The sequence below is a fragment of the Stomoxys calcitrans genome, chromosome 3 (genome assembly GCF_963082655.1).
Source record: "Stomoxys calcitrans chromosome 3, idStoCalc2.1, whole genome shotgun sequence".
Taxonomy (NCBI): Eukaryota; Metazoa; Arthropoda; class Insecta; order Diptera; family Muscidae; genus Stomoxys; species Stomoxys calcitrans.
In genome coordinates this window covers 80,899-142,166 of record NC_081554.1, presented here as the reverse complement: position 1 = coordinate 142,166, position 61,268 = coordinate 80,899, and the positions used below count along the sequence as shown (strand labels likewise).

Below are 61,268 nucleotides of genomic sequence, written 5' to 3'. Positions count from 1 at the left end.
GTTATAGACCGACTCGGATCATTCAAAGTTGCAGATTAATCGATTAAAATTTGCTGTTTTTTAATTGTTTTGTTTGAAGAAGTCTAGTCTGAGATCTTTTTATATATTGACTACATAGACTATGAACCGACCTGGCCCATTTACAATCTTAACTGACCAACATCAATAAGAAGTATTTTTGCATAATGTATAGTGATTTGCTTCGCAGAAGAAGAATGTTGGATCAAATGGCACGGCGATCAAGAAAATATAAACATAGAACAATACTTCGAGGTATACAAACGGAAAGACTAAATTATTCTACAACCATCCTATAGTGAAGGGTACAACAATGTATGACTTTCCTAAAATGAAATATTTAGAAACAGGGTTTGAATTGTTGACTTCAAAAAAGTAACAGCACGGAAAAATTAAATTTGTTTGAACTTTTTTCAGTCAACAACAAAAAAGCAAACAGCCTTACTGAGGCTGTGACTATAAAAAATAAACAAGCAACAGCAAAAGCTAAAAAGAAAAAACAGAATAACTTGACTTGACGTCAAGCAAAGCTATATGAATCGGCTTGAACAGCTAAACTGTCAGCATTTATTGTAGTTTATACAAAGTATATATATGATCGTCGTAAAATTCTAACATATTTCTTTGTAGGTAGTTATTATGCAACAGCCTTTAAAAATTATAATGTTGGGCTGACATTTTGCACAGAACCATATTTTTGTTGTACGCAATTTAAGTTCTTCAACGGGCAAAATCGGACCATAATAAGAAACAGCTGATTTTGGGGCTTAAGCCCATAAAAGGCGCCTTTGTTGTCCGATTTTGCTGAAATTTTGAATTGTAACTTCTATAAGACCTCTCGATGTACGCGGCTAATATTAACCAGACCCGGAAATTTGAAAAAAAAAATTAACGCAGGACATGCACGTTTGGCAGGTTTTAAACGTTTTTGCTTTTAATGTTTCCTGTGTGTTTGCTCGAATATGCAAGTCGAAAAAAGAGCAAGTTTAAAGCAAGAAACATTTAATATAACTGAATACTGACAGCTAAGAAGTTCATATTGGTTGGCTTGCTTTGAATGCTTTAACTGTTTGTTTGGGAAGTCAAGTTAAATAGTTCTGCTTTTTTTTTAATTGCTTTAAACCCCGTTTACACTGCTCATTAAATCCGGATTTAAGGCTCTCGTCAGCTGATTTTATAAAAGGAAAACAGATGGTCGAACCATTAAATCCGGATTCAAAGAGCAGTGTAAACGGGGTTTTGTGCCATGTCTACACTGACTAGTTCTGCTTATTTTGTTTTGGAAAACTTCTCAACCGTTCACACCAGTTGAGATGTTTTGCAAATTTAATTTTTTAACACTGCAACACAAAGTTCATGATGCCGTATTGTTAAGATTTATTGTCTCTTGCTTCTGCTGCAAATGTTTTTAGTTTAAAAATTTTTTAGGACGAAAATTGAAATTTTATTTTTCGGCATTATTCAGGGCTGTGTTTATTTGACACAATTTAGGCATTTATTTGGGCTCACATGCTTTGAGTGGCTCGTTTTTGTGGCAAACGAGTCGTTTTTCCTTCATAAATTGAAAAGGAAAAAAGACTCGTTTTCTGATTATTATAAAGGGAAAAAAGTCGTTTGTCCAAAACAGTTTTGGTCTGAACATAGTGATAGCTGTTGCTTTTGCTTGTTTATTTATCATAGTCACAGTGAAAGCAATTCAAACCCTGTTTAGAAATACTTAGGCTTTAAACTATAGAGGGAGTTTAGGGAGTTCGATGGCAAGTATAAAAAAAAATTAATTATATATACGTGTTGCTTGTGAAAACCAATTTCAATGATACTGACGTCTAACTATGAAAACCCATTGACACAATAAGAACGAGCACACTTCCATGTCCCATGCTACATAGTATCGTAGTTATGTATATATCGGACACCAGTGTGCGCACTAAGCAGTAAAGTTACAAATTGCTGAAGGGTCTAATACCTTATAATTAATTAATAAATTACTATTTTATCACACATATTAAGCGTCCACGGACCATGTTACGACCATAATCTCTCCGCGCCGTGGGTGGCGATGATGAAGAATGAAGACGATATGAAAATTCGGACTTCTAAAAGGTATGCCATTCAAACCAATACGTATTCTTTGTGCTGAATCTCTTCCTCAACCTGCTTGTTACTCTGTGGGAGGAGAGGGGTGGTTGCGATGGAACACTGTATGATTGGGCTCTCTCTAGTTGAATGAATCAGGTTGGGGTTGGGGCCTTGCCTCAAAACCTGGACTGCCGTATGACCAATATGTACTTCGAGTTACTGGCATTGTCGAAGTTACTGTTGTCGTGGCGGATGAAGTCGAAGAGGGCGTTGTGGCTTCTATTGTGCTGTTTGTCGATGTGATGAGATTTGTGGTATGGGGAGAAACTGTTAACTGGCTAGCCATATCGTTTGATGGAATTGCTTCCACGGCCATCGGTGATGCCACAGTAGCAGGCGAAAGGAAGCCTAAACTCGATCCGGACGACGATGGAGTGGACTGCTCGGCAAGAACACTCGACGAGTGGTGTAAGCTGTGATGTTGTGATTGATAAGAGTGGTGATGATGCTGGTGATGAGGAACTTTATATGGGCTCAACATGCCCATGCTTGTGGCAGGATCACATCCCTGAGCTTGTGCTTGACATGCCACCATTAGCCCATGAAAGTCGAATTTGTACGCATAACGTTTACCGTGCACCTTGGTCATAATGTTCTTGTCATAATAGTATCTGCAACAAAAGAAATTTATAGATTCCAATTAAATACAGACTTGCAAGACTCGTTGGAAAGTCTTATGTAATGTAAGGCAATGGTAAAATCTAGCAATGGAACAGATTTTACTGTCATCCTTATTTGTGATTAACAAAAACTTTGTGACATGGTATCATGCCCCTAATTGTTCAATTTGATGGCATTCAACGAAACTAACAAAAGCGAAAATTTCAATTTCATGTCGCTTTATACATCTCAGTTTGACAGAATTCGAAATCTGGCAACACTTTGTAAAAGAGAGTTTACTGAAACGGTATATGCGCAGCTAATCATTCTTGACGCTGAGCGTAAAATGACCCCCTCTGCGAACTAGGGAATTTTTGCTTGGCTACATCTACATAGCAATATTAATATGTGTTTATATACACTCGCACACTTGCCCACTCACGTACATTTCCATCTATTACACAAGCATACGTATGTATTTTGTTCTTGCTTTGGCAGTGGAGTGCAAGGGAGAGTCACAACTTACCGTAAAGCTCTGCTAAGTTTATCGTAGTTCATGTTTGGTTTGGCCTTGCGTTCTCCCCACAGTTTTGCCACCATATCGGGGTCCACCAATTTGAATTCGCCATTGGTTCCCTCCCACAGTATGCAGTTGCTTTTGGACGAATCAGCGAGCAGCTCAAGTAAAAATTGCCACAATTGAATCTGCCCCGAACCTTGAACAACCAATCGGTGCGAAGCAGCATTTAGGAGCTGGTACGGATCTGTAGGCAATGAAAAAAAAAAAAACAAATCAAATATAATTAAAACGAAATAAAACCACATACTGCAAGTTTTAAATTTGCAATTAAATTTATTCAAAATCACATAATAAACGAAGAAAATTTTAAGAGTACTGTTAATGAACAAGTTAAGTGACATAGAAAGTTTTCAATCGATTTTGGAAATTGTTTTGCTTAAAACACTAAATTTGCGTTTTTACATAGTTTTCCCTCTTAGGTGACTCTTCTTATTACAGGCCCAAGACTGCCAGAAGGAGCGTTTCAAAGCTTTTGCGATGTACCAGAGAGTTCTTAACTATTGTCTTGACCACAACTTTTGTCTTAGTATTGGATCGAAAATCTCAGTGGTATGGCTGTTAAGGCCAAAAAATGACAACAGTCTGAAAAAAAAGTCAAAATCTGGAGGCTCCATTTTCACCGTAGACATATGGTCTAGTGGATTTGTTCAGTACTACCCCAAGAGTCATACTAATCGCCCCACCCTAATGTATATATACTAGCTGAACGGGGCCCGCTTCGCCGAGCATTCTTTAACAATAGGTGGAACAAAACGTTCCTTTGAACACTTATATTCGACATTTTAAGAGCTTTTAATGAAACACCATGTAGCATATTACTTGGGAATGGCTTTATTTGAATCCCATATGATCTATATTGGTCTATGAGAACGCTCGGAGAGTTTTGGATCATTTAAGTTTGGATGTTTGAGTTAGAGCCCGATATTCCCATGTGGAATTTGAGAGAGGGACGGCCCAGCAAACATTTCGCCCCGAATGTGGAAATGGAAATTCGTTATATACTTCATTTGAGGTAGATTGGGCCACCATCACACCCCTTGCCCCGAAAGTGTACATCAGATTTATATTCCACTCACACATACCTTTCATTTGAGCTGCATGCTGCCATAGTCGGTATATATGTATGTCGGGTTTGAGGAAAGTTTATGTGATGAAGCGTCACCCAAACACTTAGCCATAAAATAGGAATTAGATTCGTGTTCAACACTCAAATAGCTCTCATTTAAGCCCCTAATTGCATTGGTCAGCAAATATTTCCAGTTTGGGGGGTGGTTATGGATTGAGATGTACCCTTATCACTATAGTCGGCAAATGTACCTGGATCGGCTCCTAGACACTTGGTCCCGAATTTTTTTATGTCTGATTCGTAGCTACTCCCAAATATCTTGCGTTTGAGTCCCATACTCTTGCATTTTAGTCCCATACTGCCATAGTCGGCCAATATGTCCGATTTGGGGGGATGTTAAGGGGGCGGGGCGTCCATATAGAGACCTGTGGCGGTCCCCTCAGGCAACCCACCCCAAGTTTAGTTTCCAATTTTTTATTTTTAGGTTACCTATTTAAAAACTTGGCTGAGGAGGTGAGCTCTATGAATAGAAAAAAAGCTGAAATATGTTCTTAATCTAATAATCGTTTATATTTTTACATTTTACTCAAGTATTTTGTTTGTTATTGTTATTATTATTTTAAATAAATTCACAAAATATACCAACAGCGAGATCGGTGAATTTGGAATGTTGTTAAATATTTCAAAATTCTATGTAAAAAAAAGCATAAACATGGACTTTTAAGATGTGGTTTAATTCTAAATATATGCAGCAATGCACAACATATAAAAATTTAAAAATATATTTCATACACCGATAGAAAAATTACGGTACTTTGACATTACCGTCTGGTATTATTTTGTTTGCGCCATTGGCAAAGATTTTTAATACCATTTGGTATCAAATCAATGCCAGACAAAGGAGGCTATTAAAAATTGACGGCGTCACATTTGCATTCTTCTAAACGCGGCAGATGTGTTGCCGAGCATTGTACTTAAAATATTGACGCCATTATAAAATATTTGTTAAACAAATAAATAAAATGTTTTTATTCAATTTGAGAGCGTCAAAACCTGACCAAATACTCGAAAGCGGTGAAAATGGAAATAGTACAAATTCTGAGGACTTTCTACATCAAAAACATGATAGTCTCTTGTATGGAAAACGATGCTGTGTTGGTGTATTCATATCAAAACCACTTCTGGGAATCAATGGATATGTAATCAATTGCTGAATACAAAAAATTGAGGTTGGTCATGGTAGAACATTAGTTTTTGTAATTATTTACATAAATAATAAATATAAAATTAGATTAAAATTATTTTCAATGGTTTTTTTCTGGTTCATTAGGGGTGGAATAATCAATAACGGTTTGGTACCAAACCAATAAAGGTTTGGTGCTAAAACCAACAACGGATTCGTATTAAAACCAATACCAGTTCAGTAATAAGGCTAGTACCAAACGGTACTAATCATTTAATGTTTCATTCATACCATCCGGCTTGGTTTTTATACCATACGATGTTGTTTTACTATCGGTACCGTATGGTACTGAAATGAGCACATTTCAAATATATATTACGGGCCTCAGATCAATATTTCGAACAAACGGAATGATTAAGTAAGTATACCCCTATCCTGTGGTGGAGGGTATAAAAATGTTGTGTGATTGATGCTGTGTTAGAAAATATCGTAATTTATAGCACTAGGCTATATCTCAAAAACATGAGCCAGTGTAATCGAGTACATATATCAATACAGTCGGCATAACTTAAGACTTTTGTTTATGAAGTATTAAATTATATTCCGGCTTTTTTTATGTTTCAACTCACTTTCACTTTTTGAAAACTTCTCACACACAGATACACACACTCATGTTACATACTCAGAAAAAAATGGAAATCGATTTTGATCATGAAATTAAAAGATCCAATTATTATTATTATTTATTTATTCTTTTTTTTTTTGAAACTGGTTCAATCAGAAAAATCATAATATTAGTCACAGTTTTTGATTAAGGAGATTGAAAAATTTTCAATTAAAAACAAGTAAAAAGGTGTTAAGTTCGGCCATGGCGAACTTTGGATACTCACCACCATGGATATATTAATCATCCTATTTAATCATCCACTACCATATCCATAGTTATATATATAATAATAGAGGCTGCTCTGGATCATATTTTATTCAGGTCCCGCGAAATCAGAAAATAAATCAACTTTTTATAGGATTAAGACCCTAAATTTGAAGATCGATCTATATGGCAGCTATATCTTTATAGTCTGATCTGGATCATATTTCGGTCGGTTTTCGGGAGGCTTAAAACAACTCAATATTGCAAATCGACAAAATCGGGTAATAAATAAAGCTTATATGGGCTTCAAACCCATAATCGGCGGATCGGTCTATATGAGAACTACATCTAAATATATTCTAATCTGAACCATATTTGGATCGGATGTCGAGAAGTCTAAAATAACTCATTGTTTCAAATTTCAGCGAAATCGGGTAATAAATTCAGCTTTTATGAGTTCCAGACTCTAAATCAGCAGATTAGTCTATATGTCTTTAAATATATATCAGTCTATAAATCTAAATGTAGTCCGATCTGAACCGTATTTATTCGAAATGTCGGGAGGCTTAAAACAAATCACTACATCAAATTTCAGCGAAATCAGATAATAAATGCAGCTTTTGTGGGCTTCAGACCCTAAATCGGCCGATCAGTCTATATGAGAGCTATATCTAAATATAGTCCGATTTGAATCATATATGGGTCGGATGGCGGGAGGCTCAAAATAACTCACCGTTTCAAATTTCATTTTATCGGCAGATCGGTCTATATAGCAGCTATATCGAAATATGGTCCGATTTGGCCCGATCAAGAACTTAATGCGTGTAGCAAAATGATGTATCTGTGCCAAATTCCAGTTCAATATCACAATTTTTGAAGGCTGTAGAGTGATTACAACAGACGGACGGAGATTTCGATGTGTTGCAATCGAAATGACTAAATGAATATACCCCCTATCCTATGGTGGTGGGTATAAAAATAGTTGAATATAATGAAAATTTGCAAATGTTATATTTTGCGAAATCGCACACTTTAAAGGTCGACGAATCGATTCATCGATGCAAAGATCCATGAGCAATCCTTGGACACAAAACACACAGGTGGAGTTTTACAAAAATTTGGGAAAACACCGAGGGGTGTTTTCATATCAAGCCCTTTCCGCGAAAATGATGTAAGTGACAAAATCCAAATTATACATGATACGGTTTTTATTGAATAACTTTTGATATATTCACGATTGGCCATTTACATTTGGTATTGGAGGTCTATAAAAGCATAGTTACGGAGCAATCCTTGGACACAAAACACACAGGTGGAGTTTTACAAAAATTTGGGAAAACACCGAGGGGTGTTTTCATATCAAGCCCTTTCCGCGAAAATGATGTAAGTGACAAAATCCAAATTATACATGATAAGATTTTTATTGAATAACTTTTGATATATTCACGATTGGCCATTTACATTTGGTATTGGAGGTCTATAAAAGCATAGTTACGGAAGTAAAAAAAAATTTAATATTTGCTGTATGGCGACGTTTTATGTTGCTTACATAATTTTTCGCGGGCACGCTGGAAGGCTAGTTCTCAACAAATGGCGGTTACATCATCTTACTACATTAAAGTACGGATCCGATTTTCTGGAAATTTGGCGCAGATGACTTTGAGGTCTAGAGACAAAACATACTCCAATTTGTTTGAATTGGTTCCGGTTCAAATATGGATCCCATATACATATATGTTCGTCCGATTTGGACTAATATGGCAATAACTTGGGCACTTGTCAACTGATCTTCACGAAATTTCACACGCAAAATTTTCTTATGATTCTTGAGATTACTGGTGAATTTTATAGAAATCGGTTCAGATTTAGATATAGATATCATAAATGTTTCGACCAATTTTCACTTCAAGCTCATTTATAAATCGACCTTCATTTTGCACAATGTCTTCTTCTATGACTCCCACCATGTATATACAATTTGATCGAAATCGGTTGAGATTTATATATAGCTGCCATATATACGTTTGTACGAATTTATCTAATATTGCAGCTATGTGGTCATTTGTCCACGATTCTCACAAGATTTGGCCCATGTATATGTATTGCCCTATTTCCACTTTTAGAGGCTTTTTGCACAATAATTTCTTCTACTACTGCCACTATGTCTTGATGAAATCGGACCAGACTACAATATATTTTCCAATATATGTATCGTCCGGTTTTCATTTATAGAGTGCGTACAGTTTACAACCGATCTGCACAAAATTTAGTGAGAATTCATTTTTTACTTATAACCATATCTCTAACATATTTCATCAAAATCGGTTCAGATTTAAATATTTTTCCCATTATACATGCACCCTACTGAACACCACCGCCAAAGTCGGTACTGATTTAGATAAAGACATCATATAATGATATTGCCTTTTTTAAGCTTATAGTGTATTTGCAAGGTATTATAACCCTTATAGCACGTTTACATTGACATTTTTATGATCTGTATTTAACTAAATTCAAAATCAAATCCTGGCCGTTTACACTGCTTTTTTGGGGATTTAAGTGACATACACAAGCGTACATTTGTATACATGAATGTGCATATAACACACATCCATACACAATTCTTGAAAACAGTTGCATATTTTGGTACTTTTATCGATTATTGAAGCCATAAAATCGGGTTTATTTGAGATTTAAAAATAAATCCTGCAAAAATGAGATTTATGTTTGTAGAGTAAAACCTGCAAAAAAACACAGGATTTATCACTTAAAGCTCGAAAAGGCCATAAATCCGGATTTATAGGCTTATGTAAACGTACTTTCACAATTCCATACTTTCCATTGTTTAAATTTACAAATATGAGCAGTAAAATTAAAGGTAATAATCTGTTACTCGACTTGTTAGATAAAAACCAATTTCTTGTTAAAATAGTCAAATTATTTCATACGCTATGTTAATGTACAATTTTGATGTAAGCGACACATCGCGGTCACGCAAAAATGTAAACAAACCTTTAATGGTGCTTACACCAAAATCATTTTCGCTCTTATTTCATAACAGTACATAGTACAGCTCCGAAATTTGAGAGGAGACGTCATTTGAAATCCTCTGTCGATATCCATATCCATTCAAAAAACGAAAATTGAAAAAATGCCGCTTACAGCATTTTCGCGGGAAAGGCTTGATATAGTTTTCTCGACATGTAGGAATGATGACTTTTAAAATGCTCCTTCTCATACACAAAATTGCGCTGAAATAAAAACTACGACTACAATATAGAAATGCAGTGAAACCCGAAATATAAAAAATAGCAGCGGGCGGGCTATGTCTAATGATTAAATCAAACAATTTTTGAATTGAAAATGCAAAATTTTCAAATATTACAATTATGGAATAAATTAATTTTTTAATTGAGAACCTATCTATTTTTAATTAGATTATTAATTGGAAAACATTTCCAGATATTTTTTCTATGCATGACTCTTGTTTTAAATCCTTCTTACACATGATTTCATCTACAAAACTCAAAAAGTATCACGAAGATACGAGAATGTATCAACATTCAATATTATTTCATATAAACTGGAACGTGAAATTGTTCGTTTTAACCGTTATATCTCATTTTTCAAACTTTTCCAACGATATATAACACGCGGCGCCATTCGGTCTTTAACTAATTTGAATTGATTGATGGTTAATTCAAACCATTGACTGATTTGACCATCGCGTGGAATGTTAATCGCGGAATTGTGCCAAAAAAAGGATTTGGCATGGAATAACAAAACTAAGATCAGTTCGGTTTTTAAATGGGCTTTTGTTGTCTTTATATAAAATAGCGGCGTTCTTAAAAAATACCGCATTTCGTCTTTTGAATAAATCGGATTATTGCCAAAAATAAGCGGTTCATTAGATGTTCGAATCAGGGCTGCGGAGTCGGAGTAAAACAAATTTTACCAAAGCATGAAACTGAGAAAATTAAGTCAACTCTGAAACCGGACAAACTAAAAATAAATTAATTACAAATTTTTTTAGAATGATTTTTTTTTAGAATGATACGTTGTTAGATAAATCATAAGTTGAAAATGCATTTCATTAAAATGCAAAATATTGATAAATAACTTAAACAAATAAAACAGAAACACCCCGAGCGTGAATAAAAAAATAATACAAATGCTTGGTGTACAGTAATAATAATTTTCTTAATTTTCGATGAAAATAAATACGAAACTTTTTAAAAGACCTCTTCGCAAGCAAATTACTTTTTCGAACTTGAAGCATTATCGCACTCATTTCATTATTTGTTCCTTGAGAAAATATTTCATTGAAATAATTTTAATGAAATATTTTCATTAAAAAAATCGTTGAAAGTTTGTCTTTAGAGAATATTTCAAAGAAAAATTTTAAATAATTTTTAATAAAATGTTGTCTTTAAAAGCAATTTCATTGAAAAAATCTTAAAAAAACGCATAAACATTTATTGAAATGATGTATAAAAAACTTCGTCAAAATTTTATGTTTGCAAGAAATGTCATGGAAAAATTGTCTCCCAGGATAAGCCAAGTTTAGGAAAAAGTTTGTGCATTGATCACCGTAAGCACGTAGTAAGAAATAATTTTTAAGCACATAGTTTAAAATTCTTTTCGTATAAACTATAATCAATCGGGACCAATATGGCCAATAGCCAACGACCTACATCAATAAAAAGTATCTTTGGAAATTTTGCATCTTATTGTTGCTGGTGATAAGGAATAGAAACACCCTAAAATCGGAGCAGCTCTATTGTCACGAAGTCCATATGCCACCAGAAAAGTGTCACGCAATCCATATGCCACCAGAAGATGGAGAAGTTGTGGCTAAAGATGGACATTGTTAAATGTTTTTTTAATAAAAACAAAATGCATTATCACTTTTTACACGAATAATAGGTTACCTCTAAGCAGGAATGTTTGCTTTGGTAGAGGGTTTCAATGACTATCCAACAACAAACAGTTTGAAAATCACAACAAGATTGCGGAGCCCAAATAAAATTGCAAAGGCCCCGAGGCTTAGCACATCATCTAGGCAATACTTCAGCTATTCCACATGCCAAATTTCGTATAGATTTTTTTTGTTTCCTATACGACTGTGAATCATTCATTTCACTTTTTATAAAATAATATCAGTAGCTAGCGTGAAAAGAAACGACCGAAAGCCAAAAACTTTAATGGAAATAATTGATAACGCACCATTAAAAAGCACCGATCTCGTCGACGCGGAAGGGTGGTGATGATGCGTTGCATGATGGCCGTGATAATGGCCATGATGATGTGGTGGTGGTGGAGGTTGCATCCGGACTCCAAAACGCCGATTAAAGTCCTCCGATAGGCGCCACATAACTCCTACATCAACACTTACACTCATTGTCAATTCTAGATTCTCTTCTTAATAACTTTGCAACTTTTGGAATTAGGCTGATTTGGAGTTGTATGGTTAGTGGACAGTTTTCTTTGTCTATGAAAATTCACCTGCACCAGAAAGCAAAGCGATGTTTTAAATTTGCGCGGCAAATATCGCAAACGTCCGTCACGCACGGATGTCTTGCCGTAACTAAAATGCCAGCAGCTCGCTGCTGAAGTGCAGACAAAAACCCGTAGCATATTTCAATTGTACCCCATGGGTGGTAAATGAATGAACGAATACGAGCTACGAAGATGGTAATCCTGCTAACCTTTATCAAGCTTTGCTTGCCACAAAACAAACACACGTAGCATGCCTCCCACAGCCCATAGCATCCCACATCAAAAGACAGCTGTCAAGAGTTTTTCGCATAAATGCCCATGAGCCCGATAAGCGCAAAGGCTAGTCGATGAAAACCCATTGATTTGCCAACAAAATAAAATGTATGCAAGGTCCCACTTAAGAAGCCGTATGAATTTAATTTCAGGTCCGACTGCCGCGTATACCGGGAAGTGGACGTAGAAAACCACTCCTAGTTTTGAGAGTATTATCTACAATTACAAAAAAATCTAAGAATTAGATTAGTTTAGGTTGGAAAGAGGGTGCGGATATTAATCCGCCCCAAGCCACTATGGACATACACCTAAGCCAGCAGTCGGCTTACTGTGCGCTATAAAAAGTAACCTAGCAAAAGCAAATTTTAAATTAGGAATTCCGTGCTACTTACAAAATTCTTAATTGTTGTCCATACCACTCCCCTAAGTTAGTTCATGTCTGGTATTGTGTCCAGACCAAAGTACCGGTGTCTTTTAGCCGCGGAAGCCGGGCGCTACGCATGCTATCGTCGTCTATGAATTCGATAGCAATTGAGTACCAATGAATCTTCATGTTATTAGGCTATGGTGGGTATTAAGTTCTTATTTAAACGCTTCACCAAAATTGTTTTACTGGTAACAATTTTTCTATCAGTGTACATAGAAATTATATAAACCTAAATCAGAACGATTAAACATGGTGTTAAATTTTCACCCAAGGTGCTAATTGCTTTAATTGTTTATGATATAGAAATTAGATTTTTTTTTAAATCACGATGTTCCCTTTCACGCATATGTAGTGCGAATGAGTCAAATATACGTCTAGCTTCTATAACATAAAGACACAAAATGGTATTGCTAAAAAAAAATTCAAGAAAAAATAAAAGCGTGCTTAGTTCGGCCGGGCCGAATCATATATACGCTCCACCATGGATCGCATTTGTCAAGTTCTTTGCCCGATGTATTTCTATAGGCAAACAAAGGATATAAAGGAGACCAAAGTGGAGGTCATTGTGCAAAATTTAAGCAAAATCGGATAAGAATTGCGCCCTCTATGTATATCAGGTTATGAACCGATTTATACCATACTGGTAATAATTACGCCATTTACCGGCTCAAGAAGCCAAGATCCGAGATCGGTTTATATGAGAGCTATATCTGGTAATGAACCGATTTGGACCATACTAGGCACAGTTGTTGAAAGTTAAAACAGATTACTTCATCCAAAATGTTGGAAGTTAAAACAAAACACTTCATGCAAAATTTCAGCCAAATCGGATAATAATTGCGCCCTCTAGCGGCTCAAGAAGTCAAGATCCGAAATCGGTTTATATGGGAGCTATATCAGGTTATACACCGATTTAGACCAAACTTGGTACTGTTGTTTGAAGATAAAACAAAACACCTCATGCAAAAGTTCGGCCAAATCGGATAAGAAGACACGGCCGGTTTAAGAAGCTAAGATCGGTTTACATGGCTGCTATATCAAAACATGGACCGAAATGGCTCATTTGCAACCCCAATCGACCTACACTAATAACAAGTATTTATGTAAAATTTCAAGCGCACGGTCCACCGTGCCCTTTATTACAATATACAAAACAAAAATTTCCTTTTATTTGTAATCTAAAATTCTAGGGTTCATGGTTGCATTTTGGCTTCAAAGAATTGCGTATAATATTGCAAAAAAATCTCACTCAGAGAAATTTGTTAGTAATATCAAGAAAAATTTTTGGAGTAATGACAGATAGTCTGCTGGAAATGGAGAAGCAACCATTTTTTACAAAAAACAGCAAACATTTTCTGTTGTTTTCATATGTTAAATGTCATAATTGTATATTTCACCTTTTCTTTTTTTTATAATTTAATTTTAAGAAATTTTCAAAATTCTTCTCTACTAAAATCATATTTAAGCATTTAAACCAAAAATGTTCGTCCGAATTGTGGAGGAAATGCGCTAACTATTGTTTAGAAGTGAAACTGTATCCTGCAATGTTAAAAATTTTTGACAAATCTATAAAAGAAATATATCAAATAAACCTATTTTTAATCTTCATTAAATTTTGTGAATAAGGAGTAAATATTTTCAAGCCTTCATAGGTTCCTTCAAAGGCTAATCGTAAACCACTCCTCGAATTCGCGAATTTGAATCTAAAATGTTTATGTCCTCATTTCTGAGTGACTTTAATTAAATCGCATAATGTTATGATCGGTTTAAGAGTCCGCTTATAAGTATTTTAGGGAGAGGTGATACTCGACTTTATATGGCCAATTTCTGTTCGTACTCTACTTCTAAAACTTTTTTATTTGGCATCAAGATCGACGCCCTAAAGATACTTGGCCCAAAAAGTTGGATATCAAATTCGTACACTGCTCTCAAATATTTTGAATTTTAACTCCATATTGTCAGAATGGAGGCCACCGTAGCGCAGAGGTTAGCATGTCCGCTTATGACGCTATCAGCGGTGGTTTTACCCTCCTAATGCTGGCAATATTTGTGAGGTACTATGTCATGTAAAACTTCTCTCCAAAGAGGTGTCGCACTGCGGCACGCCGTTCGGACTTGGCTATAAAAAGGAGGCTCCTTATCATTGAGCTTGAACTTGAATCGGACTGCACTCATTGATATGTAAGAAGTTTGCCCCTGTTTCTTAGTGGAATGTTCATGGGTAAAATTTGCAATTTGCATTGTCCGAATTAGGTTACATGTCCGTTAATCCCTTTTGGGGTTAAGGCTCACGGATAGATGAACCTGCGGTGATGCACAAACAAGCTATCCTTTGAATCCGGTTGAGTATTGAACAGTAGGTGGACTTTTGAATCGCCGTCAGGCAGACCAAAACACCATATAGCATAATAGGTCTGACAACTGCATTATATACCCAGTGCATGACACGCGATTTAAACCCCCTAACTTTTGCCAATAACCCTCTTGCAGGTGTGTAGGGCAAAAGTTGACTGGCACATTCTCTCCTCGCAAGGAGACAGGTGCCACTGTAAGTAAATTGTATCTTGTGCTGAAAAGAACTACGTCTGTCTTGCACGGGTTTACGCCTAGACCACTTTTGGTAGCCCACTTCGCTGTTGCACGTCATCAGCATACGCGACTACTTTTACACCTTTTTCTTTCAGAGACAATAATATATTGTTAATGGTTATATTTCAAAATAGAGGAGACAGTACACCTCCTTGAGGCTCAGACACAATGTCCCCAATAACATCCGAGGAATGCATACCAGTGACAACCTCTTCTGACGCCACGTTGTCCGATGGAGAATTTCCCGGGAAATGTGTATCAACGAGTAGTTATAGTGTTTTCTCACTAGACATTCTCCATACATTCTCTGACTTCTGAATATACCTTACGAGGACAGAATCTTCCTAAGCCTAGAGGCCTCAGATGTATCCTCATGGAGCTGCAGAATTCAGCCTTATAGATGTCCCAATCGTGTGGTGCTCTTGTGACTTTCGCCCTGTTGAAAAGTTTTCTGCAGTCCTTCCTTAGAGCAACCAGTTCTAGGGTCCACCAGGCGGTCGCTGTTTGCCCGTCGACTTGGCACTAGGACATGCTGTGACATTCAAGGCCTTCGTGATCCGCTTGACAATTATGTCTATACACTCTGCAGATTTCACTTTCTTTTCTGATCTAGAAGGGATAGACGTGCAGAATTTGTGCCGATATTTGTCCCAATCCGCCTTTTTTCTGTTTAGCGACGGAAGAAGAAGAAACATTTGGACTACTCTTTGCATGAATACAGGCTCTGTATCTCACATGCATAAACTGGACCATGGTCAGGATTCAGAACTTTCACCACTGTGGCGTTAGCCTCGTCTTCTGATTCCACCAGAAGTTCATCCTCACTCGATTCGTTAAATCTTTTCATGATGAGCTTCCGTACGCATCCAAGGGCAGGTGAGAAAGCAGTGGAACCACTCTTCCTCAGTACTCTGGACACTTGCGGCGTGAAAGATTCCTCCTTAGATGCTTCACTAGCTGCTGCTGTCGAAGTACTTTTTGATTTCCGCCCTTCCCTGCTGACGCATACCTTAAGCCCACTCCCAGAAAAATTAGTCTGTTAATATCAGCAAACACTGTCTGCTGGTATTAAATTGAACATTTTTAACTTTTGAATAAATCCATTCAAAATTTTTGAACTTCGAAAAAACAATTTGTTATATATTAGTAAAAAAGAAAATTACAATTTTGGACATTAATTTTTTGTTCAAAAGCATATATTAAAATGTAGCTGTTTTTTAAATTCGAACAAAAATTAGGAAATGGTAGAAAATTTGAAAAAAAAATTTAAGTTATATGCTGTAAAATTGAAAAATAAAATGGAACATAAAATTTTGTTTAAATATTTATGACATTGTTGAGCTTTTTAACTTTTCAAAATTTGAAAACAGCAGAAAATGTTTGCTGTTATAGCAACAATTTACTGTTGTCCCTTTTACAGCAGACTTTCTGCTATTTCAACATCCGTCCATTTCGACGGATGACCCACCCACTCAGGGCTTGTAAGATCCCGTTTCGATGCCTCCCCTTCTGTTTCTATTGGCAGAGGGATTTTCAGTCTTTAACGATGTGGTCAATAGTTCCTCAGGCACGTGTTCAGGAACAACTGCCGAGTCGTCTTCTGATTCCCCAAACCCCACCGCTTCTGCGGGACAGCCAAAGATTAGTACGAATACTGCATGTTATCAGCCTCATTCAATCTTCCAGTCGGTGGTTGAAAGATTGGGATTACATTCCAGTCTTCCAAGTATGGATTCAGGATCTGAGGGAATCCTTGGTATCCAAGTGAGCGCCATTGGTCGAAAAAGAATATCTTCCTTCTTGATTAAATCCAGTGCTTCGCCTGGCTAGATCTCACCTATCTTTTCTAGGGCGCAACGATACATTTCAATTGAGCGTTGATCCACGAAGATACTTAGTTTGTATAGGCCCCAATACCAGCTTGCATAACATAACAAACTGCAGGAGATCCCGGAAATTCCGCAAGAACATCGAAGTATACAGATGACAGTCCATTGACTATCCCACTCCAGTTTTTCCTATGTATGCAGCCCTGTTCTTCTCCCTTGTCGACAACTGCCATCACTAAACTGGTGACCGGAGCCTTTTGGCTGACTGTGGTTCAGTTTCCGAATCTAGACGTGTAATCTTTGGGATAGACTGTGCGCAATTTGGGGACCCTCTCGCCCTAACAGTGAGAGTCTTGGGATAATTCGCACCAAGCCGCTCCATAAACTTTAGAGCGATCGCCTTCTATTATTCCAACCTCTTAAAGAGCGTGTTGGTTTGCCGGGGAAGGCCGATGGCCAAGGTAAATAATAGGCATGCGAAGAAAAATAGTTTCGGCTTTGTCCTTAAGGCTCGAACCAGGTGTCTTCGTCAAAAGCCCCTGCTGACCAGTCGTTTGTCGGCTAGTGATGCCTGGAGGAGCCGCTCCACCAGTCACGGTTTCAGTAGCAGACAACAAGATACGGCCTGATACCAGCACCGCAGCTGTTGGGCCTTGGAGTCCATTCTAAGTCTACTCCCGGGTTCGAGATCTGCCGCTCGACTGGAAACAGACGCAGATCATCAACCGCCTAAAGGATAACACTATCGTAGCTATCCTTGAGTAACTGAAAATTCTTTTCCAAAAATAATGACCTATGTATAACGAACCACAGAAAACGAGCGAAATAACAAAACGTCCGCTCCACTCAACGGTTCAAACAAGACATGGCTAGATCTACTTGAAATTTCATGGCGATCAAGAAAATATATATATATATATATATATATATATATATATATATATATATATATATATATATATATATATATATATATATATATATATATATATATATATATATATATATATGTATGTATGTATATTTAATTTATGGAGTCTCGACTGGAAACAGACGCAGATCATCAACCGCCTAAAGGATAACACTATCGTAGCTATCCTTGAGTAACTGAAAATTCTTTTCCAAAAATAATGACCTATGTATAACGAACCACAGAAAACGAGCGAAATAACAAAACGTCCGCTCCACTCAACGGTTCAAACAAGACATGGCTAGATCTACTTGAAATTTCATGGCGATCAAGAAAATATATATATATATATATATATATGTATGTATGTATATTTAATTTATGGAGTCTACGACCAATATTTCGATGCATTACAAACGGAATGACGATGTAAGTACACCCCCATTCTATGATGGAGAATAAAAATGATTGAATCAATTAATTTTTAAGTTAAAAATGGATTGTAATTGAAAAAGTTCAGATTTAATTAAAAAAATGATTGAATCAAAAAATTTTTTAATTGAAAACATTTTTAGTTTTAAGTGAATTTTCAATTGAATAAATTTTTGTGATATTTTTTTCTGTGTTCGTAAAGTTTTGTTAAGTTTGGTAGAAATGTGCAATCAGACATAACCTTCTGTTTCGAGTTTCAACCACTGACTGATTCTCATTCTACTTCATATATAACTTTCAACTTTTTCCTTCTCAGTGTATTTGAAACTTTTTTAAAATAAATATTTAAACTTTTTTTTAACCCTAATGTAGAATCTTAACTTTGAAAATGATATACTTAAAGACGCTCCTATTCGTCAAGCTTCTCTGTGTATTTAACCAAGGTACAAGGAAAAAACCTTTAAGCATCGAATCCTTTTCTGCTTCATACTAAAAACAGTTCGAATAGTATCGCAGGTGGTTCTCCTCTGTGCACATCACACCCCAAATTAGATTAGAGAAACATGTACTCTGAAATCTAGCATGAACTTAAACCATTCTATATCTGCCCCTTTTGGCAACCTTGTTCATGCACAATATCAATGGTCAAGAGGCCAAGCAAACCTAGAGTGCAAACATAGTAAATTGACCTGTTTGATTGTATCTCTCCATATATTTATAACCCTGATTGAAATCACCGAATGCCACTTGACCGTAAATAGTCCTTCTGGGAATTGGCAATGGAAATCTACTTGCAAACAAAAAGACTATGCGGTCAAACACAATTGTCCCCCCCCGGTCCCCTCACTGTTCTCCCAGACGCATCAGTGCGAGCGTTGTAATAGATTTTCGCATTCCGATAAAGGTGAAGTACGTATATCACCGTCCATTGTTTTCGCACCCTTTCGCCCAGCCGACCATTCCACAAGAGGGTTGGCTCATTAAATGATAAGAAACAATAAAAACTTTCTTTCGTTTACTCGTTTACGGTGGCAGGCTCACATTCACATATGGGGCAAACAGCAAAAGGAATAAAGGATATGTAGAGCACACCGCTATGTGGCGTTATTCTATTATTGGCTTTATACGAATGCCTTTCGTAAGGCTGCATGAAAATGAAGATGTACTTAAAGTTGATCCCTGCATGATCCGCAAAAAGCAAAATAGAAAAAACAGCGCATCCTCAGCGTAATATAATTTTGAAGGCAGTCAAGTTAATAACTTTTAAAATGAATTCATCCACCACCCAGCCAGTAAGCTGGAGCATAAAGAACGAATTCCAGCAAATAAGCACAAGGCGTTGGTGACGACTGTGGCATGGCACAACAACTCACCTTTGTGCAATCAAGGTCGCAGCAGCGCTAGGCACTGCGAAGGGAGCAGGGGAGGGCGGGCACGGGCCACGAACGGCTCAAGTGATGAACTGTAATAAACGATGTAAATATGATAATTTCTCACAGGATGTGGCATCTAATAAAAATCACAATAATCCTCTGGCTGATGCTCCAGGATGCATTGAATTCATTGAATTCCGTTGGCAAACAATGGAATCACCAACAAACAGCAGGGGTCACTGAGCTCGCCATGTCATGACTCTTTGCGCATTTATCTCTTGTTTATCAAAGCCTCCCCTTGGCAAGGCGTTACAGGATTTTTGGGGAATGGCAGTGTGACAGCGCGCGTAAGAGCCATGTTGCTGTAGTAAACGGAAGTTGAGGAAATGCTACTAGAAGGAAACCCTCATTTGCCATATAAGAGTTAATGTACCAACATTACATACATACATGTATGTATATGAACGCAGTGTAATGTAAATATTTGGCTGGACGGAAAGAGAAGTCGTCGCAAGGATTTTGTCTTTGGGAAAAAACTCACTTAGATTGACTTTTGGTTTTTTATATGATTTAACAAGTGGTGCACAAACCCGATTCTACCTGACAAATTTACTGCTTTTCTTCTCACTACCTATCATGTGGAACAATGAAATCAATATTATCCCATAATAGGAGCGCTCTTGTTTAATGCACATTTATACGACTCGTTATTTTCGAACTTTCAGTCTCGGTTCACTGTTCCAATAAAAGCAATACATGTGGGATTACAACTTGATACGCCTTTCTTAATTAATTTGGGCCACACAAGTCCCAGAATTGGTACATCCACAAAAACTTTGTTCAAACATATTTTTTTTATTTAAACATAAGGAACAAAACTTTAGTTAAATTTTTGTGCTGAATCTTTATTATATAAAAAACAGGCAAAAACTTTTTTAAATTGGCCGAACCCAATATTAGATACCCACTAACTACCACGAGTATATTTCTTACCCTAAAAAAAATAAATATCCACTTTTTTCCCTTGCGAATGCTTTTTCAGGGGGGGGATCGATCCGTGTGCCAAATCGAACTGATTTGAAAACCTCTTTAATTGAACTATACCGCTTGTCATAAATCGTTTTTTGTAGTGCAAATTTATTCATGGGTTTGATTGCAGTAAATATAAATTAAGTGTCTGGGATAAGCATTGGCTGCTTAGGCCATCAGTACATTCACTTTGAATAATTTAGTCAAACTTTTTATTTTAAAAGAAAACACGATTTCTCAGAAAATTATCTTTTTAGTTGTTTACCGCTTTAATTGATTTGTTCAGCTTGCAAAATTGTTAATTAATAAAACAAATTTCTTTAGAGATCAGATTTCAGCTAATTTTAATTGATTGCCGTATAGCGACACCAGTTGGTAGAGAAGTTTTAACATCGTAGGATACCTCACAAATTTACCCAGCTTTAGTAAGGGGATAACTACCGCTGAAAATTTTTCTGATATTCGCGCCATGAATTACACCCAGGGGCTCGGCGTCATAGGCGGATATACTCTGCGCCACAGTGCCCTCCGATTCTACTCTTCATAATTGCAATAAACAAAAAGACTACATTATTCCTGTCTAATGACATGTCAAACTTTGCTATTATTAAAGTTGCACACATAGTGTGATACAAATGAAAAAAACCCATGAAAATCACTTCTCACAATATCACTCTTCTCTTTTCAATTAGAGCGGTGCTCTATTCCTACTGACAAAAACATATAGAAATCAGTTTTTTTTTTCAGTTGAATGAAAGCAACCCAAAAATTAAATTTCTTTCACAATTTTATGATTTAAACAGCTTTCTCACAACTTAAATAATTTGTAGCCATAAAAATCAGCTTTTGTTCACATTTTTAGGTTATGTCATACCAAAAAAAAACAAGTAAAAAGGCATTAAGTTCGGCCGGGTCGAACATTGGGTACCCACAAGCGCGCTTCCGCTCGGGTATATTCGTAAACGCCATTTCGTCACAATCCGGTGAAAATTGGATATCTTAAGGACCCAAATTCGGCACGGACACTGAGTGGTCTAATATATATGTCACTATTCAGTTTTGTAGAACAAAATATTGGTCTCTTTGGCAGTTATATCCAATTATAAACCGATCTGATCCATATTAAGGTGGGATATCGTGAGGCTCAGAAAAACTCACAAATATAGTCCGGCAGCTATATCCAAATATAGTTCGATCAGAACCATATTTAGTTCGGATGTTGGGAGGTCTTAATCTACTCACTGCTCCAAATTTCAGCGAAATCGGGTAATAAATAAAGCTTTTATTGGCTTCAAACCCCTTATCGGCAGATCGGTCTATATGGCAGCTATATCTAAATTTAGTCCGATCTGAACCATATTTAGGTCGGGTGTCAGGAGGCTTAAAATAACCCACTACTTTAAAGGTCTTAGGCAGATCGGTCCATATGGCAGCAATATCTAAATATAGTCCGATCTGTGCCATATTTGAGTCGGATGTTGGGAGGCTTAAAATAACCCATTGTTTTCAATATCAGCAAAATCGGGTAATAAATAAAGCTTTGATGATTTCAGACCCTTTATCGGGAGATCGGTCTATATGGTAGCTATTGGGTTGCCCAAAAAGTAATTGCGGATTTTTTAAAAGAAAGTAAATGCATTTTTAATAAAACTTAGAATGAACTTTAATCAAATATACTTTTTTTACACTTTTTTTCTAAAGCAAGCTTAAAGTTACAACTGATAACTGCCAGAAGAAAGAATGCAATTACAGAGTCACAAGCTGTGAAAAAATTTGTCAACGCCGACTATATGAAAAATCCGCAATTACTTTTTGGGCAACCCAATATATCCAAATATAGTCCGATCTGAACCATATTTTGGTCAGTTGTGGGGAAGCCTTAAACTACTCACTGTTTAAAATTTCAGCAAAACGGAAAAATAAAGTTTTTATGTGCACTAAACCCTTTATCGGAAAATCGGTATATATATAGCAGCTATATCCGATTTGGCCCGTTCGAAGTTAACCAGCGTGCATCAAAAAGACGTATCTGTGCCAAATTTCAGCTCAATATCTCAATTTTTGAAGGCTCTGATTACAACAGACGGACGGACAGACGGATAGACGGACAGGCACACGGACATCGTTAAATCGTATTAGAATTTTACAGGGTCGGAAATTGATATTTCGAGGTGTTGCAAACGGAATGACTAAATGAATATACCCCCTATCCTACGGTGATGGGTATAATAATATACTAGTGTGATAGCAAAAATGAGGAATCGTATGTCAATTGGTAATTTTGATAAACATAATGAAATACGAATAATACATAAAAAGTTGCATGTCATAAGACAAGCCTTAAGCAGTAAAATATATTCTTTAATATGTAAACAGTTAAAGCTCCCCCAAATGCATTGGCAACCTAATTCCTTGCCACATTCCACATTCCTTCCCCCACTCCATTTAACACTTGGTGCTTAGTTTCTTCAAACGATCGCACGCAAGATTAAACTCTCATCGTAGAATTAGTATATAAGCAATAAAATCAATTAAACCTATCCAAAACTGTTATGATTGGCTGCGGTTTTCGCGTATGTGCAACGCAATGTGTGTGTGTGTGTCCATTAATTGTGTTGTTGGTGATTCGTGTTGTAGAGCGTGAGAGAGCGAAGGTGACAAAATTATGTTCTCAGTTTTGTGCTTGAATCGGCACCAAAAACAAATAAGAAAGATTCCGGCGGCCGATTGGCAAAAATATGTGTTTGAAAAAAAAAAATAGAAAAGATGTAATTTTAACAACAAAATACTTTGAGCGTCTTCATGAATCTAATAACAAATTTGCACTTCGTCCTATTAAGGTAAGTTTATACAAAATTTACTTTCGTTGAAAATTTGTCCTCATAGAAAATTGAATTCAAATATTGGCGTTAGAGCAAATCTTATTGAAATTTTGGGTTTGAAAATTTTTTGTTATTTATTTTCTCTGTTTTTGCTATTGGAATTCTAATCAATAGGCTTTGTTGATTTTGCTTTTATTTAGCAAAAAAAGGTAAATTTAAATACCTACAAATCTTTTTCAAATGTTAAGGCATATGTGGTGTGCTTTAAATGCATCGGCCGTGCTACGGAGATCGCAATTTCGAAGCTACACAGAAAAAATAAAAACTAAGCTCAATTAGGAAATTTGTACATGCAATTAAAAATTTACTGAAATCGGTCCGTCCTCAAGGCCGCTTTCCAAGTCAATATAATCTATATGGATAATAAACTATTGAAATAAGACAATATTAATAATATTTACATGTTATATATGCCACGTTTGCGTTCTTAAATTTCCTCAAATTTGTTGCATTTGGAATTTGTCGCTTTTTCGCTTTCCACTATTTCAGCGTAACGTTTTTCCCAAATTTAATTATAATTAAATAAATTATAATTTGTAGAGATAAAAAAACGTCACTTTCTACTTTTTCTTGATATTTTTTTGTCTACCCACGCCACTTTGTGTCTTTATATGGTAGAAGTGAGGCATATGTTTGACTCATTCTCACTTCTTTTCGCAACGGATATGAGTGAAAGGGAACACAACATAATCTTGATCAATGCACAATTTTTACTATTAAATAACAATTTAATTCATGCAATTAAAAAAATATGTTCAACGTATGGCTTGTTTGCCAATCACTTGCTGTGGAACAAACGAAAATCGAATTTCTATGTCAAAAATTGTTAAGTTTGAAATGTTTTTATAAGTCAACAATATATTTATGCGGTCAAATTTAGGTATATATTTTTTCTGTGTAAACCAACTGATAATGAAACTTTGGACAGCTTCGAAATCGCGATCTCCGTGGCCTGCTCAATGCATTTAAAGTACACCACATACATTGCCTTAACTTTTTTAAAAGGTTTTTATTTCTATTTTAAATAGAAGCGAAATCAAAGTCTCTTGATTTCAGCTGAACAAAGAAATCCAACGATATTTATTTCCTTTTAAGAAAATGTTATTGAAAATATCGTTGATATTTTATTAAAATATTGTATGAAATGTTGTCCTTAGAGAATTTTTAGAAAACTTTGTTGACAATATTTAATTTCATATACATGTTTTACACATGGCTGAACGCTTGGGATCGAATCCTGAAAAGAGCTTAAAATATTTTCCAGCAGTGATTACCCCTCCTGTTTATGCTGGCAACATTTGTGAGGTACTATTCTCCCCAAGAGGTGTCTCTGGCGGTGAGCCCTTCGTTCTCGGCTAAAAAAAGGAGGTCTCTTATATTGATATGATATGAGATTCGTAGTTCACTCTTTAAGGCTTAATTTTAGTCCCATGCTGTGTCAGTCGGTCTGTTTGGGTGATTGTTGGAGGCCCAAAACATTTGCTTCATACCTTACCTAAATCTGAACCGATTTTCATCAAAATTTATAGCGTTTACAATTTCGTGTAATTGGGTTTCAAATGCGATATCTACCTTGGTAACTAAACAGAGACAAACGGACAAACGGTACAGAAAGGATCCGCGGACAGACGAAAATGTGTACTTTGTTTGCGAATTTCATTCAAGGTCTTCAATTTTCACTAAAATTTATAGCATTATATTGGGTTGCCCAAAAAGTAATTGCGGATTTTTTAAAAGAAAGTAAATGAATTTTTAATAAAACTTAGAATGAACTTTAATCAAATATACTTTTTTTACACTTTTTTCTAAAGCAAGCTAAAAGTAACAGCTGATAACTGACAGAAGAAAGAATGCAATTACAGAGTCACAAGCTGTGAAAAAATTTGTCAACGCCGACTATATGAAAAATCCGCAATTACTTTTTGGGCAACCCAATAATTTCGCGATCTCCACCTTGGTTACTAAAAAAATACATACGGACAAAGCGTACACGGACAGACGGACATGGCTAAGCAAAATCAGGAAGCATTTTGACTCGTACCGAACATTTTAGCACAGCCACAGTAGTCGCGCAGAATACAAATTATGTTTTAACTATAAATTCTTTGTTTAAGAATTTCTTTCAAGGACGTTAAATCCTCAACTGAATCTCCAAAAAAGTACTACATCCAACTTTGGCCTACGTGTCGACACGGATTATCCTTAACCGGTCTTCAGTAGTATTTTGCTTGTTGGGATCTACAAAAAAAATGGAGGATGTGCGTTTCCTTTTTTTCGAAAAAGTATTTCCCCTTTTTAGCGTGGCACATTCCAATAGCATAGTCGTGTAAGCATATCTTGCCATATTCTTCAGCAAAAAGCAAAATTTAAATCGATTCAGTATATAAAAACCATGACATGGAGAAGGAAAGTTAAGGATTCCAAAGATTTAAAAAATTGTCACAGCGTGTATGTATTTTTTACTAGCCAGATGCAATTTCAAAGGTTAAACTACATAGGCTTAGATCGCACAAAGCTAATATTTGACTCAAATTTGTTTGTATCATATTTGCAGAAAAATTTATATTAAAATTTAGTATAAACATTTTTGGCGGTAGTTTCCCCTTGTATGCATTAAGACCAACCCAGCCGGAAAAGTCGGCGACTTCGAGACTCGATATCATTTCTTTTTTTGCAACCGCGAGGCCTGGTCTCCGAATTCCATGTTTGTTGGATGTGTTCTGCAACTCACTGTAGCTAGTGAAACGAAAATTTTTCACTTTGAGTTGTTCAGTGGTCCTATTCTCCCGTGAAAATTTTTAAAAATTTTCATACATATTTTAACAGGGAATACAAAAAAAATCTGCCTTAATTAACAATGAAACAACATATGTTAACACAAATAAACACTTATTTATCAATTGTTGGTATGCTTATAACACTTTTATGTCAAATTAAAGCAATTTCAACAAAACAGCGCAAATTTCGTCAGCATTTGAATGTTAATTTTTGTTTTGTTTTTCTGTAGTTATTTTTCACTTTGAGTTGTTCAGTGGCCCTATTCTCCCCTGAAAATTTTTAAAAATTTTCATACATATTTTAACAGGGAATACAAAAAAAAAATCTGCCTTAATTAACAATGAAACAACATATGTTAACACAAATAAACACTTATTTATCAATTGTTGCTATGCTTATTATTTGATTCTGCTATATTTTAACAGTAACATCACTTTTATGTCAAATTAAAGCAATTTTAACAAAACAGCGCAAATTTTGTCAGCATTTGAATGTTAATTTTTGTTTTGTTTTTCTGTAGTTATTTCTTTTCAATTTTTTGAAAAAAACGTCCACTGCTGCCTATAATGTCAATAATTTTTTTTACATTTCTAACTGCAAATCATATTGCTTTGCAGAAAAATAATGTTTTAATTTTTCGACAAACTGCTTTTCCCCGCTATCACAGAACAGCTAATTTTGACAGAGGGAAAGTGAAAGTAAGGTGAAACACAGAACAAACCCGTATATATTTTTACCATTGAGTACCATTGCCAGATTAGTACTTGCCTTTCACGATAAATAGATGGTCTTAAGAAGGACAGAATTACGGCTTAAAAACATCCAAAAAGTCCAAAAAGATATTCATATGTGTTTCATATATTTTATGGGGTACTTCAAAAAGAATACATATAGACGGTAGAGATATCAAACTTTTAGGAGTTGCATGAGAGTCCTCTTGGAGGCTTAATTTCAATCACAATCTCTTTGTAAACAATTTAGCGCTTTACCTCTGTATAATTCGACAACCCGACGAGTTTTTAGTTTATAAGCCGTCGGTTGGTCATATATATAACTTATCCATGCTCTAATTTAGCTTTATCGTCTTATATATATTGTATAATACAATACTAGCTAGACCGTTGTGCACTACACCCTAAATTGGTCCCAAATGTCGAAGCCCAATTTGTACTCTACTTTCGAATACCTTTCAATTCATGTCTCGCTATTTGATCAGATAGAGTTTTCATATATGTTCTTCAGTTTATAAGCCGTCGGTTGGTCATATATATATAACTTATCCATGCTCTAATTTAGCTTTATCGTCTTACATATATAATACTAGCTAGACCGGTGTGCACTACACCCTAAATTGGTCCCAAATGTCGATGCCCAATTTGTATTCTACTTTCGAATACCTTTCAATTCATGTCTCGCTATGTGATCAGATAGAGTTTTCATTTATATTCTTTAGATGAAAAGGTAAATATCTCTTTCAATATTGTAAAGCCCATACCCAGAATATTAAGACTTTCAGGTTCATCGGTTCCTCTCGAATCTACAATACATTTATTAATTTGTTTATCGTATTCGTTTGTAGCCGCCTTTGGTTTTCAACTAATATTAATATTTCACTCTCAAATACTTCTCATGAGAATCCTTTTACCCAGCCAGCTATATGGTATAGCGGCCTCTCTGTGCCTTGGCCCCAAATTTGGAATTAAAAATCGTATTTCCTTCATAGATCTTTCATTTGAGTCCCTTTTTATACCCACCTCCATAGGATAGGGGGTATTTAAATTTAGTCATTCCTTTTGAAACACATCGAAATATCCATATCTTTTCGTGTACTATATAATTAATAAGTATCTAATACAATGTGGCAATAATACAATATCTAACTAATTTCCCATTTGGCCTGTTACAAATCGAATTGTTGTAAACGACATATGCCCTTGCAAAAAAAATTGCATTAGTTTTCAAAGTTTTTTTTCGACTAAAGCTTTTATTTACTTTAAGGCTTTTATTTACAATTTACTTTAAATTTAATTGCTGAATATTATCTTTGGAAATGAAGTATTCTCTTAACACCAGCTTGAGGCGCAACCGCAACTTCACTTGCGTAACGACTACTTAAGCGGTACGGCCATCCACCTACCGCAATCACCAGTAAAATCCCCGTTGAAGTTTTGGAGTTTTTCAAAGAATAAAGTCCACTTACAGGTTCACTCCAGCGGTAGTATACATTACCTAAAATATTTTCCTAATGAGACAGTAGCTTTATTTCAACTTTTTTGCCGTTTCAAACACTGTGTCAGCTATCATAACTAAATTCGATTTACGTCAACCAAAAGCCAACGGCAAGTCCTTAACAACGACGACAAATTGTATGCACTTTGTATAACTTATACATAATGGGAAAATACTATTCGCATTTTTTTAACAATTCCAATCATTTCAACCCAATATTTGACAAAAGCGGTCGCTACTTACTTGGTTCATTATCGTTTAACATTGGGCTTGTTTCCCTTCCGGTGGCGTTGTGCAATGTCAAAGCGAAATGTTTGGCAAACAGGATTCCGCCTTCGCGTGAACCAGCACACACCCAAAACTCTGCTCTGCTCATCTGGGAAAGTTCCGCGCCTGTTGTGGGAAATCTTGAAACATCCGGTTCCGGTTGAATTTTGAATTGCTTTGTCATCCACTTCACCCAGCCAGCTACATGGTCCGCGTTCCAAACACGAGGATCCACAGGAACTTCTACCGGTGAGGGCGGCGAAGGAGTTTTCTCCCTACCCCTAGTCGCATCCGTATACGATTGCTGAACAGAGGACGACGTTGAAGATGGTCCATGAATTTCAGTCTGTATTCGAAGTTGTGGAGACTTTTTCAGCTTTTCACCGGTTATGCTGCAGCTATTACTGCTGGTCGTGGAAGAATTTGAATTGTCGGTGTACGTACTTTTACTGCTTGATGTAGAACTGCTGCTGTCATTGTCACTGCTTGTGGACCTTCGTCTGCTGGCAGGCACAATCCTTTTTCCACTTTGGCTCCTTTCAACGGAACCATTGGTCGACCTCCTCCTTTTTCCTAAACCATAGCCTTCGCCATGTGAAGAACGCCTTTCCTCACTGTCGTTACCTTCTGCAAGCTGCTCATGTGAGTTCTCATGCATCGGTCTTAGCCCAACTATTTGCTCCAGAGATCTATGCAATAACTCGCGAGAAAATTTTGTTAAAATCACTGTTCCATTTGCATAAGGATAACAAATAATAGCCATTTATAAAAGCAAACAATCCTTCACACTGATTATTCTGGGAAAAACCACAACAAAACTCGCGATTGCGTTTTTATGGCGCCAATCTCTTTTAGAAGTACTCAACACTTCTTATGGTACGGCGGCAATCACAGAGACACATTAAAAGGCAGATAATTTTTTCAATTTAATTCGAAAGGCACCAAATGTTAATGCACCGCAAATTATGAATCACATAAACGTAGCTGGGGATTCCACGAACTGAATTACTATGTACACTTATACAAGCAATATCTTCATCATGTTAGTATGAATCATTTAAGATCTCACAGCACCGGCCGACCAATCACGACTGTTGGCCGCGCGCACCTAAAAAGGTATTCGCGTGTGTTTGCCCCTAATTTTACCACTTGTTGCAATTTTTTAGCGTATTTTGTTGTTTACAAATTATTTTACAGATTTTTTTTTTAATTTTTGTTTACTTTATAAAACTTTTTAAATTAGTTCGACACGACAGATATTTGGCGCCAATCTAAGACCGTATTCAAAACAAGCGACCGCTATCAAAGTCCACGTTCAACTGCTCATCTATACGATCAATGAGTAAGTGATCTCGAAATTCCGGCTAGTGGTGTGAAATCCATGAATGAATGGAAAAAACGATTTATGAATGAATCGTTGAATTGAGTTTTCGTTGTGCCGCTCACTCTCTGCACAATCTAACGTACCAACAGGGCTGCCATATTAATTTTGGTAAAAAAAAATATGGACAAATGTTTGCGCATAGTTATAATATAAACAAGTAAAGACTCGTTATGTACGATCGACGACAATGTAGGTGTTTGTCATAACATGGATATAAATGTTTGTCAATATATGGACGATAAATCCAATTTTGAACCGACTTCGTACCAAATTGTGCAAAATTGCGCACATGCACAAAGCATATGTATACACACGTATATGGGATTTATATCTTAATCTGAACGATTTTGACATAATTCACTAGAAATATCAACATTCAAAAGAAAGTGGTATATCGTGAAGATCGGTTACAAAGTGACCACATTATTGCAATAGTAATCATGATCAAACAAATAGATACATATATGAGAGGTATTGCGCAATTTTTTGTGAAAATCGGTTTACAAATGCGCTGACAAAAGCTCTAAAAGAGAAAGTCGCGCGAAATATGTATAAATGTGATCCTTACGAAATTTGACACAAAGGACTCTTATATGACTCTCAGTTAAATTTTAATTTACATAGAAAAAAAAATAAAAATAATTGAACATTTTTGAGATTTCCAATTAGTTTTTTAATTGATCTAATTGAAAAATTATTGAAAATTTCAATTAGTTTTTTAATTGATCCATTGAAATTTCAATAATCATTGAGTTTTATATTATATATAAAGAAAGTATATATATAAAAATTTCGAGCGGCTAGACCTTTTCAAAAACGAACAGTCAAAACAGTTCTGTTTAGTTTAAAAAAGTTTCCAATTAAATTAAACAATGATTGAAAGAATTTACTGCCTAGACCACTAACATTGGAGATGTAAACCCCACTATAGCTACATCAGGTTCTAAACCGATTCGAGCCATACTTGGCAGAGTTATCGGAAGTCAAAATAAAACACTTCATGTAAAATTTTAGGCAAATCGGATGTGAATTGCTCCCTCTAGAGGATCAAGAAGTCAAGGTCCGATATCGATTTATATGACAGCTATACCAAAACATGGACCGATTTGGCGCATTTACAATCCCAACCGATCTGCACTAATAAGAAGTATTTATGCAAAATTTCAAGCAATAACATTACTCCTTCGAAAGCTTTCGACAGACAGACGGACGGAAGAATATGCGGACGGACATGTCTAAATTAACTAATAATGTCAAAACGATCAAGAATATATATATACTTTCTTGGGTCTCAGAACAATATTTCGATGTGTTACAAACGGAATTACAAAATTAGTATACCCACATCCTATGGTGAAGGGTATAAAAATACGTATTCAAATAAAAAAATGATTGATTCTATTACCAACCTGTGTATATATGGGAACTATATCTAAATCTGAACAGATATGTAAGTACGTTCAAAATTTTAAGATGATTGGAAGGAAATTGCGATTTGCACTTTGATTACAAATAAAATGGACTGACAGACGGATACAACTAGATGGCGAAACTAATTTTGTGTAGATCCGAAAATTTTGAATGGGTCTATCTCTCTTCCTTTTGGATGTTACAAACAAATACCCTGAAGGGGATAAAAATTCATTTTTCAAAATTTGGAAAAACATTCTACGTTTTTAGGGTAAAAATCTGCAAGTCACCACATTGCTATTTTTGACATGGCAGCCCTGCATGCAAATAAAATGTGTAAAACGTGAGCTGGGAGAAATTAAATAATATGCTCTTTTTCTTAACAAATAGACAGTGTTGCCACGTAGTTTTAATGTAGAATCTACTTTTTTATTCATTATGCAAAAAGTACTAGTTATACCGCCGTATACACAAAATTAAATTAAGCCTAAAATTAGATTTATTTGACAGTTGTACAAAGGAAATCTGTCAGATAAACCTATTTCAAATCTACATTAAGTTTTGTGAATAAAGCAGAGATTTCTGTTCTATTCTATTTCAAATCTACATAAAGTTTTGTGAATAAAGCGGAGTATTCTGTTCAGCTTTCAGAATTGTTGTGAAAAACTTCAACAAAATATCGTAATTTTTTTAAACACAATTACATGAAATTTTTTGTACTAACTGAATCTTACATTTATATTACACTGGGATTGATTGTTTGTAAGTGTTCTTTTAAACAATTAATATAAAAAGGCATTTACTTATTTCACATGTTTTTAGCTTATACGGTTCTTTTTATATAGAGTTTGACAGTTGTTCATGTGAAAAGCCGAATAGAGTACCAACCCTACTGGTGTAAATATATAACGAAAAACAATGTCTTTAGAAACTGTTAGCCAAAATAATATACACACAAAGAAGATTGGAATAACAGGACATTTTTGCGTTCTCAAAATTTGACAGCAAATGTCAACCTTATGCAAATTGCTAATTTGCCCATGAACGTTCCATGTCAAGCTTATGGTGTCGTTCATTATAATAAAAACAAAATCAAATTTACAGGAAAAAGAAAATAAATAAAAGAAAGATAGATAGAGATATTGGATACTTCGACTGCCGAAACCCTTTATACGTGCATTGCGCCACAGCTTCCTTTACGAGAAAGGAAATAATGCAAACGACGCAAACTGCATGCTATTGAGAGCAGAATTCTGCTTGCGGCATGTTCTTAGATAATTCTCATTTATCTATATTCACAAGCGCCACCAACCAGTCTATGTGTGAAGTTCAAATTCTTCATCTATATATAATTTATCTACGTACACACCTATGAATGTATGAAGTTGCCAAAATGTATCAAATAATACTTTAAAGGCATTTGCATTAAACATTTCTTAATAATTTTTATAAAAATATATGAGATTTGAGAAAATATCAAGTTTTGTGTGAGTTTGTTTGTATAGAATTAGAGGCTGTAATAATAAATCTAATAATCTGTTAACAAATAGCTTTCGATTCTCCCAAATATTGAACCAGGGTGTCGTTCGAACAGCAAACTGTAACATTCGAGCAATTCTTGGCTTTTAGCATAAGCGTTGGCAACAGTGGTAGCAGCAAATTTTCTTGATAGATAAAGAAAAAAAAGAGCACAATCTAAACAACGTGTGTACGTCATGGCTGAAACAAACAAATGACAGTAGTGACCTAACGACGTTGACGTAGTTATGTGGTGACTCATTGCCCCATACCATGGAGAATCCCCAATAGTATTTTCTTTCATCAGTAGTTTTTTTCTTTTGCATTGTTGATTCGCAGAAATGAGTATGAGTAGTTTTTGCATTTCTGGCTGTGAGAGAATAAACGATTTCTCGACGTGTTTGCTCAAGTGAGCTTTTCATTGACAAACAAATCCGTTGAACTAAATGTTCGGCGATTTATAACGTCGTACTGTTGTTTAAATTTAAAAAAAGTGGAAGCGTTCTAAACACAACAATTCTAATTTGGGCTTAGCCTATGTATGAAGTGTTTTATTTTATCGCAGATTGTTAATAATTTTAAGACGTTTATTTTGAATAATTTCAAGTTCTTTTACGTGTGGCCACAGTGCTCTCCCAACTCCACAGTTATCGGCCATTGACGGCCGCAGTGCTCTATGAACTCGTGAATATTTTTTTAGGCTTTTTCATCATGTGAATGTTTTCAAAGTTTAGTTTTTATCCAGAATTACTCCAAGATATTTGACATTGCTACCTATTAGTATTTCTTCGTTGTAATAGGTATTTGAGGTTTTTATTTGGTGTTCCTTTAGGTGGTTTGTTGAATGGGAAAATTATTGCTTGGGTTTCGGTTGGGTTGATATTATTTTTTCATTTATGAAAATAATTGTTGTAACAAGTTAAGCACTCGAGAGATAAGCTTAGTTGAAGTAATCAGGACAGTATCGTCAGCATAAACTGCAGCATCAACATGTCGACCAAGTGAAAAATTGATTACGTAAAGGGAATGTAATAATGAAGAAGAGCCGATCCTTGAGGTAGAACTGCGGTCAGGGACTTAAAGACAAAATTTCAAACATTTTTTTGTGGACACAACTTTTTTCTAAATAAAAGTAAATTTTTTCTAAGGTCACAACTTCTATGAAAAATTGTCCTAACACAAAATATTCTAACGACAAATTGGCCTAAAATTTAGCCCTGCCCACCACGAAATTATTTTTTTTAAAGACAAAATTTCAATAATTTTTTTCCAAATGTCAAAGAAATGTTTTCTAAAGACAAACATTTAATGAAATTGTCTGAAGACAAAACTTTGCTCAAGCTTGGGCCTCAAAATTATTTTTCTAACTACATTTTCATAATTTTGTTTTAAGACAAAATATAAATATAAATATCCTGTAAAAACTGTAATTTTAAATCAAGACAAAGTTTCAATAAAATTTAAAAAAATGCTTTAAAAAACACGATTCCTATGAAGTTTTTCTAAAAACAATATTTTAATAAAATTTTCTTTAAAGACCAAAATGCAATATAAGTTCATTTTATGAAACATTTATGAGATTTTTTACAAAATCACAAAAAAAACAAGATAAATTTTATATTCTCGTGAAATTTTCTAGAAAAAACTTAGATTCGAAAAACTGAGATTTGGACAAAAAAAATTACAATTTTTGGATTTTTTTGATTTTCCTTGAAAAAAAAACATTCTTTTGTTTTTTTTTTCTTCTTATACATAAAAAAAAGCACATGATTGTTCATTTAATTTGCTCACATTTTCTCATAGAAATGCCAATTTACGAGTAATTAATTCCTTAAGAGAAACAAATGTGGCGAAAATTGTCAAATTCCCAAAATCTTGACACAAAAATTAGAAAACTTCTTAAATAGGGAAATATTTTCAACCCGATGAGATTCCTCTTACACCCAATTAGTCGCAGGCTTTCTAAAATATTCTATATAGGCATATTGAGCATTACTTACATGCAACTTTTACCATATATTTACATGTTCGGTCGATTTTAATGAAATTCGAAGGAGAAATTGATCACGTCATTTGAGCAGAAGATAGGTGTTTTTTTTTTTTTTGTATAAAAATTTGTCAAAATTTATATTCTTGAAATAAAAAATTTAAATGTTTTCTTGTTTAATGTTCTATGTTTTTTTTTTAAATATTTAACAAAAGTAAAAAAAAATCGTCATCAAATTCTGATCCTCCTTGCAGAAAATTCGATTCAATTGGACTTTCTACTACAAAATCTGATTTAAAAATCGAAATTTAAATCCCAAATTATATTCTTAGGTTCTCTTTAAGCAAAATAAACCACATTTTTGAAAAAGGTTAAAATCGCAAAAATGTTCGAAAATTTTTAATAAAAGCTGTAATTGAGAAGGATTAGCGTTAAAAAGGCAAGACATAGCCAGTGCTATGTAGGTTATCAAAACGTTAGAAATGCGCGTTTTAGACCGACAGTAAAACGTTGGTTATCGCATCAAATACTATAAAATTAAATATTACATCTTATCTTTTAATTTTGAAGGTTTTCAGAACACAACTTGTATTTTTTGTAACGATTTCAAATAACAGGAGACAAAATATATACTAAAATCATATGCATCGCATAAAGTTTCCAAATATGGTCATTAACACATTTAAAATACCTAAACTATCGTTTAGATATCAACAATTTTAAACTGTTATTTTTTTTTTTTTTTGTTTGCTGAAATCAAATTTGCAAATTGCAAATTTTGTCCATGAACATTCCACTAAGGAATAGAGGCAAACTTCTCACATATCAATGAGTGTGTCCGATTCAAGTTTTAAGCTCAATGATAAGGGGCCTCCTTTTTATACCCGAATCCGAACGGCGTGCCGCAGTGCGTCACCTCTTTGGAGAGAAGTTTTACATGGCATAGCACCTCACAAATGTTGCCAGCATTAGGAGGGGAAAACCACCGCTGAAAATTTTTTCTGAGGGTATCGGCAGAATTCGTACCCAGGCGTTCAGTGCCATAGACGGACTAACCTCTGCGCAACGGTGGTTTGTTGACATCAGGAAACTTATTTTTCTGGGACCAAGAAAATTTACAAAATGGGACTCAAATAGAAGATTTTTAAAAGAAAATTACGAATATGATATCTGTGAAAATATGACAAAACCCCATAACTAGAGATTTTTAAAACAAAACTACTAATATGATATCTGTGAAAAAACTTAAAATAGCCAAAAAAAATTTCTTGTTTATAAATTCGGACAATGTTAACCGAAAGATAGTAATGTAATAAGAAAATGTTTTAAAGGCTCTTTTAAGTGTTTTTGTGACAATACGACAACTTGAGTTATGGGAATCGGGAGTGTTCTTGGATTCACTGAAATTTTATGATTGCCACTTCATCCACATGAAATAAGAAGTTATTTCAAGTGGTGAAAGGCAAAGTGAACATAGAACCCATCCGAAAATGGAATTCATATGAAAGATCCATTGAAGTGAAGTGTCAATCTGATAACCAAATTTTGGAAAAGAGTCTGGACCCCCTTTCTTCCTTAACCCTTTAACTGTGCATTTGTGTACAACGAGTTAACTTGTCGAACTCATAGATTTAGCTTGAACAAGTATTTTCGTCGAGCCAAATACAAATTGCGAAATAGGTTTATACACAGAAAAAATAAAAAACTATGTTCAATTAAGAAATTTGTACATTCAATAAAAAAATTTGTTGAAATCAGAACCCAGAACCCATCCGAAAATGGTATTCATATAAGAGAACAAGTGATACAAAAAATATCCAATTTCTATATCAAAAATAATTAAAGCAATTAGCACCTTGTTTGAAAACATTTTTATAATCAATACCATGTTTATTCAGTCAAATTGTGGTCTTTATTTTTTCTGTGTATATTGGCTATGGCAAATCATAGATCAATATAGCCCACCTAAAAACATATCCTCATGGTCAAAGATCTTTTCAACTTAGTAGTTTGATTTTTGACGTAAAAAATGTCAAATGATGCACAATTTTGCTTAACATGCACTTTCTCCAAGTGCGCTGGCCCGATTCGGTGAAATGTAATGAAATTGATTCCCCTTCACAAGATTTCTAAAAACCTCGGTTAAATTAACAAATTTGTGTTTTCAATTAAAAATTTTGCTGAAATCGACCCTATAAAGAAACTTGTATTATTAATAAACGATTTTGCAATTTGGATTTATAACAATCTGAATAATTCAATTGAAGCGGTTATCATATATATATATATATATATATATATATATATATATATATATATGGGTGATTTTTTTGAGGTTAGGATTTTCATGCATTAGTATTTGACAGATCACGTGGGATTTCAGACATGGTGCCAAAGAGAAAGATATATATATATATATATATATATATATATATATATATATATATATATATATATATATATATATATATATATATATATATATATATATATATATATATATATATATATATATATATATATATATATATATATATATATATATATATATATATATATATATATATATATATGAATTATTCAGATTGTCATAAATCCAAATTGCAAAATCGTTTATTAATAATACAAGTTTCTTTATAGGGTCGATTTCAGCAAAATTTTTAATTGAAAACACAAATTTGTTAATTTAACCGAGGTTTTTAGCAATTGAATTATTCAGATTGTCATAAATCCAAATTGTAAAATCGTTTATAATCGTTTTAGATTTATCTAAATCTTGACCGATTTCTATAAAATGTACCAGTAGTGTCGACAGCCATAAGGAAATTCTCTCTGCTGAATTTCGAGAGAATCGGTTAAACAATGAGCCTTTATTGCAATATTTCTCAAAATCGGGCGATATATACATATATATACATATATATATACATATATATATATATATATATATATATATATATATATATATATATATATATATATAAGGAAATTCTCTCTGCTGAATCTCGAGAGAATCGGTTAAACAATGAGCCTTTATTGGAATATTTCTCAAAATCGGGGGATATATACATATATATATATATATATATATATATATATATATATATATATATATATATATATATATATATATATATATATATATATATATATATATATATATATATATATATATATATATATATATATATATATATATATATATATATATATATATATATATATATATATATATATATATATATATATATATATATATATATATATATATATATATATATATATATATATATATATATATATATATATATATATATATATATATATATTTATATATATATATATATATATATATATAAAGGGTGATTTTTTTGAGGTTTGGATTTTCATGCATTAGTATTTAACAGATCACGTGGGATTTCAGACATGGTGTCAAAGAGAAAGATGCTCAGTATGCTTTGACATTTCATCATGAATAGACTTACTAACGAGCAACGCTTGCAAATCATTGAATTTTATTACCAAAATCAGTGTTCGGTTTGAAATGTGTTCATTCACCGTAACGTTGCGTCCAACAGCATCTTTGAAAAAATACGGTCCAATGATTCCACCAGCGTACAAACCACACCAAACAGTGCATATATATATATATATATAGATATATATATATATATATATATATATATATATATATATATATATATATATATATATATATATATATATATATATATATATATATATATATATATATATATATATATATATATATATATATATATATATATATATATATATATATATATATATATATATATATATATATATATATATATATATATATATATATTTATATATATATATATATATATATATATATATAAAGGGTGATTTTTTTGAGGTTAGGATTTTCATGCATTAGTATTTGACAGATCACGTGGGATTTCAGACATGGTGTCAAAGAGAAAGATGCTCAGTATGCTTTGACATTTCATCATGAATAGACTTACTAACGAGCAACGCTTGCAAATCATTGAATTTTATTACCAAAATCAGTGTTCGGTTTGAAATGTGTTCATTCACCGTAACGTTGCGTCCAACAGCATCTTTGAAAAAATACGGTCCAATGATTCCACCAGCGTACAAACCACACCAAACAGTGCATTTTTCGGGATGCATGGGCAGTTCTTGAACGGCTTCTGGTTGCTCTTCACTCCAAATGCGACACATTTCGAACCGAACACTAATTTTGGTAATAAAATTCAATGATTTGCAAGCAATATATATATATATATATATATATATATATATATATATATATATATATATATATATATATATATATATATATATATATATATATATATATATATATATATATATATATATCGCCCGATTTTGAGAAATATTGCAATAAAGTGCTCATTGTTTAACCGATTCTCTCGAAATTCAGCAGAGAGAATTTCCTTATGGCTTTCGACACTACTGGTAAATTTTATAGAAATCGGTCAAGATTTAGATAAATCTGCCATGTATGTACAAAATTTTGTACAACGCTTCCCTCGACGACTACCGCAATATATGAGCTTGCTCGAAATCGGTTCAGATTTAGAAATAGCTCGCATACATATGTCATTTTTCAATAGGGTAGGTGTAGGAATTACACAGTCGGCACCGCCCGACTTTTGCCCTTCCTTACTGGTTTTATTAAAAACTTATGCCTATCTTCTTAATAAAGAAATATTTTTAATAAATAAATAATTTTTATATTTAAATAAATCATAATGAACACAACCTTAATATTTCGCGTACAATATAATATCTTCAATTATTCATCCACATGACAGGATGTAGTGAGGTAGTTACAGATACATGCCAATACGAGTATTAGTCAATATTGTAAGTGCAAATTTGCCCATGAACATTCCATTAAGGAACAGGGACAAACTTCTCATATATCAATGAGTGCAGTTCCATTAAATTTTAAGCTCAATGATAAGGGGCCTCCTTTTTATAGCCGAGTCCGAACGACTTGCCGCAGTGCGACACCTCTTTTGAGGAGAAGTTTTTACATGGCATAGTACCTCAAAAATTTCGCCAGCATTAGGAGGGGATTACCACCGCTGAAAATTTTGTGATTCGAACCCAGGCGTTCAGCGTCATAGGCAGACATGCTAACTTCTGCATTTTCGGGTGCGTTTCGTATATATGCAATTCGTCCCTTTGTATTTTCACATCCTGGATTTTTCTGTTTGCTCTGTCTCAATTCGCACAATTAATTTATTGAATTTTATGCAGTCTTTAATAGGTATTTCCCAATTTCTAGAGTCAATTTTGCCAAATTTTTTTTCGTCTAGCCACGTGTTTTCTTGAATTGCATCAGCTGGAAGTTCTGTAGTGTATGCGCTCATATATTTGGTTCATTTGCACTTCTGTTCACATTACATGCGTGTGAAAGAGAACACAATACCATCTTCCTTTAATTTGTGCAATTGCAAATTTGTTAAACATATTAGTAACCGTTGAGTGGAGCGGATGTGTATCCCTTTCGCTCCTCGAAGAAAAAAACGCATCTCGGAATAGGCACCTAATACGGAAATTGTAAAGCCTTTCAGGAGTAGGCTCAAAATGGAATCTAAAGACCCATGCTGCGGTGATGGCATCAGACCGTAGCACGTTGTCCTCCGCTCCTATAGGTGTGGGTGCCTTGGCACCTGTAGTCAAGAGTAATGCTTCAAGCGCACAACCAGTCGTCAGACTAACAAATGAGGAAGAGGCGGATAAACCAAAGGAACGCATAGTTCGTCCCCTGCTTTTAAGTAAGGTTGTGTTTCCGATTCAGATTCATGCGGCGATCGTGTCAACGAAACAGTCATCGCAGCCGAAACGAGTATGAGGATAGCGGGATGACGGCAGAAATGAGCGATGGCTTTGCTAAGCTCACAAGCAGACCGAGAAAGCGATCCGATTCACAACATATAAGACAAAGGAGTGTGTACCGGCAGCGGGACATCCTAACGCTGCGATTTGCGTCAGCGGAATGTATTGATATCGCCAAAAAGCTCGTTGGAAGTTTCCACACTCCTTGAGGCTCAAAGCTCGACCTTGTGAGAAAGATGGACATCTCACAGCTTACAAACGCGACGGTTTTCAGCAAGGACGTGGGCGGTGAAATCGCGACGGAACGCATGATGGAGGTCTTGAACAAGCAAAACCAATATTTGGTCGTAGAGAAATTGGAGGATTTCCACAGGGAGGAGAAGGAAAAAGGAACTCTCCTTATGGTGGGCATTCATCATGTCTCCGTGACAAGTTTGGCTAAGACTAAAGGCATGGCGTACTACGGGGCCATGGTCGTCTTCTTCAAGATTGGGAAGACTAGGATAGGCAAATATTCTCATATTGAGTCGTTAGGCAGTAAAGCGGCGAGACACTCAATACCGCCTAGCGACCAGGGGTCCGACGATGATAGAATACCCGACTCTTTCAATATTGGGAAGACTAGGATAAGCAAAGATTCGAATACTAAGACATCAGGCAGTGCAGGAGCGAGAGACCCAACAAAACCTAACGAACAGTGGCCCGACGGCGGAACCATCAACGACTTTCTCGATAATAGGAAGACTAGGATGGGTGAAGATCCTAATGCTGAAACATCAGGCAGTGCAGTGACAGAGAACTCAATGCCGCCAAATTCACGGGTAGCAGACGATGAGAGCATCACCTACTCCCAAGAACCTCATTTACTCAAGATTTGGAAGACTAGTATAGGCAAAGATCCTAATATTGAAACATCAGCCAGTGCAGGGAGGGTTGACTTAATGCAGCCTTTATACAGGGAGGTTTAAGATGTGGCAATATGTTCGAAAATCTAAACGATGAGGTTCAGGATCGCAGGGTCAACATGGGGCATTCCTTCTCTGACCATCGCTACATTAGGTTTAGAATAGCACGGCCAGCGCCGATATCCAATAAACTTCCGTAATAAGTTGAAAACCAACTGGCCAAGATTTGGAAGACAACTCAGAAGAAAACTTGGGCAAGATAATTTAGATTGTCCAAGCATAGAAAACATTGACGACAATGTCAACAGGATTACGACTGCACTAGTGGAGTCTTTCGAAGATAGTTGTCCTCTTCGAGAAAGGAAATCAGCCCAAGGAAAACCCTGGATGTTCGTGAACATTGGGAAAGAAATCCGCAGACTTTATAACAGAGCACGTCGTAAAAAAGCGGAAGTATATTTGGATGCGGGAAAAAGTACCTCCTGGAAGCTTTTCTGCGAACAGGTCGATAGCGTTAATGACGCCGCCAAGATAAAAAAGTTTCTCTCAAAAACCCATGTCCATTTGAACATGTTGAGGCTTTTGATGAAAACGCATTTTCTACAGGATACGACAGGACTCACGGAGACACCAGAATCTTGGAATAATGAAGTTGATCCAAGGCTTATCATAACGGAATTTATGGTCAAGGATAAGGATATAAGTCACCCGGACCTGATGGAATATTCCCGGCGTTACTTCAAAAGCAGGCCGACTATCTGTCGCCTCATCTGGCCACTATTTTCACAGCGTGCCTAGGACTTGCATATATCCCGAAAGTCTGGCAGGAGGCAAGGGTGGTGTTTATACCCAAGTCCAAAGGCCTACAGACCTAAAAGCATTACATCCTTTCTACCACAAATGAAATCGTTTTCACAGATTTTTTCACTATTTTTTTACATGGATTTTCACTGTGAGAACTAAAATTAATACCCACCGTTAGGGCTTTTCTCCCTTGTCGCATCCTCACACACGCCAGCTCTGTAAAGAGTAGGTATAATAAATCATTTTTTAAATTAAAATAAATCGTTATGAAGACTACCTTAAAATTTCGCGTATATCTTGAATTATTGATCCACATGATAGGATGTAGTTAGATAGTTGTATATCTCTTAATATTAGTCAATATTAAGAAGCTTAATTCTTAAATGGATAATTAAATATTGAAATAAAATAGGGTAATATTAATATACGTAAATACTTCATATAATTTCTACAAAATTCCCCATTTTGGGGTGCGTTTCGTATACATATATGCAATTCGTCCATTTGTATTTTCACATCCTCCTGGATTTTTCTGTTTGCACTGTTTCAATTCGCCCAATAAATTTATTTTATTTAAAAATTATTGAATTTGTTGCAGTCTTTAATACATATTTGCCAAATTTGTTTTTTTGGTCTAGCCACGTGTTTTCTTGAATTGCATCGCATCCCTGGTGCAATTCAAGAAAAAAATGTAAATACGATTGTGTGGGAGAGAATCAAGAAGTTTTGTTGTTGCATTCAGTAGTGTATGCGGTCATATGTTTGACTCGTTTACACTTCTGTTCGCGTTACATGTGTGTGAAAGAGAACGCAATACCATCTTGCTTTTAATCCGCGCAAATTAAAATATGTTAAACATACATCTTTTTGCCTATTAAATGCCATGATTCAATGGAAAATAGAATTTCAATGTCAAAAATGATCAAATCAATTAATCGCTTTGAATCTTATACACCCTCCACCAGGTACGTTTTATTATTTTGTAAATCATTTTGCCTAAAGAAAAACATTTAAACAAAATTTCCTCTAATAACAAAATGTCATATATATATATTTATATACTATTGTTTTAGTAAATTGTGTTGTTTGCGTAGTGTTATTACGAAAAATTAAAGTGAAAGAGCTAGAGGGTAAGTGTAAAAGTAGTCGGCAGTTTGAGGATTTGAGACTTTTTCAATCCATCCTCTTTCTGGGTAAAATATTCGATTAAATTGAAATTTGGGTTTCGCAATTTGCATTTTTGTTTTCTTTTAGATGTATTAACCAAAAATTTCAATTTCTTTATTAATTTTGTGAAATTTTTAACTTAAAAAAAAGTTGTTTTTCACTAGTAGTCGGCACCATTTTCTACTGTTCGACGTAACATGTTCCAAAAGTCGGCATGTACTATTTTGGCAATGAAAATATTTAATATTAAAGAAAATGTATGATGTATTAATTGAAAAAACTGATTTTGCATTATTAACTCACATACTTAAAACAAACAAAAAAAAAAAACAAGGAAAAACATATAATGTGTCATAAGCTATATTTCTCATGTGATAGATATATATATACATAGAAAGGTCAATACTACCGAATTATCGAAATTTCAGGGAAATCGTTTAAAAAATAAGACAAGGCGAAGAATTTAAAATGAGATATAGATCTACAATATGTAGAAGGTATACCCAAATATGATCCGATATGGATCATATTCGATGCGAATACAGAGGGTATAATACTTCTCTCTTTCTACAACGCATTGAATATATGTTAGGCGAAATCGGCTAAAACATTTGCTGTACATAAGCTCAAAACCTTAAATTTTGAGATCGATATATGTGTCAGCTTGTCAAAATATGATACGATCTAAACCGCGTTCGAATGAAAGAGGATCTAATACTACACTTTTTTAAATATCGAACAAATGATGCTGAACACGGTAAACCGGGTGATCGGTTATAAGTATATAGATGTAGTTAGAAGGACGCAGAAGAACCACCCGGCACTCAAATAGTGACTACTGGAAAAACCAATTTTTTATGGTCCCTAAAAGCGGCATCTAATAAAAAAAATTTAAATAATTAATACTAAATAATACTAAAATGGTCTTTTATTTGTCCTTTACCATTAAAAATTATTTGGGACTTTAAATCAAAAATTTGAATACGCTTTCTTCATTTATAATGTCTATACTTCGATTACTTTTTTCTTAAAAACAGGCGCTGTCGCACTTGTTGATAGACACCCTCTTACTAAAAGCGAAACTCTGACGAAATCTGTTATCTAAGCTCTAATATTTTTGTGCACAAGGAGAGCCTAGAATATAAATGACATTTATTGACCATTTTTATACTCTACAGCACTGCTGTGGTACAGAGTATTATAACTTAGTCCATTTGTTTGTAACACTCACAAGGAAAAGAGCTTGACCTATTGATAAGTACACCGATAGGCTCAGAATCACTTTCTGATTCGATTTAGCTTTGTCCGACTGTTCGTCCATGTTAATTTGTGAACAAAGTACAGGTCGCAATTTTCATCCGATCATCTTCAAATTTAGCACAGGTATTTTTTTGGCCTAGAGACGAAGCCTATTAAAATTGGAAGAAATCGGTTCAGATTTGGATATAGCCCCCATAGCTCGTTCGATTTTATAATCATTTGTTATTCGACCCTTCCAAAATTTGAATCGGAGGTTTCTCTTATGACTATTGGCATAACTGGTGTATATCATAGACTATTTCAGATTTAGATATAGCTCCCATATATATGTATCGTCTAATTTTAACTTTTGCAGCCTTTGCAAGCGCATTTGTTATCCGACTCTATCAAAATTTATGTATACATATATGTTTTGACGGATTTTGACATCTAGAGCCACTGCAAGCGCATGCATTAACCAATCATTCCGAAAACTTTTGCACAATGTCTTTTCCTTTGACTTCAACTATATGATATACTAATTTCGTCATTCTGTATGTAACACCTCGAAATATGCGTCAACCTGAAAAATTAAAGTTTTAAAATAATTATTTCATATGAAACAAATCGTTTCTTTATAAGAACAATTCACAATTTATTATTTAAGGCAACTGGTGCAGAACTCATAGTGATTAAGGGTCGAAAACTATCAGTCAATAGCAAGTAACGTTGATTCTCGTAGAATTTTTTTAGCTCATAGTGGTTAAGGCTCGAAAGCTATCAGTCAATAGCAAGTAAAGTTGATTCTCGTAGAAAATTTTTTAGTTCCATAGGCTTTTGATCAGTTCCTACACCCAGTAGCGACCACAATTTGCAATAAAAAGTTTGAGGTATCTTTGCCAATTTCACAGTAACAGAAAAATTCTGGCAATTTTTTGATTTTGAAAAAAATGGGGGTAGCCGGCCCCCCATAAATTTTTTATATGCTAAGATAAGAATTGCGACCTATGAAGGCCCAAGAAATATATTCGGGAGATTGCTTCATATGGAAGCTATGTCTCGTATATGTACATGTATGCCCCCTCCACAAATGCTGAACGACATCTTATGTTCGATTGACAAAAATAATTTTATTTGATTTGAGATTGATAGTGATAGAAGAAATTACGTATCTATGTACATAAATGCAGAAAAACAGCTGCAAAAATGTTATGCTACTTTTAGATTTGGTTGGTACATTGCAACTCTAGCCCGAGTTACTGCTGCTGGATGTCGTAGATAGGTTGTCACTGTTTACGGAACTGCTTGAAGCGTTGTTGGTCATCAAAGCCCTGGTACCGCAAATATTGTTCGCAACAAGGGTTGCAGCTGAGCATTGGGTAACTGCATGTCGACACGGTTGAGGCGAGGTTGGATTCGAGAGGCCGGATTCATGTATTGGCGAAAGGGTTGGCGATCTAGTAAGCAGAAAGTGTTTGCGTCTGTGACGTCGATAGATGCCGTTTGTTGAAGGTAGTCGTTGGACGGGTGAATACGATAAACTGGGCCCTGTGGACGCACTGTAGGAAGCAAAGGCTAAGGTCTCTACCAATTCTTCAAGATCGGCGTTGTTTGGTATCTTTCTTCTGGTTGGCGGAGGTAATGCTGGCGGCAGTATTATTCCGACAGGTGCTGAGCTATAGGTCATAGAGGTGTCGTCTCGTATGATCGATGTAGGCAGCAAGGATGTCTTGTAAGTTGCCGACGTTTGTGTAGAAATCGCAGTGTAGGCGCAATCGTTAAAGTTGGATTGATTGGCTGAAATCGTGGATGACGATGTGGTCTCGGATAAAGGTGGGAATGTGGAGCTACTGTCGGAATCGCTTATACCGGAACTGTTGGTGTCCAAAGGCAAAGGAATCGGCCTAACCTGGTTTTGCTTCAAATGCAATTCTTGGATGTCATTTGTATGCGGTTGCCTGCAACGTGGACGTCTGTAGCGATTAAGAGCACGCATCACGTGCCGAAAACGCATGACGGGCCACGTCCTGGCGATTTGCAGCTGACCTTGTGAGCTTTTCTCATCTGACTTCACCCCGCCGCCTAACTTTTCTTTCCAATTTGGCATTTCGGCTCTTGCAGGTTTTCCAATGGCTTCCGTGGCCTTGCGCCCAAATTTCGCTGCCATTTCTTGGTTATGTTTCATTGTCAGTTCTGCTGTAATATCATTGGGAATATCGGGGCTGTCAGGCACTGATGAGCAGCAGTTCCATTTTCTGCGCCATCGTTGATGTTTAGATATTGTTTGCATGCAACATCTTTTTTGGGTCGTCGATGTTGACGTCTGTGATTTAGCGGACGCACTTCGAGATATTTGGTTCGGATTTACATTCCTATGAAAATTAAGCGACAGACTCTTGTTCGCGGTTAATTTGACATCCCTCTTTACGGCGATGGGGCTGCGTAACTGAAATGTGCAAAAGGTGCACTGCTCAGTGTATTGAACGTAGCTGCGGCTACGACTGTTCATCGCAGCAAGATTTTCGAGATTGGTAACAAGGGTCGCCTTTGAAGTGGCCGCGCTTACTCGCCTCTGCGATGTGGAAGCCTTGAACGCTGAGCAGCAATGGAATGCTCTGGACATATCAGTTCGGTCGGGGGCATCTGCTTCATTGTCTATGCCCGAAGAGATGTGGGCTATAGTGAGTGGCGGTCTTATATTTTTCTCCTCCAACAAGGAGCACATATAATATGTGTTTAATGCAGTCTGATGATACTCCCTCGAATTGGCACAGCAATGTAAACTAAAATGTGTATTATCTTCAAAAGTACGCGACACATTCGGCTTGGAACCTTCTGTTCCCAGATCATTTGGATGCACCAGCGTCGAGCATACATAAAATTTGCCACAATCTTTAGTCTTTTTGGACGGATGGTCATTGGGGTTATTCGGCGAGTCCTCGCCAGTCTTGGGTACTTGCTTATTTTTAGCCTCCTGAGCTAGTCGATGGTTACGTATGTATTCGTAAGTGGTCAAGCCCAGAAACGATATATATATGTGAAAGAAACATAAATGTAGCAGTAACCCTGCAGTAATCGCTGCCAATAGTCCGAGAAGGCCCAGCAAAACCAAAAAGATTTGTTGACTCACTGCTATGCCGGCAAATGACACTACAGACGACTCCAAAGAGGAATTGACCCCACTCGAGTTGGTTTTAGAAAGAACAATTCTGGTGTTATCGTCAGTACCCAAAGAGACAAAGGGGGTGCTATCTGCACTTAAAGTTTCATTGTATTGGTCCCCAGCAATTGTAGTCAGATTTTGGAGCACCGAAGTCAGGATGGAGTTGTTGAAAGAGCCTGACACTTCAATGATGGTGTTGGTAAAGTTGCCCGAGATGTCATTGAAACTGACGCTTTCGCTAGTAATATTAAGATCGTACAGATCCAAGCTGCTACCACCTTCGCTGTCCAGTATCGCCGTTGTGGTGGGACCACTCTCGTACCAAAAACTGAGCCATTCTGGACGCAAAAAATAGAAGCAAATCTGCGCTATTACCGCCAACAAAATGACCAGGGCAGCACAAACAGCACTTACGACGCACATCAGGAAAGCTACATAGTTACGTGAGCCGATACAATGGTTCAACCACTTACAGTGGTGGTCAAATTTACCAATACATTTGTTGCAAACAGAGCAGTGCTTAGTGCGCGCGGAAGAGGTTCGGATGTTACACAAATGACACCGACCGTTTTCAATAACATGTGCGTGTTTCGAGCGGTCAAATTCAGGGACAATGCGGTCTGTTCGATGTATGCGTCGAAGCTCTCGGTCAGCCGGGTCAATAAGTAAAGCGGCCAAATGAGACACTATGTGCACGAGATACAGTCCAGTAAATAGGCCATACAATGGTCCTTGGATCTCTGTGGTGAAGGACGGAACCAGGATCCAATACGCCGCTAACCCAAACAGTAGCAGGACCGACCATCCGAATAACTGCAGCGGATGCAGCGGCGTCTGCAGTCCATGTAATCTCCTGCCTTTGCGGTGGTGAACAAGAGCAATGTTATCTTGAAACGATACCAGGTGTGACAAGTTCCAAATACTCGATGTTGAGACTGGGATCAACCCACTACTCGCTGTTGCACTGCTTGTATTCACAATGCTTTTTCGTAAAGAGGAGCTGCCTTCAAGATCGTTATCGGGTGACACTTTTTTATTGAATGAACTCAGACTCTTCGTCGTCTGGGAAGGCGTTTTTGTTAACTCACGGTGTAGGTCTGGATTTTTTGCGTAATTGTTTATGCTCGTTGTTGTGATTGTAATAATGTTGTCGCCATCCTTGCTCTTTCTTGGCGAATCATCAGCGCAGATTGTCTCATTGTTGACTTCCCTAAAAGAACCACTGGTCGTTGTAGTCTTCGTCACAATGCCATTCACAGTTGTGATAACTGGCGGAATATTTGCATTACATTCGTTCACGGCAGATCCTTCAGTTTCCACACGTCGATACCGGTCCGGGAGCATGTTGCTTAACGTTAATCATTTGCTTTAACAATTTTACATGCAAACAGGTCATTAGGAGTTCCAAGGAAAATATCTTTAGTAGGTGAAACAAAGAAGCATTAGACTCATCACCAAGTGATAAAGGATAAACGATAAAGTTCGGACGCATACGCGGAGAAAACATAACAAGATCTGGCTACAAATTGTTCTCCCCTATTCCAGGTTATAGCGTTTAATATTTTTTTATATTCAGGAGAGACAGAAGCAGCTTCTAATATAATAGCACCTTTGCAGTAGACTAATTCGTCCACCTCTGCTGTCCATAATAGGTTGTCCTGAAAAGAAACAACGTAATTTTTTTTATTTAGTAGTAAATAAATTAATATAATTATATTTTTAAAAACAAAACTTTTAACTTCAGCGGTATTTGCGGGTGCAGTTATATCTACAATATAAGAACTAAACTTTTAAATGAGGGTCTGTCCCCCCTTCTTTTTTCAGAAAATACAGTCAATCTGTTCAACCGCCTCACGAATATTAACTTCAGTTTTCACAGTGTAACTCCATATAAAAAACAAAAATCTGTGAAAACAATTTCATTTGTGGTACTAAGTTCTTTATTGAGTAGAAATTTGGCATTCATTAAAAGCGTGGACAATACGTTTTTCAACTTGGACCAACATGACAAAAAAAATTTTTCATCGCATTCGCGTTGCATTTTTGGTCATGTTCTTTTAAATAAATAACAATTGTTAGCCAGCTCCTTCATTCTAATTTTTCGTGATAACACAATTTACGAAAATAATAGGTCTCTTCGCGTACATTTCCACAAATTTGCACAAATTGTTACTGGAAGTCGTTTTTTATTTGCCAGCAGAAGGGAGCGGGAGAGTGCGTGAGAGCGAGCAAATTTTTTAGAGTTTGATAAATGAGCATGCAATTTCTTCTGAAGGTTTTTTTTTTGCCAAAATGCAGAAATTTGCAGCATCGAACAGCTGTTTATGAAAACCAGCTGTCTAATTCAAATGGACCGATTTATTTGAGATAAATAGCTGGTTTTCAGCGTATTTTTCCAGGAAAAAATTGGCAGAAGAGTAACCATAGACTTTACTCTTTTCTGCTATTTATTTAAATTAAACAGGATTAATCAAGGATTTGGTACAGTTTGAATATCTGGTCTATGGATAAAGTTGCACTGATAGAACCCAATTATCTCATTGACTTTAAGATTCAATCTTCCATACGGTACGCTCGAAAGTGTCGTGTTTGCCATGGGAAGCATCGACACTTAACATTTATTCGTCGGCGCCAAACCCCTCGGAAGTAGGTTCTAAGGTACTTCAAGCTATGCCTGCGTTGGTATCCCTGCAAAATAGAAACAACTTTGCATATTGGCGCTAGCTGACACATGTTTCTTACTTAAAATAAGAAAGAACGTCTCCGAACTGTTTGCTACCAAGGGAGCTTTCAGATTCTACGAGACGCAGGTATAAAAAGGTTAATTGCAAATTGCCCATGCCCATGAATATTCAAGGAACAGCGGGATACCTCTCTGATATCAATGAGTGCTGTCTGATACAAGTTTAAGCTCAATGACATGGCAGCTCCTTTTTATTGCTGAGTCCTAACGGCTTGCCGTAAAGTGACTCCACCTGTGAAAACTTTTTCTGATGTTCTAGCAGTAAATGAACTTGCGAAAGCTGACGAGTCTGTTCTTTGTAAAATTTATAAAACAATCTACGTTGATTGAAATATAGTGCACTCGCGCGCTTTTTTTCATACATATGAAAGAACTTCCAAACAAATATGGAATTTTAGCTGATTGTGAGCACTGATTAATAGGTGAAGGCAGTTAAAAAGGAAACAAGTAGGGTAATCGCCAAATTATATTGCAGTTAAATTAGAATTTAACAACTACCCTGTTTATTTATATTTCAACACTGTGTACATAGGTAAACTCCGTTAAATATACAAAAATAAGCTGTTCATATTTTGAAGCTTTTGCGCTGAGTTCCCACCTTAGAGAAGTTAATGAAAGAAAAAACTGTTTATATTTTGTGGTATTCATATTTTTGCGAGTGCACCTGTAGTCAAATGTGCCAAAATTCAATGATATCGGTGGGTAGGTCATGTTGTCCAACCCCCATTTTTTCCAAAATGAAAAATTCTCAAAATCCTTCTGTTACTGTGAACGGCATACATTTATTTAAAATTTGTGGTCGCTTTTAGGAAGTGATCCTTCGACCGCGACATTTTGTCATAAAGTGACCAAAGTCGTAGTGCTTTTCAGTGCAGCTACATTAGTTTTTTATCTGTTTTTGCGCTTCATTTTGGTTGTTTCATTCTGTTGTTGGATTTCATTGTCCAGCTGAAACCAGTAGGCTTTGATTGTGGTTCTGTGCCAATTTCGCTGTACCAAATTTCATTGAAATAGGATGAAAAATGCTCCTTTTATAGACTCATTACACAATATCCGGAGATCGGTATATATGGCAGCTATATCCAAATATGGTCCGATTTGTACCACATTTGACAGGAATAGGTAAGGGTCTACCAGAACACACTGTGCCAAATTTCATCGAATTCGGGTAATAAATGGATCTTTTATAGCCTCAATACCCTATATCGGGAGATCGGGTGGTCGGTCTAAGTTCGGTCGGTCTATATCCAAATATAGTCCTATCAGAACCGCACTTCACAGAAATGAATAGGGGTCTACCAGAACTCACTGTTCCAAATTTCATCGAAATCAGATGAAAAATTACCAATTTATTGCCTCAAGATTTTAAGTCTGGAGATCGGTCTATATAGCGGCTATATATAACAAAAAACCGATTTTATGAGATCAGAAGATCAGGTTTATATACAAAGAATACGAAATCATCGAAAAAATTGAAAATTGTTTTTATACCCAAGATATCTGCAAAATTATAAATACCCAGCTTTTGGGTATAAATGGGTAAATACCCGGGTATTTATCCAATTTACCAGGTAAATACCTTTTGGGTATTTACCCATCGCCCATCTCTACAAATGGTACAATACCACACAAATGTTGCCAGCATTAGGAGCTCTAAACCACCGCGTCATAGGCGGACATGCTGCGCTACGGTGGCCTCCACATAAGCGCCTCAAAATGGTTCGCTGAGTTCACACAACTGAAGAAGAGAAAGAAGTGATTAAAAAAACGTAAAAAAAAGATAAGGACCGTTTCAGGGTTTAGGTCCCAAACCCTAATGAACCCCAGAGGCTTTCATTAGGATTTAGGTCCCATAATTGCGATAGACCATCCAAACTTGGTACAGAAAGCTATGGGAACTAGAATTCCGCTAGTCAGAACGAGTGCTTAGAGTTATTACTTATGTGAACTGTCACTTTAGGCAATTTTTTTCGGCTCTTTTTCTCTTCTTCAGTTTTGTGAACTCTGCGAACGATTTTGTTTTAACTTACGAAATGAATATTGCAATAAGGCATGTATAATAATACATTTAAGTTACAAAAAGGACAATACATAAGTAATTACAACGTTTTGAAAAGTCTCCCTATTATTTTTTCCAAGCGAATTTTCTAAAAAAGCACCATTAAGAGTATCCGAGAATTAATCAAATTAAAGTTCATCGTTCAAAGCCCAATATTTCTACGAATATTCAGGTAGGTTCAGCCTTATACAAAAGTAATCATATTTTCTTAAACTTTTTGGCAATATTATTTTTAGCAACTGTTGTCACTATTATTTTTTGCACCACTCTATATTTGATCGTCTTGACGTTCTTAGTCGATGTAGCCATGTCCGCCCGTCTGTCTGCCTTTCTGCCTTTCTTTCGAAAGCCCGCTAACTCTCGAAGGAGTAAATCGGCCGATATTTTGATATAGCTGCCATATTAAACGATCTTCCGATTTTATTTTTATTATCCAATTTGGTTGACACGCTAATTCTCGAAGGAGTAAATCGGGCCAAATCGGCCAATGTTTTGATATAGCTGCCATATTAAACGATCTTCCGAATTTATTTTTTTGAGTCTCTAGATCCCAATTTGGTTAACATTTTGCTCGAGACCATTTTCGTGCGAGCACCTCTCACAACTATATTTGATCGTCTTGACGTTCTTAGTCGATGTAGCCATGCCCGCCCGTCTGTCTGCCTATCTTTCGAAAGCCCGCTAACTCTCGAAGGAGTAAATCGGCCGATATTTTGATATAGCTGCCATATTAAACGATCTTCCGATTTTATTTTTATTATCCAATTTGGTTGACACGCTAATTCTCAAAGGAGTAAATCGGGCCAAATCGGCCAATGTTTTGATATAGCTGCCGTATTAAACGATCTTCCGAATTTATTTTTTGAGTCTCTAGATCCCAATTTGGTTAACATTTTGCTCGAGACCATTTTCGTGCGAGCACCTCTCACAACTTTCGACGTGGGTTCTCACGAAAAGAGTGCATTGATGAACTTAAATCTTTGTGCGGCGATGAAGCATCATCATATAGCATTATGAAAAACTAGTTTAACCTTCGCAAGCCCAAAATCCACCCGGCTAGGATCTTCAAGTTTCAAACCTCAATAACTCAGCGAATTTTTATCAAATTAAAAATCGCTTTGAACTCAGCGTCTGTATTTATTTTCGTCACAAGAAAATAATTTACAGAAACTAGTAAAAATATGCCATATGAGAGTGGATATAACTCTTTGAAATTGATTTGATTTTGACTTTGATTTTCGTGCGAGCACCTCTCACAACTTTCGACGTGGGTTCTCACGAAAAGAGTGCATTGATGAACTTAAATCTTTGTGCGGCGATGAAGCATCATCATATAGCATTATAAAAAACTAGTTTAACCTTCGCAAGCCCAAAATCCACCCGGCTAGGATCTTCAAGTTTCAAACCTCAATAACTCAGCGAATTTTTATCAAATTAAAAATCGCTTTGAACTCAGCGTCTGTATTTATTTTCGTCACAAGAAAATAATTTACAGAAACTAGTAAAAATATGCCATATGAGAGTGGATATAACTCTTTGAAATTGATAACATTCCAAGAAAAAAACGACCAAAGATACCTTAATAATTCTTTTTGAATTTTACAGAAAAATCGTTCTGCCAAAATTCGCAAAATGATGATTTCAAAAAAGCCAATTTTTAAGTAAATTTGCTGTGGAGGCTGGAAGCGTCTGTTATTTAGTGCATTTCAAACTATATAAATTTTAACTGAATGTTGATGCATACGGCAGCAAAGTCATTATAAATCACCAAATCCAAACCACGCATCAAAATGAAATTCGAACCCCAAAGCATTCGTTAATCGCAAAAAACTAAGTCAATCTCGGTCAAAATTTCAACAAATCTTTAAGTCAAATATTCCCGAAATCAGTAGATATATTGTATATAAGCACTCTTTTCTGTAGAAATTTGTTTACATTATACAGCAAAAGAATTTTGGAAATCGGACCACAAATGAAGATATGGTAGCCCAAAATTTGGTCCCTGGCAAGAGGCGCTCGGACCACCTAGGGCCTTGAAATTTTCCACATAAAATCTCAGCTCTAACCATTTCAAATCTTAAAGAGTTATCTCTATTCGTTCTTAAATGACATATTTTTTACTAGTTTTTTTTTCGACTGTATTCCACTGTTCGTCGTAGCCCAAGATTTGTACTTGCCCAACTCATGCATTGCATTTCCTGTTTTCTTCAGTTTTTTCTACAAGTATGAAACTTTCGGTTATATATGGCAGTTTCCTCCGAATTGTATTGTTGGACCTCAGCGTACATAAAAATCTTTGGACCTGAGAAGGTTTATGAAATCAGTGATCGTCGCTCGCTCAAAGTCGAATTCCGTGAATGTCGAACTTATAATGTGATATCGCCATGTGAAACGCCGTGAGATAGAGACATCTTTCAACATTTCTTCCACCAGCACACATTTGATATTGCATAAGCACCTCGCCGTCGAACAAAGTTTGATCCCGTTGGATTCCGCACGAATAAACAATCATTCAAAAAAAAACTCGTTTCGATGAGTGCGTAAAAATTTCGAAAAAATACGATCGGGGAGGTTCAAAATATATTTTAAAGACCGTTGCAGGTGGCGAATATGCGTATGACCCTGAAACAAAACAACAATCGACCGTGTGGGTCTTCGGAGTCGATCCAAATCCAAAGTTGTTTGTGGAAGAAACACTTCGGAGCAAATGGTCGCCTGTTTCTTCTGCAAAACGGGTCATGTGGCGCCTTTTTCGCTTAAGCCACGTAGGCGGGTAAATTCTGAGTGGTACATCACAATTTGATTGTCTCAAGTCTCGAGAGAAATTCAAAAAACGAACAATACCAAACGAATAGTGGTTAGCCTTTACAATGCGAGCTCTCACACATCGACTCAAACCAGCGTATTTGTAGCCCTCCCAAACGTCGAATTGATGGGTCATCTGCCGTACGGCTCTACACTCAGAAAAATGGTTCGCATAAAATAAAGTAAAAAACTTTGTTCAAATTAGTTAGTCAATTTTAGTCTGATTTGGGTAAATTTTAATTAAAACAAGAAAAATTTTCACGATTTTAGTAAGTTTTACTCATCTGTAATAAGTGGCAAATAATTCATAAACTTGGGTTTGGGAAGTAATTATACTTAAGCAAATTTCATCTCAATAAGTTAAATATTCCTACAGCAAACAACGTTTTTATTTTCCCAAGATAAACATGTTGTTATTTTGAGTTCAACATTTGCTACAAACTTCTCACATATCCATGGCTGATGTCCGAATTCAATTTTAAACTCAACGATAGGGGGCTTTCTTTTTATAGCCGAATTCGAACGTCGTACCTCGGGATCGGGAAAAGTGTTTTACATGGCTGCCATACCAATTTTTCAAATGGTATAGTTTCTTACAAATGTTCTTAGTGAATTTTTTTCATGATTACTTTTTTGGATAATAGAATTTGAAGCAATAAAACTTGCTGATTTCATTCAGTAGGACATCCTCTCATAATTTGTGAAAAATTGTAGTGTTTCAAAAAAGTAAACGTGAAAAACATGTGTCTTCCACCTGTGAAAAATGAATATAGTACCAGCCTTTAGGAGAGGATAAGCACCGCAGATGATCGCTAGGATTCGAACCCAGGCGTTCAGCGTCATAGGCGGACATATTAACCTCTGCGCTACGGTGGCCTCCTATGTAACCAGCCTTAATAACTTTAGATGGGATTTATTTTTGTTTTGGAATAAATGTTTTTTATGCAACATAAACAAATTGTCTAGTTTGGTAGGTTAACTCCTATGCAGTCTTCATTTGTTTGATAATGATGTATATGTGTGTATTTCGGTAATGTTATTGTTACACATTTCACTGTGGGCATGACTTATTACCTTGCTACTGAGTATATATCGTTGTTCCAACTTCCGAAAGGCGAGTGTGCAACAACTGACAGCAATTATTGTTTTGGATCCATATTCAATTTCACTACTGTGCGCTTAAAAATCAATATTTCTTCCTTGCATGTGCTGCGAAAAGTTCTCTGTTGAACATACATATGCATGTATGCATGAGTGTATATCTATGTGTGCCCTGCTATAGTAGATATATAGGGTTGTCGTGTGTGTTGTTGATATAGTATTTACTATTTTTCCTTGGTCCATCAAATACAATTCCACAAAATATGTCACACCTCTGCAGAAGCAGCAGTAGCACTAGAGTTAGTCGCATTTATGTAACACTAGCTTTTAGGAAGTTTTTATTTTTAGTTCTCCTTCGGAACGGATTTTGCGGCACTTACACATTATCGACACACATGTAGTATAGGTATATGTAGTTATGAATATTAATTGTGTTACGGAGAAGGAAATAAATAAAAATATCCTTATGTAGTTTTAATAGAACACATTTGTTAATTGTTATGCTGCTGTGAGTGACAAGACAACAGCAACGACTGTTAGCGACCGAACGACAAACTTGGGTGGGGGTGCCAGGCAAGCAGAGGGTAGGGTGATGTATGCTGATGCAGTAGAACCGAGCACTATTGCTGGCGAAAAGATAACGCTATTCTGACGACCCTCGAGGTGGGGCTGGTCTTTTCAGTTTTCACTGCTTTTAAATTTTCACAGCAACACGATGGCGTGTTTTATCTTTATTTTATTTCGCTTTTCAAACCAATTTGTTTTTCGTAAAGTATTGGATAGTAGACAGGTAGGTAGTAGATGAGTTGTATGTCTACTGTTATTATTATTTTTCTTCTTCTACTACACGCGAGCACTCACATGAAAGTGTACGAGTCCAGTGCGACGATATTGTTCAGTGCTCAAGTGTTCAGTAAAGTTTTGTTATGGCTTTCACAAAATAATTATAAAAGGTGGATGATTTTGGATTAAGTTGCAGCAAAAGGAGTGGGAGGAGAGCAATCCTCTCTCGCTCTCTTTACGAATAACTTAGTGGTGCTTTTCAAATTCATTGATGTATACCACAGCACAAGTACAGGGTAGCTCTTTACGAGGTTTTTATATTTCAAACTAAAAATTACAAGTTTCGTATTGCGATACTCGGGTCTGTTCAGTGTTGGAATTTTGCTTTTCCTCTTAAAAACAATTGGTTATTGTCACGTAAACCTATTGTTGTTATCTTATGATGAACATTTACGAAACTTTTACACTTTATTCGCGTGATAATTACAAGTTGTTTCAAGCGATGAAAGTGAAATCTAGAACACAACCAAATATTTTATGAAGACATTCCTAAACCAGTAGATCGTAGTATATAAGGACTTGTTAAAAAATAAGAAGGACTTGTTAAAAAAGTCCTTCCCAATAAAGTTAAAAAAGTGCGTTCCTGCACCAACTTATACTCATTAGAATACAATTTAAATCGTCCAGTTACTGCAAAATCGGTATTCACAATTTTCTAAAAAAAAACAAATTTAAACTATTCCATAAATACAACTTTGACAAATATTGCATTTAATCTGAAGAATAGGTAAGTTATGCAGAAATGAAATGAAAAGTTCTAGACTAACTAAACTTCAAATTTGTTTATCTTTATTTCAAACGCTGGCAATTTTAAATACCATTCACCCTTTTCATCTCGATACCGCTGATTGCCCACGACTGCATTTACAGTTACTCCGTATGGAACATTCCACTATCCGCAACCTGTGGATGCACCTGGTAGCTCTCAGCTAAGCTTCTCGTGATAACGAGGAACACCACACAAATCGGAGCTTAAAGTTCCAGCCCATGTGCCGTTCATTGTTATACCGTACCAGGATTACAATGTGCAATGTGTCATGGAATGGTCATGAACAAATTTGACATTGATGCTTAATGGTAAAAACAAAAAAAAAATTACAATAATAGGCATGTCTCAAAATTTAAATCGTTTCAAAGAAGTTTTTTTTTTCTTAAAATTGGTAACGCTGGCATTTTAAAACTACCTCTTTACGAGCAACCCGCTACTACCAACAAATGTAACGAAGTGCAACCTATACTAATAACAGCAGCACAACAACACGCATCAATGCTGTTCGCTCAAAGAAAAGCTTTCATTCGTTTACAAACTCTCCCCCTTACTCTCTACTAGGGTTTTTGAGTGCAACTAACAGCTCTCTTCTCTTTACCATGAAAACTAAATAAGTGTCTCCGTTTGGTCGCCAAGGATATTTTTGGCATACCACCAAAGCAGCCAACTTGTCTATCTTGTGCCTGTTATTCCAAACAGAGATATCGAATTGTTGTAGCAACCCGTTAAAGTTGGAAATTTATTGTAATTATTAGTTTTTACTTTTAAAGGAAATATCTGCTTTTTCGCTTTAGTTCTTTAGTGTGGTTGGTTATAAAACATTTCCAACCAGTCGAGACCAGGTCCCTGAACAACATGTAAATCAGCTAAGAGAATCTGTTTAACAAAAAAAGGATGTATTGGACCCAAAATGTTGTAGAGCTGTTGAAAATTGCAAAATTTTTTAGCATAGCACAAGAACAGTGCAATAAAACTGTTGAAAACACCTATTGTGTTTGTATGCGGACAGTAAAACGTGAACTATCAACTAAGTGAGGTTGCTTTGTGGAATTAATGTTTGTTGGTGCCCCTCCATATTAGGAATGTCGAACTTGTGACATATGGTCAGCACCTAAACACATATCAACCCAGTGAAGGGATCAAAAACACGTGACTGCTCCAATTTTCAAAGATCGGTCTATAGAAGTTACATCCTTTTCGTGAAGGTACGTTCAGATTAGTCAAAAATTTTTTATTATCATTTTCGCCCAAAATATGTCAAATTCGCACATTCTTGATCTTGTATTCACATTAGGTACATTTATTTGACACATTTTGTTTGCCCAAAAACAAATCGAATAGCGTTAACTATTAGATCAAAACAGGCTTTTTATTTGTCTGATATTACAATTTTTTTGCTCAATCAAACAAAGAAGCACCAATTTAAATGCAATCGAAAGTAGGGCAAATAAAAAGCCCTTTAAGATCTTATGGTAAACGCCTTTGGACAAACAAAATGTGTTTAATGTGAATACAAAATCAAGAATGTATGAATATTTTGGGCGAAAATGATAAAAAGACTGGGTCAAATAGTTGACAAACCTGAACTTACCTTAACAGTCATAAGAGAAACCTTCGTTCCAAATTTTGAGGATCGGTTATGCAATTCTATTAAAAAATTATTGATTCAATCAAATTTTAATTGAAAACATTTTAATTTTCAATTAAATTTTTAATTGAAAAAATTTAATGGGAAATAGAAATGTTTTCAATTAAAAACTACTTGAATCAATAATTTTTTTAATAGAATCCGTATTTTTTTTCAACTACGACCGTGAATGAAATTTACGAAATTTTCAATTTTCAAAACTTAATTGATTCAATAATTTCTAATTGAATCTGTACTTTATTTTCAATTACGATTATGATTGAAAAATGAAGCCATTTTCAATTTAAAAATTAATTGATTCAATCATTTTTGAAAATTGATTTTATAACTAGAAAATAGCTGTTTTCATTGGGTTGGACAAATCAAGCAACAAAAAGTAAAAATGTTAGTGGTCTAGGCAGGAAGTTCTTTCAATTATTTTATAATAGAATTAAAAACTTTTTTTTAGACTCAGCAGCACTGTTGTGACAGTCCGTTTATGAAATATCCTAGCCGCTCGTAATTTCGATAAATACTTTCTGTATGTAGAAGATGAAACTCCCCTCACAAACAGTCTTTAGACTACCTTTTTAAATTTCTAGACGCATTTCTAATCTTATTTTTGATCAAAATAAGCATATTCTTTAACATCGATCTAATTATAACATATTATTTATATGTATTAGGTTGCCCAAAAAGTAATTGCGGATTTTTTAAAAGAAAGTAAATGCATTTTTAATAAAACTTAGAATGAACTTTAATCAAATATACTTTTTTTACACTTTTTTTCTAAAGCAAGCTAAAAGTAACAGCTGATAACTGACAGAAGAAAGAATGCAATTACAGAGTCACAAGCTGTGAAAAAATTTGTCAACGCCGACTATATGAAA

At 35.5% G+C, this 61,268-nt stretch overlaps 2 protein-coding genes across 2 annotated transcripts; both read right to left on the bottom strand.

Annotated features, from left to right (window-relative positions):
• Nucleotides 1–549: 549 nt before the first annotated feature.
• LOC106088546 (DNA-binding protein D-ETS-6) lies at nt 550–30,307 on the bottom strand. The gene is made up of 3 exons (XM_013254126.2): nt 28,951–30,307; nt 3,284–3,521; nt 550–2,768 (listed from the first exon to the last, which is right to left on the bottom strand). Exons 1-3 carry the CDS (start codon nt 29,735–29,737, stop codon nt 2,237–2,239), a joined length of 1,557 nt encoding a protein of 518 aa, XP_013109580.1. The 5' UTR covers nt 29,738–30,307; the 3' UTR covers nt 550–2,236.
• Nucleotides 30,308–46,373: 16,066 nt separating this feature from the next.
• LOC106088541 (uncharacterized) lies at nt 46,374–58,040 on the bottom strand. Its single transcript, XM_013254112.2, has 2 exons — nt 57,113–58,040; nt 46,374–50,089 (listed from the first exon to the last, which is right to left on the bottom strand). The coding sequence occupies exon 2, from the start codon at nt 49,773–49,775 to the stop codon at nt 46,515–46,517; it is 3,261 nt and encodes a 1,086-aa protein (XP_013109566.2). The 5' UTR covers nt 49,776–50,089; nt 57,113–58,040; the 3' UTR covers nt 46,374–46,514.
• Nucleotides 58,041–61,268: the final 3,228 nt, after the last annotated feature.

Excerpts from the sequence above, each read along its gene's own strand:
- LOC106088541 (XM_013254112.2), bottom strand. The coding sequence starts at position 49,775 with ATGCTCCCGGACCGGTATCGACGTGTGGAAACTGAAGGATCTGCCGTG.
- LOC106088546 (XM_013254126.2), bottom strand. The coding sequence starts at position 29,737 with ATGGCTATTATTTGTTATCCTTATGCAAATGGAACAGTGATTTTAACA. Across the intron at positions 3,522-28,950 it reads GTTAAACGATAATGAACCAA|ATCCGTACCAGCTCCTAAAT; the intron begins GTAAGTAGCGAC and ends CATTGCCTACAG. Across the intron at positions 2,769-3,283 it reads AAACTTAGCAGAGCTTTACG|ATACTATTATGACAAGAACA; the intron begins GTAAGTTGTGAC and ends CTTTTGTTGCAG.